We start from the raw sequence: 72,089 nt of genomic DNA on the forward strand, positions 1-72,089 counted from the left end.
TCTTGTACATGGTCTTATTATCTTTTGGGAGAAGCCTGTGTCATTTACAGTCAAAAAAACATGCTGGTTGAATAAAAGTAACTTTAAGTGTCTTCACAACACCCATATTTCTGAAATAAATATTAAGCAATTAAGTATTCATAAAGAAATAAAACAAACAATTATAACTGAAGATTTTCCTATTTTTAGAGATTATTATATATATTCTAAACATAATATAGTGTATATTTTATATATAATACATAGATACATATATACACTACCAGTCAAAAGTTTGAATATACTTCCCCATTAAAGAGAATGGGGAAGTGTGTCCAAACCATTGCCTGGTAGTGTATATCAAAAATGATATTTTAAATTTTAAATTAAATTAATTTTAAAATCTCATGTTTGGTTTTCTTTTTTGTCTTTAAAATAATCACAATACGTTACAATGCAATGCCAAGTTTCTCTGCAGACTGCCTGATGTTGTGAGGAATTTTGATGTATTGCTCCTTTTTCATGGTGCCGTTTTGTTTTCTTTTTTTGTCTTTACAATACCCATTTTTCTGAAATAAATATATAACAATTAAATATGAATTACTTAATAATTATATAAAGTGTTATAAAGAAATATAAATAAACAATGATAAGTACAGTGACATTTTTCCTATTTTTGTAAGTATTATATATTCTATATATAATACATACATTTAAATATCAGACATGATATTTTGAATTTTTGTTTTGTTTTGTAAAATCTCTTTTTTTGCCTTCACAACACCCATATTTCTGAAATAAATACTTCCAGCACACACATTAAGCTTGTTCAGAGTGATTTTTTATTACATGGATGACATGCCCATAAGCGTATGGCTCACGGTCAGAATAGCAGCATCTTTCACCTAGTCAAATATATATACACAGTCACAAACAAAGTGAGGCCGCACAGGACACCTTACACTGTAAACATCTAATACATAAAATTGAGAAAAAGAAAACAAATTACATTGATAACAATGATTCTCAAGCCTTAATTCTTTTTGGAGACCTATGGCAAACTGTCTTTGCACTCTTTGTAACCAATAACTTACTACTGAAAAAAAAAAAAAAATGTAGTATGATAAATGTGCTATAGAACTAGTGACATAATATAGTACAAATGTACCACACTTTGGCTATTGAACTACAGAGAAAAGAAAATACTCTACTGGATCATGATTCTCCAAAAGAATGTAATAATAAAAACGTGTAGTAATTACCTGATGGGAAACTGTTCCCACCGATTTATGATCTTGATTTGTTTGCTATTTATCTTTAACTGTTGCAAAATCCTCCCAGAATGAGAATTACATTTCAGTTTCATTTCGAAAGAATCCTGCACCTTAGTGATGGGAGAGCTCAACTGGCCCAGCATCTGTCTGCCGATATGATGAGTTCTAACTTCCTCCCTGAGAGAATCGTGCAAGTTCCTCTATTCTAGATGTGTCATTTTTGAGAGACCAGCCATCAAAGCTGCAAGAGCAGGATATGAGAGATTGTGCAAAAAATTTCTGAAGACGAAAATGGAAAAAACAACAACAATGTAAACTGAATGACAGAAGAATTAGTCTATGTCTCTTCCACTGATCAGTATAATATAGATCACACAATACAGTGATGAATTGAACTGTGTGGCACTGTAGGTAGTGAGTGACACCTGATACCCACAGTATTACTGAAAAAAAATGTCTTGCCTCTTAGCAACATGCACTGCCCTGGTTCTCCACACGTCGCTTAGGACCCAGCAAAGCTTCAAGAAGTATACAGTTCACCATACAGTTAATTAAAATGACTTAAATTACTGTCAATAACTTTCAAGGACTCAAAGATGGCTGGCTGTTACCATACATCACTTACAACATTTTTTTAACTGGCATGTAAAGCTTTCAAAATGGACCTTGAACTTGCTGAACGCAACTCAAGGGGCCGTTCACACAGAATGTGTTTCTGTATTCCACTGCACAGCATTTCCAATTTCTCTGTAAACATGCACTAGATGATCGATTTTGACAATTGAGCTAAAACATCCAGAAACACACCGTGTGTGAATGGCCCCAATAGGCCCTGTATACTTCAAGCGAAAACGAAGAACGAACTGCTGTGATGTCATTTCGAACAAAATCAGTTGTGAGTTTGCTTCGGGTGTTCGAAACAGCTTTCCAACGCAAACTTTCCGGAAAAGTTTGCTCCAGCTGGTAAACGCCTTCAAACTACCACTGGTCCGTGACGATTACATAATGAGTAGGTGCACTCTGCGGCTCCGCCTTCTTTAACGTGGAAATTTTCTCTGGTTTGTTTCTTCAGTTCAGTCTGTCGAGGTTAAAAGCGAGTAAATACATGAACATACTGGAGAGCTGCTTTATAGCAGAAATTGAAGTTGTAATTTTTAATTCAAAAATATAGCTGCAAGCAGCAATTACGGGGCCAAGCACTAGGCAAGCAAAGCAGCAAGCATCAGAGCAACTGAAGCAATTTTAAGATGATTTTAGTCAAAATGGGTGAAAAATCATAAAAACAATCACTAGTAATATGATTTAATGGGTTATCACTTTTGACAAATAGGTGGTGCTGTTATCAAATCGACGTGGTGTTTAGTGTGAGGTGAGTTTTATGTCAATATGTCAAAGCTTTGCAGAGATAAAGCCTCAGAATCATTTTGGCATTGTGGCTCAAATTTGTTGTGTTGCAACACAAATGTTTTCGTCTATTGACACAAAATCCACAACTTTTTGTCAACATAGTCTGAAGATGATCTCGATTAAGGTGAAAATCGGACAAATGGTTGTGGAGAAATTCAAAACAGTATGTTTTCAACATAAATCAAAATGGCAGCCAGGAAGTTCGGCCAACTATAACATAATTGGTATATATGTTTTGGGAATGACCCAATGAATATTTTGAGACCAGTTGTCATTACAATTGGCTAATGCAATCAAATGTTCAATGAATGGTTTATCACTCTCGACCAATAGGTGGCAGTGTTACCAAATTGATGTGGCGTGGTCAGTGTGAGGTCACACTGGCACATACACAAATTGGTGTAAATATGACCAAAGCTTTACAGAGATACAGCCTTAGATGCACTTTGGCATCTTTCCAGCAAATTTGTTGATGCATTAAACGAAAACCATTTCATACATCACAAAATCCATAACTTTTTGCCAGCACAGTCTGAAGATGATCCGAGTCAAATTTGGTGAAAATTGGACTAACTGTCTAGGAGGAGTTTTCAACTGCGCTGAACACTGCAGGTAGCCTCAGGTCATGCTTGTTCTAACACACATCAAGTTAGGTCTCAATACGTTAAACAAATACAGCCTCGCATCCATTTTTGCATGCTATTCGTAGAATTCATTCACGAGTTATTCGAAAACGGTTTGACTAATTAACTTGAATTCCATAACTTTTTGCTAGCATGGTCTGAAGATTGTGGTGAAAATCAGATAAACAGTCTAGGACAAGTTAAAAAAAGTAGGTTTTTCGAACAATTAAAAATGGTGAAAAAAACTAAACCTTATGATTTTTAAATTATGGGAATAGTACACCCAAAAATGAAAATTTACTGATAAATTTACTCACCCTTCACAAGTTTGTATTAGCCCTATGATTTCTATAATGCGGAACATGGATGGAATGGCAGAATCCAGTGTAAAAAAAAAAAAAAAAAAAATTCATGTATACTGCAGAATGTCACAGAATTTGCCAAATTTTGGACTAGTAAATTAAAAGTACGTAGGATGTGATATGGACTAGTTTCTGTGAATATTAAGATGCAAAAAAAACTTTAAATATGAATCCTGCGTGTTCTGTTTGTCTCTGTGTGAATGAATGGCGCAGACACACATTTTTGTTTACTACTAACAGTAACGCTCTCAGTGTTTTCATCCTCTGTTGCCTTAATATGAGTACATAAACACAAAAATATTGCATATTTCTTTTTTGACTCAGACAAGACTTTTTACTGAAGAAAGCAATATTATATAATATTAAAAATGTCTTAATGATGAGTAAGCTGTTTGGACTTTCATTCTGATGGCACCCATTCACTACAGAGGATCCAATGGATAGCAAGTGATGTAATGCAAAATTTATCCAAATGTGACCCTGAACCATAAAACCAGTCGTAATGTTTTGTTAGGATAGGACAATCTAAAACACATCTAAATTGCCTTTAAAATTGTCCAAATTAAGTTCTTAGCAATGCATATTATCATTATTTACAATAGAAAATTAACAAAATATATTCAGGGAACATGATCTGTATTTAATATCCTGTGATTTTTGGCATATAAGAAAAATCGATAATTTTGACCCATATGACCCAATTTTGACCCTGTGTGACTTTGGCTGGTTTTGTGGTCCAGGGTCACAAATGTTTTCCGAACAAACTCCTCTACATAATGGCCTGAGGGTGGGTACATTTTCAGCAGATTTTCATTTTTGGGTGAATTATTCCTTCCTTCAAACTGTATAAAATGCTATATAATAAATGTGATGTGACTTGACTTGAGGGCTGAATGGCAGAGCTTGTACACATATCCACGTTGATATGTTTAGATGCTCAATCACTGATTTTCCCCCCATTTTGCATTTTGCATGAAAGCATGCAGCATATATTTATATATTCAAAAAAATGCCACTCTCAACAGTGTTGGGATGTTTGCTAACAGTATACCACTGCTGCTCAGGTACTTCAAACTTCTTTTCACCTCTAAGCAAAGAACGCAAAAGAACTTTGCCTTTAAACATAAATATGATATTTCAGATTTCATACAAGAAAGAACACATACCTACCATTTTTATGTTTCATGGATTTGGATCTTCTCGGTGAATTTGGATTCTGCACAGAAAAAAACAAACAAAATATTAGCCTGCAGCCAGGACATACAAATGAAAAGACATAGTACTGGAAAAGGGAAGTACAATATGCTACAGTCCAGCTCTTTTAGAGAGCTAATTTATGAATAGCTTGTAGCCAAAACATTCTTGTTGACAGGAAGTGTGGATAAGCATTCTACACCCTTTAATAAACTAATTCTACAGCTAGTTTGCACCAGATTCTGTGGCTACAAATGCTAAGAGGTCAACTAAAAGCAAACAGAACATCTGTAACATCAAAACAAACTTACCAAGCGTACAGGCTGTTTCAAAGAATGTAAAAATACCTTATCTGACTTTCTCTTCTTGGCTGCAAATGAAAATATTAAATGTTAAAATAATGCAATAACACACAAACATTTATAAATAGTTGCAGTTACTGTTTATGCAGTGAAATCCCTTTAGTAGTTTCAAAATTAAATCTAGGATAAAGCAAAGAAGGATGATATATAAATTACTCACCTTTCTTTTCTGCCCCATAAGACCAGTCATTGTCATTGACATCATCATTGTCCTCTTGATCGCTCTCTGATTTGTTCGTGTTGTTGCCACTTGCAATTCTAAATATACATGTATATACACACATTACCATCACACATTTCAAAATAACAGTCACATGACCAGCATTATCAAAAATGGATTCCAGACATTCAGACAAGCACCAACCCTTCATGAATGTTTGCCTGGAGTTCAGGTGACATTTATAGTGCTGCTTAAAAGTGTGTGAATTTTCTGTTTCTGCATAAGTATAACCCAAAACATCATGAGATTTTCACACAAGTCCTGAAATTAGACAAAGAGACTCCAATCAAACAAAGCAGACCAACGTATATGCTTTGTCATTGAGAAAAATGATCCAGTGTTACAGATCTGTGCTTTCAGTATCTGGTGATAACTGCAGCTAAACATTTCTTGTGACTTCTGATCAATTCTTCACAACAGTCTGTAGAAATTTAAGCCTATTCCTCAGTTCATAACCATTTCAACTCCGATGCTGGTGGGTTTTCTCCTATGAACTGCTTGCTTCAAGTCGTTCCCCAACATTTCAATTGGATTAAGGCCCGGAGTTTGACTCGACCATTCCAAAACATCAACTTTATTCTTCTTTAACCATTCTTCAGAAGAACGACGTGTGTGCCTGGGGTTATTATCTTGCTGCATGCCCCACTTTCTCTTCAGTTTTCGGGCAGATGTCTTGACATTTTCCTTTGCTGGTATAATTCAGAATTCACTGTTCCATCAATGATGGCAAGCCATCCTGGCCCAGATGCAGAAAAACAGGCCCAAACCATGATATCACCACCATGTTTCACAGATGGGACAAAGTTCTCATGCTGAAATGCAGTGTTTTCCTTTCTCCAAACAATGCTTCTCATTTAAACCAAAAATTTCCATTTTGGTCTCATCTGTCCACAAAATCTTTCTCCAACCGCCCTCTGGCTTGTCCACATGATCTTTAGCGAACTAAAGACTGCTGTTCAGTGTTCTCCTGATAGTGGAACCGTAAACATTAACATTAGTCAATGTGAGAAAGGCCCTTAGTTGCTTAGAAGCTAAACTGGGTTCTTTTTTGTAACCTTGCGGACTATTACACGTCTTGCTTTGGAGTGATCTTTGTTGGTTGACCACTCCTGGGGACGGTAACAGTGGTTTTGAATTTTCTCCATTTGTACACAGTCTGTCTGACTGTGGATTTGTCTTTAGAGATGGTCTTGTAACCTTTTCCACCCTGATGAGTAACAACAACTTTTGCTGAGGTCCTCAGAGATCTCCTTTGTTCGTGCCATGATTCACTTCCACAAACATGATCAGACTTTGATAGATCACTGTTCTTTATATAAAACAGGGCAGGGAATGACACCTGATAGTCATCCCACTGTTTGACAACACCTTTGAACAGATGGACTCTAATTTCGCCTTCGCATTAACTGCTAATCCTAAAGACAAACATGCCTTTGCCACTCACAGATGTAACATCACATAATTTCTTTGAATAAATAAAGTATATATCCATCTCATTTGTTTGACTTGGTTTTCTTTTTCCAACTTTCAGGACTTGCGTGAAAACCTGATAATTATCTGGGTTGTATTTATGCAGATATAGAAAATTCTAAAGGGTTCACAAACTTTCAACCAGCACTGTATATTAAAGTTTTCCTCTGGAAATGTTCAGTCATTATACCTGCGGTTGGCAATGCGACTGCTGTTGCGGCCCATGCCGAGGCATTTCTCCAGGTGAGGAGCAAAGCGTGAAGCAGCAATGCTTCGGCTGCAGTTGGGACACACGCACTCTTTGTTTTTCCATTGGTTGTACACTTGACCGAAAATGTCTACTCCAGGCTGGTCCACTATTTCTACAAAAGACAGTGGAAAACAAAAGTTTTGGGTTAAAGGTGTGTTAAATTTTGGTCTGTTCCTCCAAGGACTACATATGTGACCCTGGACCACAAAACTAGTTCTAAGTAGCACTGGTATATTTGTAGAAGTAGCAAAAAATACATTGTATGGGTCAAAATGATCCATTTAACTTTTATGCTAAAAATCATTAGGATATTAAATAAAGCTCATATTCCATGAAGATATTTTATAAATATCCTACTGTAAATATATAAAGAATTGTTGATTAGTAATATGCATCACTAAGAACTTCATTTGGACAACTTTAAAGGCGATTTTCTTAATATTGCGATTTTTTGCACCTTCAGATTCCAGATATTTAAATAGTTGTATCTCAGACAAATATTGTCCTATCCTAACAAACCATACATCAATGGAAAGCTTATCTTCATGTTTAAATCTCAATTCTAAAAAACTGATCCTTATTACTGGTTTTGTAGTCCAGGGTACATATAACAAGGTGGTTTACTTATATTCTAATGAACAGGAGAAAGTACACAAATGTAAACATTGACTGTGCATACATCTGAAATATATGCTTTTTAACACCATTTCATGATTACAAACATTGTTCATGGGGCAGTTAATGTCAAATTTTGTGGACCATTTAAAAAATGTGGTATTTAAATGCAAGTTTTTGAGATTTCAGTATTTCTCCTTTCAAGAAGACATGAGTTGGTCTTGTATACCTGAAATAACTGCTGTTACAAATATGCCTGCCAAGTGAACTAACTTTCCTTAAAAGGGACTTTGGTTGTATCACTTGCATGACATCTTGGATTATAATGGAAAATGTCAAAAAGATTGCTTTTATAGTTTTTTTTTGTGATTTTTCAAGCTTGAGGTTGCTTTTAGATTTGGTTTGATTTCTTTGTATGTTCCTGTTCCCACTGGATTGTGTTAACACTTTATTTCTTGAATACGAACATCACTTTTGCACCATAAAAGCAGCATGTGTTCACCTCAGTTTGAGGTGACAACACCACAAGAGAAGGTGGCAAAATTTGTAGCACTGCTTGCCTCGTTACTTGTAAACTTTTAGGTTTTTTTTAACCTTTAGTTTTGTTCACAAATACATAACAGCACTTGCTGTTGTTTTAGAGAATGCGGGAGTCTATTTTTTGTATGAAGGCAAGCAGGAATGAGATATAAATTCTCTCTGCTTGCAGTGCGTCATTCTCACTTGTCAGAGGAGTAATCGGGAACCCACACAAACAGATACAGTGTCCACATTTAGCCTTTTTAAGACAGATTCAGGTAGTCTGCAAATGTGCATTAGAGTTCAGAAAAGAGTCTTACTTCATCCAAATTATTTGATAGAGAAAGGCAGCGTGAAAATTCTTCAAGATAAGTCTTTTTGTGGTTCACAGCAGAACGACTGTAATGGACTCAGAATGACATGTTACATTTTCTTTTTTGGGGCGAACAATTCCTGCATAACCCCTTCCAACAGCTTTGAACAATCAAGTCTAAAGCTCAACCACATGTACTTTTACTCAGTGAATTTTCAAAGGCAAAATTCAGTTCTCTCAATTGCAATCCACTTAATCAGGAATTTCATGCAAGGGCACAGATTTCATGCAAGGGCACAGATTTCACAAGGATTATGACTTTTATTGCATTGACCATTTTTGCTGTGATTGTACCTTAAGACAAAAAGTTCCTGGTGTCATTATAAAAATTAACATTTTAAACCCTTTTAGTAAAATTACCACACATGACATTTGTCATAGCAGTCAAAGATTGTGAAAAAATCCCATTTACATTACAACACTGGACAAAATGCCAGTTCACACCAAGGACAATAGAGAAAAAAATATATAGTTTTAAAAGACACTACAAATTTTAAAGAATAGTAAGGTCCACACTACAAACATAGTGATAACGGCACAGAGGAACGCTATCGTTTCCAGCAGATGAACGATAAAAACACTGACAGAATCCATCCTGCTTTTAAGAGCTTTTAAAATGACTTATGACAGATTTGCAGTCTGTGCTTATAGAGGGTTTGCAAGTACGTCACGATTTGGTCAGTTACCCGGATGCACAGCAATATTGGAGATACTCAGATGTAAGCGACAGTGTGGACTGCATAGTTAATGTACTACTAAATACGTTGTTCTGCTAATTTACGCTGTCTACATAACGGGAAAATGTTTGGAAGCTGCTAAATCATATAGAGAAAGACTTAAACAGGAAAGGCACAATATTTTGAAAAAATAAAGCTAATAGGGGGTAAAGATAAATACGAGCAGTATTAATTAAGATATTAGCCTAATATATCACCTACCTGACCGGAAATGATAAGAACAAACACGAATGTGTATCAAGATTCTTGCCCTGGAAATCCTGGTTCAGTTTGGCCAACCACAAACACCTTTTGTTCCTCAGCTAGTTTTTTGCACTCTTCTCCTTGATTTGTTACAACTTTTGGCATTCTATAGTCCTCCAAATGTTTTAGTACAGTCCAAAACATGACAATAATTGACCGTTTTCAGCAGTAATAATCAGCAAAATATGCAAGTTTTGTTCGGTTCAGTGGCACCGTTTACATTCAATTGATGACACATTGTGAAAAACTCTATAATGAACAGAATATGTGTCTTTGTGTGAACGCTAACAGCTATTGTTATAGTTATCATTCTTGGTGTGAACAGGCCTTAACGTAGTTCACTTTCAGAACAAAAATTTACAGATAATTTACTCACCCCCTTGTCATCCAAGATATTCATGTCTTTCTTTCTTCTGTCAATAAGAAATTACGTTTTTTGAGAAAAACATTTCAGGATTTCTCTCCATATAATGGACTTCTATGGTGCCCCCAAGTTTGAACCTCCTAAATGCAGTTTAAATGCAGCTTCAAAGGGCTCAAAGGGATCCCAGCCGAAGAAGAAGGGTCTCAGTTATTTTCTAAAAACATTTACAATTTATATACTTTTTAATCTCTACACAGAGTACACACAGAGCTAGACAAGATAAGCATTTGAGGTTAAAAAGTATATAAATTGTAATTTTTTTTCAGAAAATAACCGCTCGTTTTGCTAGATAAGACCCTTTTTTCCTCGGCTGTGATGGTTTAAAGCCCTTTGAAGCTGCATTTTTGAAGTTCAAACTCGGAGGCACCATAGAAGTCCATTAGATGGAGAGAAATTCTGAAATGTTTTCCTCAAAAACTGATGAAAGAAAGAAAGACATGAACATCTTGGATGACAAGAGGGTGAGTACATTATCTGTAAATGTTTGTTCTGAAATTGAACTACTCCTTTAAGTCCCAGAATGGCAGTTCAATGTCATATTTAAGAAACATGTGAGACTCTCACCGAAGTCTTTCATACTATCCTGGTCTGTATCATCCAGGAAAAAGTATCCCTGTTTGACAGCCCTGTGAACCTCAAAACAAAGTCCCAAACAGGCGTCCTCCACCAGGTCAGACAGGATCTCTTGAGCAAAGCCCTGTGGAAAAAGCGCAACACATGCATGTCTGAATGTGCTTGAATCACACTGTAACCTTCAGAAGGGTAAACAATTACATTGCACTCCTTAGATACATCAGCCGGGAAAACCAATGAAATGTCTGTAAAATGCATACCATGAGACAGGCTTCATGACGCATAGGTGAAACACCCACATGTGTTTGTTTATTCAACACAGACCTAATTATGCAGAATATAACATATGAAAAACAAAGGCGTACCCACTCACCTCCATCTTACTGTTGTCCATACTGGACAGAGACACGTCCTCCATTTTCATTTGCAAAAGCTCCAGGAGAAAGCACTGCTGTCTACATGCTGTAGTGCAGCAGTCATGGGCTGAGGAGAGGCTGAAACAACAACAAGCCAAACAAAGGAAGACAAATACAGACACAGGCAGGGCATGAGACAGCAATATATGATTTCGTCTGCTTTTATAAAGTCAAACAAAACGAAAGTCCTCACTATGTAGTTCTGCATTCGCTTGTGATATTAAGATAACCGAATATATCAACGATACACGTTACTGTATAAAGCAACTGCTTGATGAATCAATGATACGTCATTGCATTGCTTTAAATAACAGCCGTTTACAAGGCAAGGCTTTCTGCAAACACTCGATTATCGCAACGATAAAAGATGTTTCATATTAACAGCTGCAACAAATATCATATATTTCTATCAAATAGACCGATTGATCACGATAACATGTACATCCCGTCTCGCCTAAAGACTAAAATAACAGGTTCCGTATAGTAGCTTGGACACAGATAAACTAAAATGCTTTAATGGGATAAGATAATAAATGACAAGATGTGTTTTAAAACACGATTGATGTAAAACAGTAACGTTATTATTATGAGGACGTTCACAAAGTAAGGTTTGCGTTTAACGTTAGTGAATTCAACAACACAGGCTGAACTGAATGTGAATCGCAAGAGGTTATACTTAAAAACGTATACTTTGGCATGATCTATATCCGTTTGTCGGTATTATATGGACATTACTGTCACTCACCAGCTCTGGAATGGAGGCTGTTGCTGCTGTTGTCGGTCTGTTCACCGCACTGACTGAAGCTGCTCATCTGATCAAATCAATAATCAAATCTGAGAGGAATCTACTAGTTCTTTGTCGCATTAATGATTTGCGCTGGAAAGGTAACACACACAAAGGGTCCGAAGAGACATTTCCCTTAAAGCGTTTCCTCACAGACAAACACAAAGTTCCACATTCGGATTTCAATCTCTTATCCCCGTCTGCAGACTTCCATTTCCCTTCACCAAGACCTGAGCAATCGATTCTCATTATTCCGAACGCCTCATCGCGGAATCGCCTAGCCAGGTCTGATAGAAGGAAAATGGAAATCAACTGATTGAAGTTTTCACTAAACGGAGCGTATTCGATATGATTTGTAATTTGCACAGAATTAGCTATTTTATTTACCACAAGAACAAATATTTACTTATTGGTAGTCAAAGCAGGAACGATCTGAAAAAATAGGGGAGGATGTTATAACCTCAGTCTTTAGCTGTACAATTTCCCGGTTAAATTAAAGAGACAGTACACCCAAAAATTAAAATCCCTTTAGATATTCATCCTCATGCCGTTCCAAACCACCTACATTAGACTTTAATTCATCATATGGTAAATAATAAATTAATTTAGGATAAAGCTCATATACATATAATTTATCATCAGAGAACCCTACTATTTCTATGCTATTTACAACCATAGGTTGTGCAATGTTGCAGTATTTTCAATAAAAATGTGTTAGTGTGAATGATGAGCTGCATCTGAAATGTTGCAATAACTATAGGCTTCAATATGTTACAACATTTTTTTGACCGTGATAATACAACAAAACAAACTATCAAGCATAATTTTTCCCATAATTTATTAGATATATATATTTCAAATATTTCACATTTATGCAGTGTCACTTTGGCACTTTGTCTTATTTGCCTCTAATATGGAAACGGAAATAAACTTGACATGTTGTTTGATGTAGATTCATTGAACAATAAAATAAATAGGAAAAAGAAATGCATTCTTCAAGTTTAAGTCATCCAATGATGTCTAGACTGTTGATATCACATCTTTACACTACCAGTCAAAAGTTTTTGAACAGTAAGTTTTTTTTCTGCTCACCATTTCTGCATTTATTTAATTCAAAGTACAGCAAAAACAGTAAAAATTGTAAATACATTTACTATTTAAATAACGATCTGAATTCTTAGAATTTTTTCAGGTTTCTTTGATGTATTTCTATAATCCTAAAATATCTAAAATATTATATCAGCTTTCTATTCATCAAAGAAATCTGAAAAAAAAATTACTCAACTGTTTTAAATATTGTTAATAATAATAATAAAAGTTTCTTGAACAGCAAATCAGCATATTAGAATAATTTCTGAAGGATCATGTGACACTGAAGACTGGAATAATGATACAGAAAATTTAGCTTTGATCACAGCAATAAATTACATTTGAAAATATATTCAAATAGAAAGCAGTTATTTTAAACAGTTCACAATATTACTGCTTTCATTGTATTTTGGATCAAATAAATGCAGACAAGGTGAGCAGAAGAGACTTCTTTAAAAACATTAAAAACATTTTGATGGGTGGGATATGTGAGGGGCAAAGCAAATCTACACCTCCAAGACAAAGTATTTATAAAAATAATTTCTTTATAATGAAGAACAATATTATCTTTGGGATGTGCTGGTCCTTTTCTGATTTTAAAGACCTTCATAATGTAGTATTCTAAAGAATGTTAGTGCAAAAGTTATAAAAGGCACTTAGTGTACATTTAAATGTTGCACATCATGATGACATGTCATCTTTTAAGAACTGTAATGGACCATTATAACAACAATTAACAGAGAAAACCCCCACAAATTATCAAACTTATTGCATTAAAAGGGGGTTGAAGTTCAATTTATGTCAATTTATGTCATTTTATTATCATTTTGTCAAAAATTTCATATGCTGGATCCACTCTAATTCCTCTGAAATGAAAATTGCTGATTGTGAAAAATTAGTTTGGTTCCAGGAAAAGGATCTATAACGGCATCTGGGTTTCAGAATACACATCCACTCCCGGCTCCTCTTCAAATGTTGCCTTGGCATCATCACCGTCAAGCTATATTGAAGACAAAGTGGAAAGGATATCTGTTAGATATTTAGCTCTTAACTAAAAATGTTGTCATCATTTACTCAACCTCATGCCTTTCCAAATCTGTAGGCTGACATTTTTTCAGTGGAACACAAAACAACAACTTTTGAAGAATCTTTCAATGCTTCAGAAAGGTTCTTCACAAATCAGACTAACATATTCATAAATCTTAGAACTGTGGTTTCAGAAATTTCAAAACGCTGGACAATTTTAATTTGATAGGGAACTCCATTGCTGTTCTTAATCAACCCTGATTTAAAGAAACTCAAATAGCTTGAAACTTTTTTTGGTCTCAGTGCACCACTTACGTATTTCATCTCTTGCTCAGTGAAAAGTCGTCCAGTCATGAACATGCGCAGAGGGATGGTGAGTATCAGGACAAATGGTAGAGCAAGTGATGCAGGGCTCGATTTCACAATCCACAGGGCTGCCAGGCACACCATCTGGATCGCAGTGAACACATGCATCCTAGTGGTGCTGACCTGCAGAGGGAGACAGAGACCAGGATCAATTGGTTTCACATGCAAAAGGCAACCAACCTTGATCATTTCGGAAAAACCCGAAACGCAAAGTACTTTGACAGAGTAATGGTAGATGTGAGAATTTCCGGGAGACTCATACTTTTGTAGCATAGGGTTCATTGGGATGATACTTCTTGGGAATAAGAAGGAGTAGCATTCGATCCCAAAGCTGAATCCCACTGAGGGATGTGATTCCCATGTAGAGAAAGATTCCAAACAGAGCTGTAATAGGAATCATTTTTAGAATGGGCTCCATGAGAATGGACAGACCTGCAAACGGAGACAAAGAAGATGTTAATGTAGCTTTAGGAAGTGTAGTGATTTGAGAACCATGTTTAGAAGTTTAGAAGGTTGTTAACATACCAACAAGCAAAGCCACCACTACTCCACTGACTCTTTGTTCCAGAACCTTCTCAATCTCAGGTTTTGGGCCCTTGCTCATAACGGTCAGGGCGTTGGTGTGAGATACGGATCGTACTGTTGCGGCACTCAACCAAGGAATGCCAAATATAGCACTTAGACCTCCCATGCTCACCAGGAGGAGAAGATCCATGTGAAAGCCAGAACCCTTGACCATTTTTCTCTCTGGTTTACTCACAATCAGACTTTAAAAACAAGGAAAAAGTGAAGTTTATGAAGTAAATCATTACAAATAAATCAAACATAACATGACTGTACATTTGATTAAATACAGTTGAGGTCAAAAGTTTATATACACCTTGCAGAATCTGCAACATGTTAATTTTTTTTTTACCAAAAAAGAGGGATTATTCAAAATGCAAATTCTTTTTTATTTAGTACTGACCTGAGTCAGACATGTCACATAAAAGGCGTTTACATATAGTCCACAAGAGAAAATAATGGTTGAATTTATTTAAAAAATGACCCTGTTCGAAAGTTCACACACACACACACACACACACACACACACACACACACACTGGTTTACATGTTTTATGGGGACATTCCATAGGCGTAATGGTTTTTATACTGTACAAACCGTATTTTCTATCGCCCTACACCTACCCTACACCTAAACCTAGCCCTCACAGGAGATTGTGCACACTTTTACTTCCTCAAAAAAACTCATTGTGCATGATTTATAAGCCTGTTTCCTCATGGGGACCTGAGAAATGTCCCCACAAGGTCAAAATCTACTGGTATTCCTATCCTTATGGGGACATTTGGTCCCCACAACGTGATGAATACCAGTACACACACACACACACACACACACACGCACGCACGCACGCACGCACGCACGCACGCACGCACACACACACACACACACACACACACACACACACACACACACACATAGGCGAACTAAGCGGCTGCTTAGAGCCCGGCCGCCACTAGGGGGCCCCCACTAGTGGTCCGAGTCATTACGTTGCAAAGCGCGTGGCTGTCACTAGCCAAGTTTCCATCCAGTTTTTGCACTGTTTTGTTATCGACAAAGTAATATGTGTAAAAAATATTAAGAATATGTGTAAAATATGTGTAAAAAAACCTGCAAAATGTGCTGTCTTCATCCTGTTTTCCTGTCATGAGGTTTTTTTTTGTATAGACTATTTACTTGATAATCAACAATAATCATAAACAGGATCAGTTGTATTATTATCTTTTTTCAGATGAACTTTTATTTAGAAATGGGACTGTTCATTTCGGTTATTTTATTTCTCCTGACAACCGACGGTCGTTAAGACATTTTTAACCGTTAACTTAGGCTACAAGATTGTTAAATTACAATTAAAGGAAATTTTAATTAATACGCGGCTGTAACCCATTAAAAATACCTACATTTGAACACACACACACACACACACACACACTTGATTCTTAATACTGTGTTGTTACCTAAATGATCCAAAGCTGTGTTGTTGTTTTTTTTTTTTGTTTAGTGATAGTTGTTCACTTGTTTGTCCTGAACAGTTAAACTGCCCGTTGTTCTTCAGAAAATCCATTAAGTCCCACAAATTATTTGGTTTTTCAGCATTTGTGTATTTGAACCCTTTCCAACAATGACTGTTTGATTTTGAGATCCATCTTTTCACACTGAGGACAACTGAGGGACTCATATGCAACTATTACAGAAGATTCAAACACTCACTGATGCTCCAGAAGGAAACATGATGCATTAAGAGACGGGGGTGAAAACTATTTGAATTTGAAGATCAGGGAAAATTTAACTTGTTTTATCTTCTGGGAAACATGTGTCTTTTTAGCTTCTGAAGGGCTGCCGTAATATGGCCGAAGCAGGAGCAGTAATACCACGCAGCACATGTGCAAATGCTAAACTAGCTGGGAACTCATTTCTGATAATACTCCGCCTGCTTCGGCCATATTACGGCAGCAAACTTCCTTGACTATTACGCCGGAATGGGAGTGTAGTTCCCAATCTTATCAGCCTAGAAACTCGCAGCTTTGCATTTCCACCGGTCTTAGTAGGCCTACACGATATAACTACAGAAGAGTTAAGTTTTAAATACAACAAATATGGAAACTCGTTGGTCATTTTTTAACGCGATGCTATTGGTCTAATAGGATGCAATGATCTATGCTAAGCTATGCTAAAAGTGATATCGCCAGAACAGGAGAACGGCTGAATGGATTTCAAAATGGTAAAAATCAACTTATTAACTCGGGGGGAGTTGGAGAATGAGCCTATTTCCAATTTTGTATGATCCCTCTTATTTTTTCAAGGTGCTTGTAAACATTTGACCTCAACTGTACTAATTTTATGTTGCGCTATTAAAAAGTTCCAAAAGGGTTTTTTCACAGCGATGGCATAAAATAACCATTTTGGTTTCCACAAAGAACCTTTTTGGGAAGATTGCATTGCTATTAAAGATTCTTCATGGAATTTTCAAGAAAATTCAAATTTCTCCTGTCTAATCTCAGTTAATGGTGAATTTGATTCTATCAAATCATCTTCCTTCAGATAACATCACTCACGTGGTAATCTGAGACTCCAGGAAGATGAGGATGAAGACCAACATAGCTGGGACAACAGAGGCGAATATCATCCATATGGGGAAGCTCTTGTGTTCACCCATAGGGTTGATTAACCATCCCCGCATCTTAGGGTTGGACACCTGAAGACCCTTAGGCACCACCAGTTTCTGTGACACAAGTCAAAGGTCAGAGAGGTCAAGACAGTATAGGATTGGATTTGAATTGGCATCCTAAAAGTGTCGCCTGTCTATATAGACCATTACTCCTCATGACCCTAAAAAAACAAGGAATCTAAATGAATATGGAATTCTATTAGCATTAAATCATACCTGAGTGTATGTATCATCAATATTGATATCGACAGCAACCATGAGGAAAATTGCAATGGGAACTCCAAAGTCTCCAAGCAAGCGTCGAATCTATGCATCAAACATGCAGTTCTTTATATTACTGTAACATACTTGTTGAAGGCTGCTATAAAGTCAAACTTTGATCAACAATATTCAACATTTACCTTGCCTGGCAGGAATGTGCCATTCTTGAACATGCGTAGATAGTATGCAATAGAGAAACAGCCAAACATAAGACACATGGACAGAAGAGCTGTGTTGGGGTAAGGTCGGTGTTGAATGGACCTCACGACAGACATGTTGCCTGTAGCATTATCCAGGAGTCTCTGATAGCTGACAGATGAGTGCCAAGGGTCCTCAACTGTACTGTTTAAATGATCATAATTCAGGATAAGAGGGTGTTCTTTGAAAACCTGGCAAGATAAAATGGAGAGAGAAAGGTTTATGTAGAACAATATCATACTATATTAAATGAATGTCTTGAGTGTGTACCATCACAACTACACTACCAGTCAAATGTTTGCTTATTGTTAAGTAATTGCTATAGTGTTCTAGGTGGTTATTTATAGCCCAAGGCAAAAGAGCCCAATTGCTGGTCCAGCTTAGACAAGTAATATCACACCTCTTAACAACCCACACAATTTAAAGCTTGTAATTTGCCTTAGCAAGCACCATTAATTACTATATTTTTTATTACAGGGATTATTGTTGAAAAACTATTGGGAGACACACATTTTGATATTAAAGGATAATTTACTCACCCCTTGTCAGCCAAGATGTTCATGTCTTTATTTCTTCAGTCGTAAAGAAATAGTTTTTTGAGGAAAACAATTTAGGATTTCTCTCCATATAGTGGACTTTTATGGTGCTCATGAGTTTGAACTTTCAAAATGCAGTTTAAATGCAGCTTTAAAGGGCTCTTAACGATCCCAGTCAAGGTAGAAGGGTCTTATCTAGCAAAATGATAATTATTTTACTAAAAAAAATTGGCAGTTTGTAAACTTTTTAACCTCAAATGCTTGTCTTGTCAAGCTCTGCATCAACCGGTATTCCGGTTCAAGACTCCCATCTCATTTTCTCCTCCAACTTCAAACTTCAACTTTAATATCACATGCAAAGAAGATCAAACGCCCTTTACAAAAAAGGTTTACAAACAACGATGTAGGACGATTTTGAAGTTGGAGAAGAAAATGAAATGGGAGTTTTTTGTCCTACCCTAACTGTCATGAACCAGAATTCACATAGTTGACGCAGAGCTAGACAAGACGAGCATTTGAGGTTAAAAAGTATATAAATTGTCAGTTTTTTAAAGAAAATAACCGATTGTTTTGCTAGATAAGACACTTCTTCCTTGGCTGGGATTGTTTAGAGCCTTTCGAAGCTGCATTTAAACTGCATTTTGGAAGTTCAAACTCGGGGGCACCATTGAAGTCCAGTATATGGAGAGAAATCCTGAAATGTTTTCCTCAAAAAACATAATTTCAAGACATGAACATCTTAGATGACAAGGGGGGTGAGTTAACTATTTGTAGATTTTTGTTCTGGAAGTGAAGGTCTCCTTTAAATTATTTTCTATAGGTCATTTGCAATTTGCATGTGATAACAGTTGATCATGGTTATCAAAATTCCTAAAAATTTATGAAGCCAGGATTCTTGCATGTTAAAATATGTGAAAGAATGCAGTAAAACAATAAAATGTGTGTACCCTGCCGAGTTTGGCAAAGGTCTCGTAGATGAAGATGAGGGAGATGAGAATGGAGAAGATCTCTTGAGTGAAGCGGGAAATGAAGCGGACCAGGAAGCTTCCTTCAAAGGCAACAATGACCACAACGATGACCACCAGCCAAGCACCAACCCACACTCGGCCTACAATGTACTCAATTTCCTGAGACTTACAGAACTTCAGCCAAGAGAGAAAGCGTAATGGGAGAATTTCAATGAGCTGACGAGCAATTACACAAGATTTATGCTGTTTTCAAAGAGACGTTGTAAAGAGAGAGAAACACTCACATTATAAAAGGCCTCCTCAAACACCAGCAGTGGCCCAGAAAAACCAATAACTAGTACAGGTTGGGCAGCGACCAGGCAGAAGATAATTCCCAGCACTGAAGTGGAGATCATCAGCTCTGAAACACCCATCATGTTATCCACCTTATCAGCTGTGGAGAAAAGCATAAGAGAGCCAAACAAGTATATAACGTTTAATATTAAGGCGAGTCTAGATTGGTGTTCACTGATTTCAGGTGTAAAGGATCAGCTTTAAACCACATGAAGACTTATGGAGCTAGCAAAATTAAAAAAGATTTACATTTCATCATTTGAATATGTCATATGTCAACCCGGACCACAAAACCAGTCTTAAGTAGCATGGGTATATTTGTAGCAATAGCCATAAATACATTGTATGGGTCCAAATGTTTGATTTCTCTTTTATGCCAAAAATAATTGTAAATATCATAGTAATATAGTAATATAATAATAATAGTAAAATGCGTTGCTAAGAACTTCATTTGAACAACTTTAAAGGCGATTTTCAAATTTTTTTTTGCACCCTCAGAGTACAGATTTTCAGATAGTTAACAAATAAATAATTAAACTTTAATTCTGGACATTAAACAAAACTGACATATTTTATAGATTTATATTTTTAAACATCAGATTATTTTCTACATTTATTGGTCAAGTTGTAATGATTTAAATAAAAAAAATTAGAACAGCTAGTTTTACTTCAAAAACTATTATGACATATATTCACTGTTTAAAAATAATTAATTAAAGTAATTCACAAAAATTCACAAAAATTAATTTTGAATTTCTAAAATCCTAATTTAATCATTTAAAATACTTCATAGCAACTGAGCTCATTTCAAGATTAAAATCAGATTTTTGAAAATGCATTTTAGTCTAAAAAGTCAGAATTTAAATAGTTTTTTGCATAATTTGGTATTTACTGTCCATGTAACCATAAAACAACCGCTCACTCGTTCATTCTTATACATATACAGTTGAAGTCAAAAGTTAACATACACCTTGCAGAATCTGCAAAATGTTATTTTACCAAAATAAAAGGGATCATACAAAATGCATGTTATTTTTTTTATTTAGTACTGACTTGAATAAGATATTTCACATAAAATACATTTACACATAGTCCACAAGAAAAAATAAAAGTTGAATTTATAAAAATTACCCTGTTTAAAAGTTTTCATACACTTGATTTTTAATACTGTGTTGTTACTTGAATGATCCACAGCTGTGTGTTTTTTTTTTTTTTTTTTTTGTGATAGTTGTTTATGAGTCCCTTGTTTGTCCTGAAAAGTTAAACTGCCCGATGTTCTTCAAAAAAAAATCCTTCAGGTATTTTAGCATTTTTGTGTATTTGAACCCTTTTCAACAATGACTATATGATTTTGAGATCCATCGTTTCACACTGAGGACAAATGAGGGACTCATATGCAACTATTACAGAAAGTTCAAACACTCATTGGTGCTCCAAAAGGAAATACAATGCATTAAAAGCCAGAGGGTGAAAACTTTTTGAATTTTAAGATCAGGGTAAATTTAAACTTATTTTATGTTCTTGGGAACATGTAAGTATATTCTGTAACTTCTCAAGGGCAGTACTAAATAAAAAAAATATTAAGGAAAAATAAAAATGTACACACACTCATTCTGTAGGGGCAGATGTGGCCTAATGGTTAGAGAGTCGGACTAAAGTTGCGGGGTTTGAGTCTCTAGTCCGGCAGGGACTAAACCATCTGAAACTCCCATTTTTCTGTCTTCTCTTTCCACACTGACAGTGTGATCGTGACCACCTTTCAGTGTGAATGCTCAGTCCTAAACATCAGATTTGAAACAAATGGGATTGGTGTGCAGTGTGATTGAAGCCTTCTTTAGGCTAAACATACTTACCAAGGAGACCTCCGAAGGTAATGGCAGGTGAGAGAGCAGCAAAGTAGATAAAGATGATAGCAGCGACGACCTGTGCATTCAGAGCATCAGTGATGTCACTCTTGTAGTATTGGTACCGTCTCTTCATGTCTCTAATCATGCCGCCAAATGGAACACCAGTACGTGCTAGAGGATCATCTGGAGGTGGTCCTGAAGATATTGATGCTGTGGGAGGATAAATTAGCATTAGATGTCTGTGCTGTGCTTTTGTGACTAGTGAGATTTTCATATAATTACCCCAACAGAGTGATCATGACCCAAAGTTTGCAAGTGCACTAGAGAACTGCTGTAAGTATATGCACATATACAGTTATTTTTATACTTAGATTAGGCATGTGCTGTAAAGTGTGTACTTGTATGTGTCCTTACGCTTGCGAGGTTTGACATCCAGGCGGAGTTTGGGGTCAGATGGGCGGAGTCTGTCTTGCAGTAGTTTCTTCTGGAAGGGGATGAGTGATGTTAGCAGGGACTCATGCTGGATCTCAGTGGGTGGAATCACAATGCAGCAGTCCATGAAGTCTCCCACGGCTTCAGTCAGCTCCCGGTCACTCTGAGCCTGGAAAGCCGCCTGGTTAAACACCTGTGTGTGAAAGACAGGTGTAGGAAAAACAGAAAAAGATAAGAGAACAGCTTAAACTTCAAACTTCACTTTCATAATTATGATTTTTGAGGAAAACATTTTAGGATTTCTCTCTATATAGTGGATTTCTATGGTGCCTGCGAGTTTGAACTTCCAAAAAGCAGTTTAAATGTAGCTTCAAAGGGCTCTAAACTATCCAAACCAAGGAAGAAAAGTATTATCTAGTGTAAATGATTGGTTATTTTCTAAAACATTTTTTACAATATATATATACTTTTTAACCTCAGATGCTCATCTTGTCTAGCTCTGCGTGTATTCCGGTTCAAGACATTTAGAGTATGTCGAAAAACTCAATTTTAAAATCATCCTACATCAAAGTACAGACCAAAAAAATAAAGTGAACGTGGAAAGAAGATCAAAAGAAGGAAAACAGCGATGTACACTCTTAAAAATAAAGGTGCTTTACGATGCCAAAGAAGAATCTTTTTTGTCTAAATGGTTCCATAAAGAACCTTTAACATCTGAAGAACCTTTCTGTTTCACAAAAGGTTCTTTGTGGCGAAAGAAGGTTCTTCAGATTATAAAAAGGTAAGAAAGAAATGGTTCTTCAAAGAACCTTTGACTGAATAGTTCTTTGTGGAACCAAAAATGGTTCTTCTATGGCATTGCTGTGAAGAACCTTTTAAAGCACCTTTATTTTTAAGAGAGGATGATTTTGAAGTTGGAGGAGAAAATGAGATGGGAGTTTTTCGACATACCCTAACTGTTTTGAACCGGAATACACAGAGCACACGCAGAGCTAGACAAGACGAGCATTTGAGGTTAAAAATATATAAATTGTGACCCTGGACCACAAAACCAGTCTTAAAGTGCCCCTATTATGCCTTTTCAAATATGATATTTCATGTAGTGTGTCATGTAGCTGTATGTGAACATAAACTATCTGCAAAGTTGTGGCGCGGACAGTGCACTATAAATGAAGTTTTTATCTATCAAAAAAAAAGAGTCGGCTCACATTCGCCTAAACGAGTCGTCAGCAATTCGAATCTTTTTCTGTAACGGCCACACGTCACGAGCTACACATTTGCGTAATGTCCACCCACATTTTTATGTCGCGAACAACTTGCCCGCCCACAAACAGTAGGCCTACCATACCATTTTCACGTGGATTACATCATGTCAAGAAGGCGTCCTGCGCTGTGAGAGTGAATTTGTTTTTTATGCCCTTCCGAAAGATGAAACTACCAAGAATGAGTGGTTAACATTAATTTTTTGAACACCTCAGCAGTCCAATTCCAATCTTGTGTTGTGTTCGCGTCATTTTACTGATGACTGCTTTTCCAATCTTGGGGAGTAACGTTACAACGCGAGATTCACCAAACGCTTAGTTTTAAAAAATGGATCAGTGCCCAGGTTATTTGGACCGGCTTGCTCCTCTGAACTTCTACCTGTAAGTATGATTAATAATTGATGATTGTATTTTCTAGCGATCGTTCAAAATACGTCTTTGTGTACGTTATGGTGTGTAACAACCCCGCACATGTGTTGGTAACCGGCTAACTTGCGTTTCTGTAGCTCTGTTGTTCAGCTGTGAGTGCAATGTAGTCTAAAAATTGTGATTGATGCAGCTTGACTGTCTGTCTGCCTTATTAGTTTAAGTAATGATAATGATAAACGATGGCTTAATGCAGTGGTATGCATTGTACAGTGTTGAAGTTCACAACGTAGAGGTGTGCCCGGTTCGCTTACAAAAGCAAATTGCAAGCACTTTCCACAGTTAACATATGACACTCAGTGAGAAACGTCCTGCTCCAGGCGTGCTTGCAAAACAGTTTCTTGTCTATGTGCACTTCAACCGTTTCATCGTCAGACTCCGGCTCGAATTGATAGGGTAAAATCGAGGCTAAGTTTTCTATGTATTGACAGGTCTCCGCAGCTGTCATTCAGTTATGCCAATGGGCGTTTCGTTTTTGCGCTGTAGCGGTAGACCAATCATGAAGGACTGCACCATCTGACCAATCACAGCAGTGAGGGCTCAAGGAAAGGAGGGGTTTAGAGAGACTGATTCTTCGAACTGCTTCAAACGAGTCGTTTACGAATCATTTAGAAACGGGGTAAAATTAAATCTAATTTTGGAGAAAACTAAAGTGTTTTTTGAACTTGCATACATGTAAACCTGTTTTAAGAGACTAATACAACAATATTAACTACCTTTAAAATGGCATAATAGGGGCACTTTAAGTAGCACGGGTGTGTTTGTAGCTATGGCCGAAAATACATTGAATAGGTCAAAATTATTAGTTCCCTTCCGAGGGAACTCTCATCGCGTCCTATTATTTACTCTGTGACTCTCATCTCAAACCACCCCGATTTAAGCCTAAGGGCAGGGGAAGTGCTTGATATAAAATCTAGGTCACCTAGGTGTACAGATGCTCCCCTCTCTGCGGAAAGGGTTTATATTGAGCATCTCTCGGTGTCAAACACCTCGCACCATCCCCTTTGAAGCCCGAGGGCAGGGGAAGTATCTGATGCAGTCTGGTTCACCTGAAGTGTAGTTGCTCCCCCTTTTTCCATAAGGGGTTCATTCTGAAGCACCACTTTGTGACTAACCTGTGGCTCCTCCCTGTGTGTCAGGGATAGGAGCCCATTTCTTGCACCTCAGGGCCTCGGTTCATTTCCCTTTCTACGGAAAGGTTTCCTGAAGTGTCAACCCGTTAGGACGGTTTTTCTCCCTGGTCTCAAGGTTAAGATCCTGTCCTCATGATTCATTCCTGGAGCTCCCAGAATTTTACAAGGCACATCCAGTGCTCCCCTTTCTGAGGAAAGGGTCCATTTAGAGCATAAGAACTCATGTTTCATGCTTCAGGTCTCTTCTCTCCTCTCAAGCCTTGTAATCTGGGTATATGCTCTCCTTTGCGAAGGGTACCAGTTAGAGCATTTGCTCCTGTCGGGTAACGTCAGCTCCCCTTCTATAGAAGGGTTCTCTATGAGTGCCAACCCACCTTAAGCAAGGTTGCCTGACCTCGGGTCGAGTATCATACTCCCCCCTATGTGGACCGGGCTGTGCGAAGCATGATTGCCCCCCTTTGAGAAGGGTCCCACTTAGAGAAGTATGCTCCCCTTCTGAGGAAGGGTGAAATCTGAGCGCTGCTTCCTGGCAGGCGGGTTTTCCTCTCTGTTAATCAGGGTTAGGAGCCCGTCTGTGCCTGAGGTCAAATATAAGCTAAAAAAGATTCTTTCAGGCATCTATTGGACTGGGCTTAATTTGATAAGCCACTTTACTAGGATGGCCCGGGTTCCCCTTCCGAAACATTCGGTAGTGCTCCACGCTACGCCTGGTCTACTTTCTTAAATCCACATGAAGTGGTAGGTGCACATACATCTGGGGCACTTTTCTGAAATCCACATGAGTGGTAAGCTCCCACCAAGCTTGGGGTCCTTCCTTTAAATCCTCTATGGTATGGGTTACGCGTCTTCGCCTCGTTCCCATGTTTGGAGTTGACTTTAAACCCCGTTCCCTGGGTTCAACTCCCCTAGATATCATCAAACAGATATCTCTTCGACCATCCAATATTCAGTCCCCTTTTTAGGACGGGCGTTCCTCCCTGCAGCTCAGGGTTAGGAGTCTGTCCGCTATCCACGTCCACTATTATGATGGTCAGCAGCTCCATGATTACATCAGTCGACTAACAGTTTGCGGACTGTCTGTCCTGATAGGGGAAGAACCCTCTCTCTTCCCCTATCTAAGTGCAGGTGATCTCTGACAAGTCTGGAACTTTAGTAGTGAAACCCCCTGGGAAAACACTCTCTCTAAGATCCCCCTTTACTAGGGTAAGTGTCCAACGCTGAGCTCTGGGCACTTTCTGAAATCCACAATAGTGGTAAGTGCACACGCAAGTCTCTGAGCACTTCCTAAAATCCACATAAGTGGTAAGTTCCCACCAAGTTTTGGGTTCTTTCTTTAAAAACCTATACGGTGTGGGTTACGCGGTCTCTTCGTTCCCATCCTTGAGTTGGTCTTAAAACCCCGGTCTCCCTGGGCCCAACCCCACTCGATATCACCTTTGATATCTCCTGACCATCTGTTATCCAGAGTGTGTTACCTTACGGTAACCCCTGCTAGAACAGTTTCTGTCCTAGGACAGATCTGCTACTCTCTATCTGTGAGTCAGTTCACCAAGGGAACTAGACCCGGTAGTAGTGACAGTGTCTGTTCTAAATAAGTCTTAGTTGATACTTAGCTGTTTCCCCCGAAGGAATCGCTTGGTTCCAAGCCTGAGCTGTGCCCTGGGACCTTGACCCATCCAGGTAAGTGGGTAACAGTTTAGGTCATTGGCCGTGGGGGATTACGTTCTGACAGCCGTCACCACGTCCTAATAGGGGCAATTCTTTTCTGAATTGATGGTTAGTGCTGGCTGTCATAGCATGCACTCCCCTCAGCATGGAAGCGTGGGTATAAAAGTTCCCCAATAGCGACCCCTAGGGGACGCGGTGAAAGTTCCCTCGGAAGGGAACGTCTCTAGGTTACGCATGTAACCATGGTTCCCTGAGAAGGGAACGAGACACCGTTTCCCCTACACTTTCTTGCCATGCTTCGGACGAGAAGCTTCAGACATTGAGTGCGTTTACATGGACCCTCTTAATGCGATTATAATGAGATTTTGGCAATATTGCGATTAAACTTTTCCCCATGTAAACGCAATACTTCGATTATAATAATGTGATTAAGCTCATAATCGCAGCAAGCATAATCGTATTAACATAGGTGGCGCACGCCGATTTTAATCGAAGAATACCGGCATGTAAACACCTTAATCGCAGTATTGCCGCTTTCACCAGAGTGCGCATGCGCTCGTGTCTTACACGAATGACGTGCCACGCACTTGCAGACAGGGAGTGCTCTACAAAGGGGCTAGGGGGCTATAGCCCCGTTAGAATTTTTAATATCTCGGTTTAGCCCCCCAACCATCTGAGATAGAGGAGTGCTGCTGTCCCGTGCTGTTTGTCACAGTATTCTTTCACAAGTGTCATGTGAGCGCAGTTTCGTGCATTAGGCTACATTTAATCCATTACCTCATCACTAAGATTGAGATGTGCCGTTCATTTAATTTTTAATATAAGTGTAAAGTATACACAGTTGAATTACGCATTCATATGAATTGTGTTAATGTTGAGCGCACAACCCAGTCTCACGGAGCGCATGGTGCTGTCCAGCTTTGAAGTCTTTCCAGCATGTAACAGGTTTTTTCGTTGTTTTGTGTATAGAGCCCTGAATAGGCCTAAAATATAGCCCAGCTCTTGGCAGAATTCTTGGCAAGAGACTGGCCAGACTCCGACCCAAGATCGTTTTTTTGGCAACTTCTCCCAAAACAGCTTATACTACCATTTTTTTTTTTAGCTATTAAAATAGTTCAGTTTTGTATATAGGCCAAATAACAATGTAATCAACAAATTGATGTGCTTTTTCTATAAAAAAAAAAAAAAATAAAATAAAATTGGAATGGGCTCTCTTGTTCAGGAACAGGAATCAGTAGGCAATCATGAGGCAAATGCGTTAGCCTTTTATGTGCGCTTGATTGCGGATTTGTGGAACTCCTAAAAAAATGCGCGCTCACTGCTGCCCGTCGGGCTCGGGCTGGAATGCAGGGCTTGGTTTAAGTTTGTGTGTCATGACTCTGGGCTGTGCCTTTTCCCCTCCTCCACCGGAGGTCGCTGTTTTCCCTTCCCTGCACTGCACTTCCCTAATTGTTGCACCTGCCTTGATTTTGTCACCTGTCTTCCCCAGCTGATATCACTTATGATTTCTCCTTATATTCTCTACTCATCCTTCACACTGTGAGTCTGCATTATTTCTGATCCTGTTTTTGTTATGTTCTTGTTTTCTCTGCTCTTGATCTTGTTACTGTTCAGTTTATGTTTAGTTTGCCGTGTCGGCTTTTTGGTTTTGTTTGTTTGTTTATTTTGTAATTATCATTAAAAAAAATACTTACCTGCATCTGGACCCAGACCTCCCTCTATCTCACCGTGACAGAATGCAGACTCCACAAATGGGTCCAGCGGGGAAGAATTTTTTTTTTGAGGCGGCAGTCCCCTGCTTGGGGGCGGCGACCATTCCCTCTGCTCCCAAGACGGAGGGGATGTCTTTTGAGGCGGCGTCGGCCGCACGCTTCGAATATATCTACGCCTGCCTGGCGATGGATGCCCGTATCGCCGAGGATATGCGAAGGCGCCCCTTCTTTGCGGTGGGGGTGGAGACGGTGTTTCGTGGGAGGGCGGCGGCTTCCACTTTCTCTGTTCCTGGCACGGAGGCGGCTGCGCTTTCTGTTCCTGACGCGGAGGCGGCTGCGCTCTCTGTTTCGGACGCGGAGGCGACTGCGCTTTCTGTTCCTGACGCGGAGGCGACTGCGCTCTCTGTTCCTGACGCGGAGGCGACTGCGCTTTCTGTTCCTGACGCGGAGGCGACTGCGCTCTCTGTTCCTGACGCGGAGGCGACTGCGCTTTCTGTTCCTGATGCGGAGGCGACTGCGCTCTCTGTTCCTGACGTGGAAGCAACCGGCGTCTCTGTTCCTGACGCGGAGGCGGCTGCGCGTTCTGTTCCTGACGTGGAGGCGGCCGCGCGCTCTGTTCCTGACGCGGAGGCGGCTGCGCTCTTAGTCCCTGACGCGGAGGCGGCCGCGTGCTCTGTTCCTGACGCGGAGACGGCTGCGCTCTTTGTCCCTGACGCGGAGGCGGCTGCACGCTCTGTTCCTGACGCGGAGGCGGCTGCGCGCTCTGTTCCTGACACGGAGGCGGCTGCGCTCTCTGTTCCGGACGCTGAGGCGGCTGCGCGCTCTGTTCCTGACGCGGAGGCGACTGCGATCTCCGTTCCTGACGCGGAGACAGCTGCGCTCTCTGTTCCTGACGCGGAGGCGGCTGCGCGTTCTGTTCCTGACGTGGAGGCGGCCGCGCGCTCTGTTCCTGACGCGGAGGCGGCTGCGCTCTTAGTCCCTGACGCGGAGGCGGCCGCGTGCTCTGTTCCTGACGCGGAGACGGCTGCGCTCTTTGTCCCTGACGCGGAGGCGGCTGCACGCTCTGTTCCTGACGCGGAGGCGGCTGCGCGCTCTGTTCCTGACACGGAGGCGGCTGCGCTCTCTGTTCCGGACGCTGAGGCGGCTGCGCGCTCTGTTCCTGACGCGGAGGCGACTGCGATCTCCGTTCCTGACGCGGAGACAGCTGCGCTCTCTGTTCCTGACGCAGAGGCGACTGCGCTCTCTGTTCCTGACGCGGAGGCTACTGCGTTCTTTGTTCCTGACGCGGAGGCAACTGCGCTCTCTGTTCCTGACGCAGAGGCGACTGCACTCTCTGTTCCTGACGCGGAGACAACTGCGCTCTCTGTTCCTGACGCAGAGGCGACTGCGCTCTCTGTTCCTGACGCGGAGGCTACTGCGTTTTTTGTTCCTGACGTGGAGGCGACTGCGCTCTCTGTTCCTGACGCAGAGGCGACTGCGCTCTCTGTTCCTGACGCGGAGGCGGCCGCGTGCTCTGTTCCTGACGCGGAGATGGCCGCGCTCTTTGTCCCTGACGCGGAGGTGGCTGCACGCTCTGTTCCTGATGCGGAGGCGGCTGCGCGCTCTGTTCCTGACACGGAGGCGGCTGCGCTCTCTGTTCTGGACGCTGAGGCGGCTGCGCGCTCTGTTCCTGACGCGGAGGCGACTGCGATCTCCGTTCCTGACGCGGCAGTGACCGCTATCTCTGCGCCTGACGCGGAGGCAACTGCGCTCTCTGTTCCTGACGCGGAGACAACTGCGCTCTCTGTTCCTGACGCAGAGGCGACTGCGCTCTCTGTTCCTGACGCGGAGGCTACTGCGTTCTTTGTTCCTGACGCGGAGGCAACTGCGCTCTCTGTTCCTGACGCAGAGGCGACTGCACTCTCTGTTCCTGACGCGGAGACAACTGCGCTCTCTGTTCCTGACGCAGAGGCGACTGCGCTCTCTGTTCCTGACGCGGAGGCTACTGCGTTTTTTGTTCCTGACGCGGAGGCGACTGCGCTCTCTGTTCCGGACGCGGAGGCAACCGCACCCTCTGTTCCTGACGCGGCGGTGACTGCGCTGCACGGGCCTGGCCCGCCATCCCTCCCCCTGAGTTGCCTTCCTCCGTTCCTCCTCCCTCCGGACTTTGGGAACGTCTGGAAGCCGTTCCGTAGGGAGGGGGTACTGTCATGACTCTGGGCTGTGCCTTTTCCCCTCCTCCACCGGAGGTCGCTGTTTTCCCTTCCCTGCACTGCACTTCCCTAATTGTTGCACCTGCCTTGATTTTGTCACCTGTCTTCCCCAGCTGATATCACTTATGATTTCTCCTTATATTCTCTACTCATCCTTCACACTGTGAGTCTGCATTATTTCTGATCCTGTTTTTGTTATGTTCTTGTTTTCTCTGCTCTTGATCTTGTTACTGTTCAGTTTATGTTTAGTTTGCCGTGTTGGCTTTTTGGTTTTGTTTGTCTGTTTATTTTGTAATTATCATTAAAAGAAATACTTACCTGCATCTGGACCCAGACCTCCCTCTATCTCACCGTGACATTGTGTCTATTTTTTTCGCTCGTGTCAGTTTTAAATATAATTTAAAAGGCCGTTTTAATTTAAATTATACTTCCGTTAAATGTGGTGTGTAGGCTACCAGAGCTGCTTTTCTTTAAAAAAAAAAAAGAAAAAAAAAAGACACAATTTCTTCATTAAGTAACTTTTACGTCACGAATATCGATTATTTTCTTAGCACCCCCACATATTGGACTAGCCCTCCGTTAGCCCCGTTAGAGAAAATATTCTGGCGCATGTCTGCAGATCAGAAACGACGACGGCGAAGAAGGCGACACACTTTTAGGGAGCTCAGGAAACTGAGTTTATGTTGTGGACTTTGCGCAATATGAACATAATGCAATTCATTGACGGACAATAGGAATAATAGGAATAATGGAAATTCCATGTAAACCGGAGTGAAGAGCTTTGCTCTTGACATGTAAACATCATAATGCGATTAAGTCCTTACTCTGATTATTGGAAATAATCGCATTATTCCTGCGCATGTAAACGTAGTCATTGAAGCGGATGTGTGTTTGCACCGGCGCCTCTTTATACAGTGACGCCCGCTAGTGACGCACCAGCAGCGGCATTCGTGCCGTGGTGACGTCATATGCTGTCGCCGGCCATTTCATGTATTTTTTTCATTTAGAAGTGATTTTCTCAATATTTAGATTTTTTTGCACCAACAGATTCCAGATTTTCAAATAGTTGTATCTTGACCAAATATTGTCTTACCCTAACAAACCATACATCAATGGACCCTTATGATTGGTTTTGTGGCCCAGGGCCACACCTGTGTTTTTTTTTTTCTTTTTTTAATTACCGATCGTTTCACTAGATAAGACTCTTCTTCCTCGGCTGGGATCATTAAGAGCCCTTTGAAACTGCATTTAAACTGCATTTTGGAAGTTCAAACCTGCGGGCACCATAGAAGCCCACTATATGGAGAGAAAACTTGAAATGTTTTCCTTAAAAAACATAATTTCTTTACAACTGAAGAAAGAAAGACATGAACATCTTGGATGACAAGGGGGTGAGTACATTACCTGTAAATTTTTGTTCTGGTAGTGAACTTCTCCTTTAAGTGGCATATAAAGGGAGCCATTTGCATAGATAGCTTTTTAATTGAATGATGGAAGGTTTGCTCTTACTTTGTCAGCTAGAAGTGCTGCCATTGCTCGACCACATTCATGATAGTCCATATGAGCTGTGGATGGGCCGATCAGGATGAAGATGAACCGCACAGGGACGGAGGTTTCCAGAGCCGACTCCAGTACCACAGCATCCCGTAGACGCACAAATGCTATTGTAGGTCTCTCCAGGAACTCCAGAGCACCTTACACACAAACCAATACCATCATAGTGTAAAAAATACAATCAATGTTTGCTAACAGAAACATGAAAATCTAATTAATCTGGAGTTGATGTTATTCTCACCTACTAGCACCATCGAGGCCTCTGCAGTATCAGCTGTGTCCCTCTTTAGTTGAGAATAAAACATCATAGTCAAAAAATGTCATATTATATGTTATTGTATTTGAAACCAAGAAAATAAATGATAGAGAACATGTTATAGTTATGCTCAGTTAGATCTTACTTTCTCTGTGACAGAGAATTTCTCCATTTCCATGCCTGAAGTCAGAGGCTGGGTCTCTACAGACTGGCTGGAGAGGAAGAAATAAAAATCATGATTTTAAATGTGAACCAGCTTCAAGATGACTACTGCATTCAACAGTAAAAAACCTGGAAAAAAAATGAGAATGCATGACCCTGAAGGAAAATAATGTGTGTTCCCAGATCAGGGTGTTTTTAGACCATGTTACCTAATTAGCTGACATCATAGTGGTGGTAGGTTTAGGGTTGGGGTTAGGTAAGGGGGATCATTTTGACTGCGTGATTTAGAAACACCCAGCAGTTTTAAAAAACCCACAAAGTCAGAAATGCCCCCTTCTTCTCTGCAGAGCCCACAATCTCTTTTTTTTTTTTTTTTTTTTTTTTTTAGATGTAACGTATGTAAGTAGTTGAAGACACCTCATATAAAGAGGGACCGTCATTTTTGGCAATGTTACATTGCCATATGAAAGTGTTCTTTTTTTTCCTTTTTATTTACTGAACAAACTATCTGTCTTTTTATTCTGGTAATAATGCTGCAAAGGACTGCAAAACACCCTTTGTACAGGAGTTTATCGTGCTGATGTAAATGGGAGAAGAAATCTGATGTGCTTCAAATATTTCAAATATTCAAATCACTTCAAACATTTTAGCAAAATGTAGATAATATTTTAGTCAAATTATTGCACTCCCCTGATAAAAAGTATATCCCCAGTAGAAAATACGATCTAAAAAGGTATATATGCCACAATAACTTTTGCCAGGTAACAAGAAACTTGTCCATATTCACCACTGTTGAGAAGTATTCACAAAATAAAACGGTTAATAAAACTATAACACATGAATTGTTTAAGTTATCATTTTACTATTGTTGTTGTTTCATCAGTGATGTTCATCAAAATTTTGTAGGGTGTTGGGGGGGGGGGGGGGTGTTGTACATATTTTGGCAGACTGCATGTCCTTTTTATTATAAATTGCTCTTTATTTTCCCTCCTCCACGATGAATTATTTTTTTTAAATAATTTAATAATGCGTTGCATTTAAATACACAAAAAGTAATTACAGGCTGGACATGCAGTCTTCCAAAAAATGCCCAATTATGTTCACATTATGTCAGTATATTGAGAAAAGTTACTTTTTTAAAAGTAATGCATTACTATATTGCGTTACTCCCTAAAAAAGTAACTAATCACGTTAGTTACTTTTTACGGAAAGTAATGCACTACTTTACTTTTGTGTTACTTTTTAAATCTGAGCTGAGCTTGCTTGTTTATTATTTACGTTACATTATATTATATTATATATTATTTTCAAGTTATATTTTTGGCAAATGTTAAAGCCCTTTCACACCAAAAGCTTCAGGCTGAAGGAAAATGTCTCTATAGAACGCAGAAGAAGAAAGTTCAACACTTCAGCAAAAAAAAAAAAAAAAAAAAAAAAAAAAATCGAAAACAAATGTCATTTTTGCTTATTATTATGGTTGAATGAGATCATTGTAGGTCAGCAGCAAAGGTTTTGTATTATTTATCATATTTAATTGATGCAGGTTTGCATCATATTCTGAGCTGCATTTAACTTTTTATTCATTTTGAGGAATACTGAGGTTTTTTTCAATAACGAATTCATTAATGTAAGTAACATCTTACTCCACATTTCTAAACATGGGCTTTCCATTAATAAATTTAAAAGTAACTTGCGTTACTTATTTGAAATAGTAGCTAACTTTTAATGCGTACAAAACTTGCGTTACTTGTAATGCGTTACCTCCAACACTGATCATGTCTTATAACAGTGGTGAATAAGGACAATTTTTTCGTTACCTGGCAAAAGTTATAGTGTGATACATATCTTTTCAGACCGTATTTTCGACTGGGGATACATATTTTATCAGGGATATAGTAGCTACCTTGGCACGACACCCGCTCTACCTCAGTCAGTGCATCTGTGAAGTTTAACGGAGACTTGCTTGATGTCAGGACGAAACACTTTAAAACATATAAAGGTATACAAACTACTTAAAAATAAGAAGTCTTATGTGTTAGTTTAAATGGCCCGAAATACAGTAAATCACGTTTCATGTTCATCCCGCAGCAGCTTTCTCTGTGTTCTATTTTCAGAAAAAAAATTCAGATTTTCGAATTACATTTCACACACAAACATACAGACAAGTCCTGCACGTGGAATAGTTAAAACAACGCTGCTTTCGCTAGATACACACGGGTATAAAAAATTTAATATATGTCCACCTTAATTGATTAATCGATTGATATATAGTACCTCTGTTTGTGCATTAATGCTTGAAGAACCTTATCTCTGTCCCCTGGCCGAATCTCGTTTTTGCTCACCAGGGCATCCACAATCTGCTCAATAATACTGGAGAGCGTTTTCTCCTCTCTGTCCAGCATCATCACACCTGATCCAAGCCAAAAAAGAAAAAGAAAAGAAAAGAAAAATAAGACAATGCTAAAGAGAAAGGAAAGCATAAGAAAGGAAAGGGGCTCAGACTGTCTGACTGAGCCTGAGCTTTACTACAGTAAACATAAACACTAAGGACACAACTGAAGAGCACAGGTTGAGCTGGTTTTTCAGGGGGACTAACTATCTACTACCATCTCATTTGAGCCTGTGTAGTGAAGGTACATTCTTGCTCACATTCCACACTTGCTAATAACCAAGCTAACCCTCTGAACTGATGTCAGGACTGGGAATAGGATGTCAGAGTAAGTTCCTTGGAAATACTTGATAATAATTTTTTCAAACACACATATAATCCTTAACAGATTATGTTAGGCAGGTAATGTCAGGTAAATTAAAAAATTTGATGAGGATACTATACCATTTAAAAGTTTGGGGTCAGTTATTATTTATTTTTAAAGGTGCCTTAATTTGATCAGGAGTGACAGTAAAGACTTTTACATTGGTTACAAAAAAATCTGTTTTAAATAAATCCTGTTCTTATGAACTTCCTATTCATCAAAGAATCCTGATATTGATATTTCGATATTGATAATAAGAAATGTTTCTTGAGCAGCAAATCAGAAGGATTTCTGAAGGATCATGTGACACTGAAGACTGGAGTAATGAAGTAATGATGCTGAAAATTCAATTCAGCATTACATTATTTTTAATATAAAAAGTTATCATTTTGGCAAATGTAAAAGCCTTTTCAAAAAAAAGTAAAAAAGTAAATTCACATCTGTGTAGAACACAAAAGAAGAAAGTTCAACACTCTTCAGCAAAAAAACAAACAAAAAACAAACAAAAACAAACAAACGTTAGTTTATCTTGAGTCATTTTTACGTATTAGTATGGTTGAATTGGATCATTGTATCTCAGCAGCTAAGGTTTTGCATTATATAACATAGTTATATTCAAATAGAAAACAGTTACAGTCTTACTAACACAAAATATTTCAATGGTTTCAATATCCAGTAATGTATAATAACTAATAACATATAAATACCTATAGATATCTATTAAGCATTACAAACTGTAATGTACAGAGGGATATAATGTTATATAATGTCTAATAGTCTGAGTGCTTTTACACACAGTCTTTTTAGTCTACTGTAAGCAAGTCTGAGCTGAGGTTTGTCCCCATAATGACCTCACGGGCAGTGCCTCACCCATGTTCATTGTCCTGCGAATCTCCATCAGGCTCTTGAACGTTAGGTATGAGATGTGGGACGGGCCCCAGCGGCCCGCCTCAACATCATAGTTCTCTTCATAGCCCGCCCATCTGCCCATCTCCTGCCAATAGCTCTGGTTTGGGTTCTTCGCAGAATCATTCATCTCCACATATGCCTGACCACAGATAACAATCAACTATTAACATTGTATTCCTTTCTCTACTAACTGTTATACATTATAAAATATTTGACCTTAAATATTTAACTTTATTTGAAGGTGACATTGTTACCATGTACAGTCAAGCCCGAAATTATTCATACCCCTGACTTAATGTTACTTTTATTTAACCAGCAAGTTTTTTTTTACCGGAAATGATGTCTTCTCCCAAAAGATAATAAGACGATGTACAAGAGGCATCATTGTGGAAAAAAATATTTCTCAGCTTTTATTTACATTTGAACAAAAAGTGACATGTCCAAAATTATTCATACACTTTGCAAAATGTCACAGTCCAAAGTTCTATACCATTCCAAATAGTCCAAGCTGTTCTAAAGCATCCAAATTACCTAATTTAATCAACTCAACAGGTGAAAAACAGAAGCTCTCTGCTGTTGGTTTGTGGACAGTCATGGCTAAGACAAAGGAACTCACTGAGCATTGTGGCTGCTCGCAAGTCAGGAAAGTTTCAAGTTTTGAAGTTCCAGTGGCTACAGTGCAAAGTATTATTAAGAAATTATGTAGCCTTCATTTGGCGTAAAAAAGGAGAAGCTTTCAACCCTAAGAACACCATCCCCACTGTCAAACATGGTGGTGGGAACCTAATGTTTTGGGGGTGTTTTTCAGCCCGTGGACCAGGGAACCTAATCACAGTAAACGGCACCATGAAAAAGGAGCAATACTTCAAAATTCTCAACAACAACATCAGGCAGTCTGCAGAGAAACTTGGCCTTGGGCACCAGTGGACATTTCAGCACGACAACATCCCAAAACACACAGCAAAAGTGGTGGAGAAATGGTTAGCAGACAAAACATTAACGTTTTGCAGTGGCCCAGCCAGAGTCCTGACTTAAATCCAATTGAGAATCTGTGGAGGGGGCTAAAGAGCAGGGTGATGGCAAGGAGACCATCCAACCTGAATTGTAATTGTTGGAGCTCATCTCTAAAGATGAATGGGCAAAAATACCAGTGGAGACATGCAAAAAGCTGGTCAGCAATTATAGGAAGCGTTTGATTGCTGTAATAGCCAATAAAGGCTTTTCTATTGATTATTGTGAAGGGTATGAATAATTTTGGACATGCCACGTTTTGTTCAAATGTAAATAAAAGATGAGTAATATTTTTTCCCACAATGATGCCTCTTGTACATCATCTTGTTATCTTTTGGAAGAAGCCTGTGTGATTTCCAGTCAAAAAAAAACTTGCTGGTTAAATAAAAGTAACGTTAAGTCAGAATATGCCAGGGGTATGAATAATTTCGGGCTTGACTGTAAATAAACAAATAAATACTGAGTAACATTAATTAACTACATGTACTTACTATAGGCTTAAAGACATTTTTGGAAGTCAGATAAAGTGAAAAATTGATTCGGAAGGTAACAGCTGCATGTTACAACTTTGAGATGTTATGCAATATCGTAGTGTCCTTCTTGTTCTGCTGGTTGTTATAATTGAAAACAGAGATGTAGACAATTTAAACATGATGGCTAGACCTTTGGTGTGACCGTATGTGTTTCCTGTCTAGTGATGACTGATAAATTAAAGCTTGTGTTTACACTCCAAACACCAGGAGTGAGAGTGGCACATGCCAGAGTACAAATGTGGAAACTTTTCAGTGAGTGTGTCTGTGTGCTTGTCATATTGTCATATTAATCAAGTCAAGTCAAAGTAACTAATAGTCATATTAGAATCATTGTAAACTGTACAGAATTGAAATATGGATGTATGAGGGTATGTTTGCCTACCAGTGTCCTTTATTATTGGTGTTGAAGTTTACATTCAGAGCAGCTGGAAAACAATAAAGCTGACAAATTAATCATTTCATTATTTAAAACCTATTAAAATCTTTTATTTATTGTATGTGTGTGTTATAAATTTGATATCTTAGATACTGCATGAAAAAATAATTATCAAAAATATGCCTTATATTTAACAAACCAGTGAAATTAAAACTTCAACAATAAACCAAAGGAATTTTGTGTTTCTTAATTAGTGCAGAATAGCATTAACATGCAAATAATATTTTGATCTAGCAATGCTGCAAACTATACTATAAAGTCATTATTCAAGAACAATACTTAACCTGACAGTTAAAGTTCTGTTATTAAAGGATTAACTTTATGTTGCTGTTGTACCTCTAGAGTGATACATTTAGCCACTAAATCTGGTTTGTGTGTGTGTTTGCGGTTAGTTTGTGTTGATCCTTCTACAGGAGATTTGCGTAAATAAAGTAAATCGAACAAGACAAAAAAATTATGCAAATCCATGTTTTTGCGCTCAAAAGTATGCATACAAGTCATAATTTATGCAATTTGCATAAACAAGTGTAGTTTTGTATTTAGGTATCTAATATATTTAGGCTCTTGTATTTAAGTAATTCTGTTTAACGTCTAATGAAATATAGCATTTTAATATTAAATTGCAATTTCTATTTTGAATAGAATTTTATAAATATTAAATATTCTCTATAACAGTAAAACCCATTTTAGAATTAAATTTAAAACATGGCATATTTAAAACAAAGCAATAATAGTGACATGAATTGCACTTACCTTAAATATTCAATCACTGACCCTTTTTCAAGCAATATTCTCTGTCACAGATCCGCACAGAAGTGTGCAGACCTTTATAAACTCTGTGTACACCTGCAGATATCTGACACACCTCTACACACACTGCTATACTGTATATACACTGTTAAAATGCCTGCAGACACTCATCAAATAATTTTTTTAATTTAAAAAAGTACTTAATGCAATTGCATTAAAAAGCAAAATCAAAAAGTAAATCAAATTATCAGATATTTCACAGAATGATTTTTGTACACACACACACAATCAAAAGATTTGACACAAAAAGGTTGTTAGGTTGAAGCATGGAGCTATTGTAGATGTTGGGTTTTAAATGATAAAGCACTATCATCACAAATCATTTCAAACAAATCAAGTAACTGTTTAAAAAAGTGGTTGTTTAGATGCAACTTTGATATTTTCATTTTTAGGCCAACTGAATATATGTACAGTTTCGGATACATTTGACATTAAACATTAAAGTATTTAAATGTATCCATATCTGCTTTTGTCTTTTTCTCACACACACACAAACACACCCAAGACTATGTGTTCTTGGAGTCACCCATAATATTGATGCAGTAAACAGTATGCCTTGATAACTGTGGACTGGTTGGAAAGATCCAGTGTGTGTGCGCGTGGGTGTGTTCACTGTATCTTATCACACTACAGAGCCAGTGTCACCTACACACTCTCTAGTGACACTAGTTTCCTCTCACCTTCAATTTTTCTGTGATCAGAGCAATGCCTGAGGAAAATTCTCCTCTTCTCCTCTGCTTCACCTCTTGTCTCATATCTTTCTCCATGCAGGCTCACAGGGTCAATTATGAACTAACTGAATTTATTTGATTAAAATAAAATCGAATAGAAATGTATGTTCAAAATCAGGTCAAATATGTGTGCCTAGAATTACTTCAAAATACACATGTGGAAAAAAATAGGTCTTGATAACAAGATATAATATACAGTGCCTTGCGAAAGTATTCATACCCCTTCATTTTTTTTTCCATTTTGTTACGTTGCTGCCTTATGTTAAACTGCTTTACATTACCTTTTCCCCCAGATCAATCTACACTCCATACACCATAATGGCAAAAACAGTTTTTTAACATCTTTGCAAATGTATTAAAAATAAAAAACTTAAATGACTTCATTGCCTAAGTATTCATACCCTTATCTGGGACAGTTGAAATTTAGCTCAGGAGCATTCATATTACTTGCAAATGTTACTACACTTCGACAGAAGTTAACCTGTGGCAAATTAAATTGAATGGGTATGATTTGGAATGGCACACGTCTTAATAAAAAGTCTAACAGTTAAAAATGAATATCAGAGCAAAAACCAAGCCCTGAGGTAAAAACAAAACTGTCTGTAGAGCTCAGAGATAGCCTAGGATTGCATCAAGCCAAACATCTGGGGAAGAGTTCAGAAAAAAATCTGCTGCATTGAAGGTTCACAGAAGCATGTAGCCTCCATTATCCTTAACCGAAGACATTTGGAACAACCAGGTTTTTTCCTAGAGCTGGCCTCCTGGCCAAACTGAGCAATTGATGGAGAAGGGCCTTGGCTAGAGTGGTGACTAAGAACCTGATAGTCACTCTAGTTGAGCTCCATGATCATACATGCAGATGGGAGAAACTTACAGAAGGACAAACATCACTGCTACACTCCACCGATCTGGGCTTTATGGAGGAGTGGCCAAACTCAATCCTCTCCTCAGTGAAGACACATGAAAACACATTTGGAATTGTGCAAAAAGAAACAAGGTTCTGGAGTCTAATGAACCTCAATTCCAAGCATCATGTTTGAAGGATAACAGACACTGCTCATCACCTGCAGAGTACCATCACAAAAGTGTGCTGGTTTCTCAGCGGCACAGACTGAGGGACTCATCAGAGCAGAAGAAAAGCTCAAGGCACCAAAATATTGAAAAATATTGACCCTAAGCACACAGCAGGAGTGGCTTATTGACAACTCTGTGAATGTCCTTGAGTGGCCCAGCCAGAGCCTGGGCTTAAACCTAATCAAACATTTCTGCAAAAACTTAAAAATGTCAGACCCCATCCAAGCTAACAGTTTGAGAGGTGAAAAGGTGAGGAGAAGAATGGCAAATGCAGATGTGCAAATCTTGTTGCATCACACCCAAAAATACTTGAGGCTGTAAAGATTCTTCAACGAAGTACTGAGTTAAGGGTATGAATACTTATGCAATGTGCAAAAAAAATTATGAAGTTGTGATTCTGTTTTTGTTTTGTCATTATGGTGTATGGAGTGTAGATTGATGTGGGAAAAAAGTAATTTAAAACAGTTTAACATAAGGCAGCAACATAACAAAACTTGAAAAAATTAAGGGGGTATGAATACTTCAGCAAGGCACTGTAAGTCTAAATGTTGGGTTACACTTTATTTTGATAGTCCACTTTAGACATTCTACTAACTATAAGTAACATTGCAACTACATCTCAACTAATTCTCAATTATTTGCAACTACATGTCTACTAACTCTCAGAGTAGACTATTAGGTTAGGTTTAGGGTTAGTAGAATAAGTTGACATATACTCGCAAAGTTTCTTAACATCAGTATGTTGTATGTTGTGTTGGAAGATATGAAGCAGACAGTCTTCTAATATTCTAATGACTGCTAGTTGACATGTAGTTCCTGTTAGTAGAATGTCTTAATGACATCAAAATAAAGTGTTACTAAATGTTGAATCGTGTTCTCTTATGAATTCTAAACTAGTGTGAGTTAGGTTCTTTAAAACTTATGTGCTTTAACACATATAACACATTTAACACATAACACATATCTTGGTCTTGTTATAGACCAGAGTGTGTTGGTACTTCAAGCCTCACACTAAATTTATCTGAAGCAGAATCTGAAAGAAAATAGAAAATATTTCAATAGATAACCATGACAGCTTAAAAGCAGTTATACAGTGCAGAAAATGTATTGCTGGGCAGGAAAACAAATGTCCACAGACACTCTTGGATCTAATTTAGCACATAAAGTATATAAAAAGAACCTGAGAAATGGAAACAAATGTCTTCTGGTTTTTGTCACACATTGGTTTTGTTGCTTTAACACTAACGACTGTGACAGTTCTGTACATAATGGTTACAGATGTTGCATAGATACTGTAAAAGAGCAAAACAGGACCAAAGGGCCCTTTGGGTAAAAGGGCCACAAAAACACTAAATAGTAACAAACATCACCATAGCACATCTGTTTTTAACATATGTGGCCCTGGCCCACAAAACCAGTCGCAAGTAACGCGGGTATATTTGTAGCAATAGCCAACAATACATTTTATTGGTGAAAATTATACATTTTTCTTTTATGCCAAAATCATTAGGATATTAAGTAAAGATCATGTTCCATGAAGATATTTAGTAAATTTCCTACCTTAAATATATCAAAACTTTATTTGGACAACTTTAAAGGCGATTTTCTCAATATTTAGATTTTTTTTTTGCACCCTCAGATTTCAGATTTTCAAATAGTTGTATCTCCGCCAATTATTTTCTTATCCTAAGCTTTTAGATGATGTATAAATCATATACAATTTAAAACAAATGGACCCTTATGACTGGTTTTGTGGTCCAGGGTCACATATTTCACTGAAAAAAGAAAAAATGAATTGGTGTAGAAACAATTACCACTTGGAAATGTCTAGTAATTTTCACAATTACAAAGAAATGGCAAGTAATACATTGAATTAAACATGACATTTTAACAGAAAAAAAAAAAAAAAACAGAAAAAAAACAGGAATTTCTTGACTTTTATATTTTTATTTTATTCTTAATATTTTATTATTAAGTAACCAGGACTATTTTATGCAAGAAAACGGAATCAAACCTCTTTAGTGCATCATTGCTTTCATAATGCATGTAATGGGTTAAGGGGAGCTGATTTCCTTTAACACGCTATGGAAATTACCTCAAACTTGACAGCTTCTTGTTCTGAGTGAGCTCTCTGATTTGTTCCCATGTTTTCCTCAAAAGATTTGTGGTGTCTTGTTATTCTCCCTCCGAATTACCCTCCCTGGGATAAGAATGTGGTATATTTCTTTCCCATTTCCTTTGTTGTGTTTGGACAGTTCTGCTTGTTCTGTGAATTATCATAATATACTGAATGATGGCGTGTAGTTTGTCATTCCTTCAGTAGTTGTTTCCGAGTGCTCTGTAAGATTTGTTGACCCTGTTGGCTTTTGCAGTGGTTCCCAGACATAGACTGTCAGGAGTGAGCCCATCTGACTCCATTTGTGGTTGAAACCCCATGATTTGATGATATTTCACACAACATTAACCAAAACCATAGGTCAGATTTAGAAATATGTGCATGTCTTTGCATTAAACAAAAAAATCAAACCAAGCGTCATTTATTTTATAGAAAGATAGAACAAGTTTCTCAAATAAAACATATCACAGAAAGAAATTGTTAGAATTAAATAATGAAACATACATACATAGCATAGCACTTTGAGCAGGTCTCTGGTAATAATCTTATGCTCGTCTAATTTGTACAAGTTTTAATTGTGTTTCAGGTCCTCCTGTAAGTCATTGTAAAGAGGGTCAGTCTTGCATCTGGCAGGCTGACATGGGTGGTCCTTCTATGCCTCAAGGCTTAGCATCTGCAGAGCTGGGAGGCCTCATTTGCGTCTGGCACCTTGGTTTGAGGTGGTAGTTTTAGCATCTTATGGAACTACTAGCTTAAAGATGTGTATTGTAAATAGTTAATTTAGTTTTAGTTAGTTAAATACTGAATCATCCAACTATATTTTTAATAATGAAGTCACTCAGAGCTTCCCAGAGCTCTCTGTCAAGCCTGCCCCCACAAGTTTCACACACTGCCACCCCAGAGGTTCCTGCCACAGGCGTCCAGACCCCAAAGACCCATGTCACGTATGCATCAGAAGTTTCAGTTATGGCCACAGAGCTTCCTTTCTCAGCTGCTGTGGTCTCAGAGATCTTGTCAGGGCTGCTCCAGAAATCCCCTTAAAATGTTCCTAATTTGAAAGTACTAAGATACCCATTTCAGAGCATTGCTGGTCTCTGAGGTCCTTCAAACGGTTCCTGCCATGGGAAACCTGGTCCCAAAGATCCTGTCAGGGCAGCTCCAGAAATCTCTTTGAAGGGTGACCTAAACTTTCCTAATGCTGTTGCTCCACAAGTAGCTGTGGTCAGAGAGGTCTGAGTCATAGGCACCATATAGAGGTTACCTGACAGGGTTCAGCAGGGGTTGTCAACTCTGGCCCTTGAGGTCCACTTTCCTGCAAAGTTTAGGTCCAACCTTGAACAACCTCACCTGCTAGTGACTTTCTAGCAGGGGTCACCAGACTCAGTACTGGAGGGCCGGTGTCCTGCAGAGTTTAGCTCTAACTAACAGAGCTAAACTCTGCAGGACACCAGCTGTCCAGGAACAAGTTTGGTGACCCCTGATTTAAAGCCATTAGAAGACAAGCTTGGAACCTTTAGCCAAAAAGCGTACGGGAAAGAAGACCAGAATGGATGTCTAGAGAGGTTTCACTACGCTGAATAAGCAACTTTTTAGAGAAAACAGCTCATAATTTATTGAATAGACAGTCTATCGACTAATCTTCAACATGTTCTACACTAAACAACACTTTTGGATGAAACTATTTTTAGAGTTTACACAAAAAAAAATTCTGTTTTATAAGAGAAGTCGCTGACTTTTTGCGTCAGGTGGGATTCAGCTTACAGCACTTCCCATTCATTCCTATGGTATCCGTAAATGGCGACTGAGTGTCGCTCAACTCTAACTGAAATGCAATGACGTCAATATTGTAATTGGATTGATTATTAAGGCACACGTGATCCAAGTTGACAGTTACGCTTTCTCCAATAGTAAGTAGTGCAGACCCTCTCATCTCCCAACAGTAAGACAATCTCTGTTTCTAGTGATCCTGAAGAGCTTGATTAGCTTGTTCAGGTGTGCTTTTTAAGGGTTGGACTCTGCAGGAAAGTGGACCCTGAAGGTACAGGGTTTATAGAGCTGCTCTGGTCCCAGAAGTTCTTGCCTCGGGCCTGCAGGTTTCTGCTGCTGCAACCCCGAACTGCTATGGTTCCAGAGTTCTGTGTCATAGCAGCTCTAGTTGCTAACTTGCATTTGGCAGACTGACATGGGTGGTCCCTCCAGTTCATTTAGTTTTAGTTGGTTAGGAACTGAATCATCCAACCATATTTTAATAATGGACTCACTTAGAACTTCCCAGAGTTCTCTGTCAAGCCTGCCCCCACACGTTTCTCACACTGCCACCCAGAGGTTTCTACCACCCATCCAGGCTCCAAAGGTCTATGTCATGGATACATCCAGAGTTTCAGTTATGGCCGTCCTCAGCTGCTTTGGTTTCAGTCAGGGCAGCTCGAGAAATCCCCAGTAGCCTCTCACTACAGTACACAAGATGATGGGTAGGTGAAAAGGATCAGGTGTTGGAGACAGGTAGGTTTAGGGACATGTAAGGTGGAAGGAGTTGGATCTGGATCCAACCTTGTCTCCTTGATCTTGTGTTCTGCAGTGAGGACCATCTAAAAATCCATGTGAAAGGTTCCTGACATGAAAGTACCAGGATGCGCATTTCAGTTCCAGAACAGGTTGAAGTCATAGAGGTCAAAATCACAGGCAAAACAGAGCTTACTTGTTAGGGTACAGGTACAGGGTTTATAGACTGCCTAGTTTCTAGCTCCAACTTAAAGGATCCCACTGCTGCCATCCAAGAATCTGCTATGGCTCCAGAGTTCTGTTATAGCAGCTCTAGTTGCATAAATCCCCAAGGTTTCCAGAAATGAGCATCCGGGTCACGCTGATGTCTGTCATGTCTACCACAAAGTTTCCTCTCATGCAAAGATTTATGCCACAGTGCCAAAAAGGTTTGAGCCAGGGCTGTCCCTGTGCTTATTGTTGTAGCTTCGGCCAGAGTTTAGTGTCCAAGGCCACTCTGGTCCTAGAAGTTTCTGTTGCGACTGCATCAGAGGTTCCTCTTAAGTCTCCTGTGTTTCTTGTCACCATTGTGATTCCTCCATAACTATATTACATCTGTAATAAAGCCAAGTAAGTAAGTAGAGTAGTAGTGAGTAGATAAAGTCAGATACAGCATTTAAATTGCATCCAGCCTTTTTAAAGTGCTTTTCTATTGATGGAAATGCCAGTATCACAAGTACTAATTAGTATAACATACAGTTGTGTGTGTGTTTGAGTGTTTGTGTGTATTTTCCGGACTTAAAGCACATTGCTGCGTCCGAAAGTTTAGGCAGCTGACTTGCTGCTTCACTGCATTATCAAACAGTGCCTCTGCAGGCAGCAACTGCACATGAAGGTACCTCACTTAACTGATTTAAGACAGGTTTCTGAGGCACAGTTTAAAAGTAACTAAGCAAATATTTGATTACCAAAATGACGTTTAATTATCTGATTTCTCACTACAAATTTCACTCTGAATGCAAAGGACTATCCTTAAGATATCATAAGCAGCAAAAGATACAGCTATATGCTGCCTCAAAAATAATTCAGATGAAGGTATCTCTGTAGACAGAATGTGACATGATCAATGGATTCATACATGCTTTCTTTCCTTTTTACTCCAGTATGCTGGAGAACTTTTTAAAGCTTTTAAACGCAGCCTATACCTGCGTCTCAACTCTGAGGCTGCATCCTTCAAACACGGAATTTGAAGATAAATTTGAAAGCTCCTTCAAATGTGTGTCCATTTCCTGGCCATGAAGGATATTGATGGATTCTTCATGGCCTGGACCATCCCAAGATTCATCTTGCACCAGTGACAACAGCTAAAAAAAGCTGGATCATGTTGTTAAACGTAAGTATTTGGTAAAAAAAAAAAGACGAAAAAAAAAAAAAAACTCTTTAAACACTTAGAAATCCATGCACACCTTAATGACTAATCCTCTAATACAGAGGATTCCTCCAAATTCAGAACTGCAAAGATGAATAACAGAATTACAAACAGGTTAAATGTGCATTAAACAAATTATTTACTAGAAATGCCCTGAAAGGAGTTTGAACAGGCAGGAACACAGAGATACATCCACACACGAAGTACAACGTTTAAAGACCGACAGGGAACTGAAAACAGAGACTGACTTATAAAGGGTGTGCTAATTACAAGGACAGGTGCAGGGAATCACAGTAACGAAGGGCTAAACCAAATCACACAGATCAACAGGGGGAGACAACGGGAGAAACCAAAGACATAAACAGACAGAACTATGACAGTCATATCCACCACAAAGTTTCCTCTCATGCAAAGATTTATGCCACAATGCCAAAAAGGTTTGAGCTAGGGCTGTCCCTTTGTTTATTGCCGTAGCTTTGGCCAGAATTTAGTGTCCAAGGCTGCTCTGGTTCTAGAAGTTTCTGTTGTGACTGCATCACAGGTTCCTCTTAAGTCTCCTGTGTTTCTTGTCACCATTATGATTCCTCCATAACTATATTACATCTGTAATAAAGCCAAGTAAGTAAGTAGAGTAGTAGTGAGTAGAGAAGGTCAGATACAGCATTTAAATTGCATCCAGCCTTTTTTAAGCGCTTTTCTATTGATGGAAATATCAAGATATATTTATATATCATAAGCAGCAAAAGATACAGCTATATGCTGCCTCAAAAATAATTCAGATGAAGGTATCTCTGTAGACAGAATGTGACATGATCAATGGATTCATACATGCTTTCTTTTGAAGACAGTTTGAGTTAGGCTATTATAAAATTAATAGCTAACCAGATTAAAAACCTTCATTAAATATCTGTGTTATTTTTTAACTTTAACAACAATTGTGAACTTCTATAAAGATATGTGTCAGCACACAGACAAGACAGACAGGTAAGTAATGTAATGTGAGTTTATTTATAGACAGCAGAGCGAGAGATGGAAACTTCACATGGATCCAGGAGGTGAGTAGCGTAGATGAGATGGGGTAACTGCAGAAGATAATCGAGGGTAATGTAGATCCTTTACGTTGCAGATGCGGGAGCACTGAAGACGGCTGGTAACACACACACACACACACACACACACACACACACACACACACACACACACACACACACACACACACACCGCAGACGGGACTGGAGACACGAGGAATGCAGGACTGGAATACAAGACAGACAGGTAAGTACTTTTGACTAGAGCAATAACTGTGACTTCAAACGAAGAGACACAATGAGTCCATGTACAAGCAAAGTGCCCGGACAAAGACTGAAGAGCGGCGTGTGTATTTGAAGGGTGAGTGATGATCAGGTGCAGGTGGTGCACATCAGAATGCTGGTGATTGCAATCGTTGGGTTTGACTGCACTGTAAAAAGTTTTCACCAGATTCAACTTAAAAACCTAAGTTCAGCAGCTGACTTAAGTTTTTAAGTTAAATCAGCTTAAAACTACAAGTCATTTAACTTATTACAATAAAAATGAGTTGATATAACTTGTGAGTTTAAATGACTTAAGTTGATTTAACTTACAATCTTAAGGCAGCTGCTAAACTTAAGTTTTTAAGTTGAAACTGGTGAAAACTTTTTACAGTGTGGTGCTAGAGCCTGGCCAATCCGTAACATTACCCCCTCCCCACGGCCCACTCCTGGGGGCTGAATTCACCGGCGTCGAGGTGGTCTACCCCTTCCTCGAGGTGCTGGATAGTTCGGGTGAGCCGCATGGAATTCCTCGATGAGTGTGGGGTCCAAGATGTCATCACGAGGTACCCAAGATCTTTCTTCCGGTCCATAACCTTCCCAGTCCACTAGGTATTCGAGGCGACCACCACGACGCCTGGACATCAGGATCTCTCTGACGTAATAGATGGTACCTTCTTCCACTGCCATTTCAGGAGGGGGTTCTTCTTGGCCAGGCTCTGTGGAGGGAAGCAGAGGGTCGTGACAGGGTTTTAGCAGTGAAACGTGGAAGGTGGGGTGAATCTTGTACTGAGGTGGAAGTTGCAACTTGTATGTGACTGGGTTGACCTGTTCCGTGATAGTGAAGGGACCAACAAATCTGGAACTGAGTTTCCTGGAGGGCAAGCGCAGGCGGTTGTCCCTGGTGGAGAGCCAGACCCTTTGACCCGGAGTGAAGATGGGGCCTGAAATCCTCTGCCGGTCCGCGATGGTCTTAGCTCTACACACTGCCCTCTGAAGATGGTGATGGGCATTGTCCCAGACTCTCTCGCTCTCCCGGAACCAGTGATCCACTGTGGGCACGTCAGATGGTTCTCCGTTCCACGGGAAGAGTGGTGGTTGAATTCCTAACACACACTGGAAGGGCGTAAGTCCCGTGGACGGCTGCCGCAGGGAATTCTGGGCGTACTCTGCCCAACCCAGAAACTGGCTCCAGGAGTTCTGGTGACCATGGCAGAAGATCTGGAGGAACCGCCCCACCTCCTGGATCTTCCTCTCGGTTTGCCTGTTAGTTTGCGGGTGATATCCGGATGAGAGGCAACACCCAGGAGTCCGAAGAAGGCCCTCCATACGCGGGATATGAATTGTGGTCCTCTGTCGGACAGGATGTCTTCTGGGAATCCATAATACCTGAATACTTGATTGAACAGGCATTCGGCGGTCTCAAATGCAGTGGGTAAACCTTTCAACGGGATAAGGCGACAGGACTTGGAGAAGCGATCTACGATGACCAGGATACAGGTGTTTCCCTCTTAGGCCGGAAGATCGAACATGAAATCCACTCCTAGGTGTGACCAGGGGCGGTTCGGGACAGGCAAGGGATGGAGTTTTCCCGCAGGTAGATGGCGAGAACTTTTGGCCATAGCACACTCTCGGCAGCCTTGTACATACCTCCTCACATCCCTTGCCATGTTGGGCCACCAGAAACGATCTGACAACAGCGAGAGAGTGTTGTTGGTCCCTGGATGACGGGTACCTAGAGAGGTGTGAGTGGTATGTATGAGATTTACCCATTGTGACCGTGGGATGTATTGGCGGCCTGGAGGGCAGCCCGGCTGAACCCTGGGTTCGGGAGTGGCGACCGCTGGAGGGGATGTCCATTCGATAGGACTGACTATGATTTCAGAGGGAAGGATATTGGTAGGAGTATCTGAGGTCTCTTCAGGTTTGTGTAGATGGGAAAGGGCATCCGCACGGATATTCTTTGAACCAGGGCGATATGAGATGGTGAAATGAAAGCGGGAGAAGAAAAGAGCCCACCTGGCTTGCCGAGGGCATAACCGTCTGCAAGTTCTTGTGATCTGTTATGACTTGAAACAAATGATTGGCTCCCTCCAACCAATGTCGCCACTCCTCTAAGGCAAGCTTGATGGCCAGTAATTCACGGTTATCCAATGTCATAATTCCTCTCAACCGGGCTGAGCTTCCTCGAGAAATAGGCGCATGGATGGAGGCGTGCAGGGGTACCATGGTGTTGAGAGAGTACGGCTCCAACTCCGGTGGTCCAGACAAGACTTTTCGGGTGACCTTTGAGGAGATTGGTGAGTGCACTAGTGATCAGATTGTAGTTCTTTATGAATCGACGATAAAAGTTTGCGAATCCAAGGAATCTCTGTAATTCTTTGACGGTTTTGGGTTCTGGCCAGGAAATGACTGCGTCCACCTTCCCCTCGTCCATGCGGCCTCCATGGCGGTCGATTATGTATCCGAGGAAGTGTACTGATGGTTGATGGAAAGAGCACTTCTCCGCCTACAGGTATAGATGATGTTCCCATAGTCGTTGAAGGACCTCCGCAACGTGGTGGCGATGTTTGGCCTTGCTCTGGGAATAGATCAGGATGTCATCTATGTACACTACGACTGACCGATGGAGGAATTCCCGGAGCACTTAATGAATGAAGGAGGGGGCGTTTACTAAACCGTAGGACATGACCTGATACTCATAGTGGCCAGTAGGGGTCACGAAGGCTGTCTTCCACTCATCCCCCTCACATATCCGTACCAGATTGTAGGCGCTGCGGAGGTCCAACTTTGTGAAGATACGAGCTGATCGGAGTTGTTCCAGGGCTGCAGGGACGAGAGGAAGGGGCTATTTAAATTTGACGGTATATTTATTGAGGCCTCTGCAGTCAATACACGGCCTCAACCCTCCGTCCTTCTTGGTAACAAAGAAAAAGCTGGATGCTGCTGGAGAAGTGGATGGCCGTATGTACCCCTGATTTAATGCCTCCTTGATGTATTCCTCCATGGCCTTGGTCTCGGGAAGCGACAATGGGTAAATCCTACTTCTAGGCAATGGTGCATCGTGAACCAGGTCAATGGCACAGTCCCATGGCCGATGAGGAGGCAGCTGGGAAGCTCTCTTGGGGCAAAAGACATCACTGAACTGGGAGTAGATCTCCGGGATCTTGACAGACTGATGGGCTACAGGACTCTCAACAGACGTTATATAGACAGGGGTGGATTTCTTGACAGGACGTGGAACTTCAAGACAGCATGTATGGAAGCAATTCTCACCCCACTGTAGTACTTCACCAGTGCCCCAAGAGAGGATGGGATCATGCTTCACCAGCCACGGGCTCCCTAGAATGATGTCGATGGTGGCTTCCTCCAGAACCAGTAATTGTATCCTCTCTTTGTGAAGTATACCAATTTGCAGGTGAATAACATCCGTTTTTCACTGCACTTGTTTCCGTGATAATGACTCACCAGTTATTGAGTGTATTTTGTATCTCGTAGTCGTGGGATGGGTGCGGAGCTTCAGCTGGCAGCAGAGGGACCCCGAGATAAAGTTGCCTGCTGACCCGGAGTCAAGGAGGGCTGTGGCAGACACAGAAAAGGAGGCAGTAAACAATTGGATATTGGTAGTCAACGGGTGTAATTTTTCCACATCCGTATGCATGACACTCACCCTGGAAATTGTTGGTCTTGAAGGACAGTTCAACCGAAGATGTCCACTGGATCCACAATATAAACAGAGACCCCGGGTCAGCCTCCTCTGCCGCTCAGCTGCTGATAGTTTACCGGTTTCTAGGATCATGGGCTCTGAGACTGGTTCTGGAGGGGTCATTCCCTCTGGCGGACGGAGGAGTGCAGGCATAGCAACGGTCATTTCGGGTGAGTAGGTGTTCATTCACTCGGCACATCTGATGGACAGCTGTATAAACTTCTCCAAACCTTCACGGTCGTCAAAAGCAGCCAGTTGCATCCGCAGTCGCGGTTCTAGTCCCAGCCGGTATGTGGTGATCAAGGACCGCTCGTTCCACCCACTGGCAGCCGCGAGGGTTCTGAATTTCAATGAGTACTCTTGTATAGACATGGTACCTTGCTTCAGATGATATAGTTGATCACTTGCGGTGATGTCGCTAACCGATTGGCCAAAAACCTCCTTAAAATGAGTGGTGAAGGAGTGGATGGATTGTATCGCGGGTCCACTTTGATTCCACAAGGTATCTGCCCATTGCAAAGCAGGACTTGTTAACAGGGATATGATAAACGCGATCTTAGACTGATCAGTAGGATACAACATGGGCTGCATGGTGAATACCAGTGAGCATTGAAGTATGGGACTGGATGGAACAGTAGGCGAAGAAGTGCAGGGTGCCGATCCGGTGGGGTTGACAGGTGCGCTGGGGATGGGTGATCGCTGGAGAGCTCTCATGAGAGAGTCTACCAGCTCTTGAAACGGATCCGGTGTGCTCATGCTGTCACTGTCTAGGTCCGGGCATCTGTCAGCACACAGACAAGACAGACAGGTAAGTAACGTAATGTGAGTTTATTTATAGACAGCAGAGCGAGAGATGGAAACTTCACAGGGATCCAGGAGGTGAGTAGCGTAGATGAGATGGGGTAACTGCAGAAGATAATCAAGGGTAATGTAGATCCTTTACGTTGCAGATGCGGGAGCACTGAAGATGGCTGGTAACACACACACACACACACACCACAGATGGGACTGGAGACACAAGGAATGCAGGACTGGAATACAAGACAGACAGGTAAGTACTTTCGACTAGAGCAATAATTGTGACTTCAAACAAAGAGACACAATGAGTCCGTGTACAAGCGAAGTGCCCGGACAAAGACTGAAGTGCAGTGTGTGTATTTGAACGGTGAGTGATGATCAGGTGCAGGTGGTGCACATCAGAATGCTGGTGATTTAGATCTTTGGGTGTGACTGGTGCTAGAGCCTGGCCAATCCGTAACAATATGAACATCACGATAAATTTGAACATTAATTCTTAAATGAAAAAAAGAGGAGTGTTGTAGGTATGAGAGACTCACGGCTGGTAGATCAAGCATAGTAGGCCCATCCACCTTTTTCTTTAGCGCAGAAGTAAGCCTATGGGTTCATTTCGGTTCATTATCTGCTACCCACCTTATTTTTCCTGTAAGAGCAGGCGCAGCCATTTGTGATTTTAATGTGCCTTGCTTCTGGTCCCATTCACGTCCAACTATTTTTAGTTGTACAAAACAGCTCATTTTAAAACTTACTGCAAATTGGTGTGTCCTATAATAATAATAATTTTGCTTACCATATTATTTTAATGCATCATCTATATCTATAATTATGAACACAATGGTTTCATTATTCTTCTAATTATTTTCCTACGGCAGCTTATGAACCGGAATAACACATTACCAGAAAACAGCTTATCTCCGCATTGAAAAATAAGGTGGATAGGGAAATAACCAGAAGAATAACAACGGGCAAATGGTAAAACTGTTTGCACTACAAGCCAGTGTGTTCATAATTAAGATAATACATTAAAATAATATGGTAAGTCACACCAATTTACAATATCAAGCAGCAAAACCAGCAAAAATAGCAGGGCGTGGATGAGACTGAAAGCCAGACCCATAAAAATTTACAAATGGCTGCGCCTACTCTTACAGAAAGAAAAAGGTGGATACTTAGGCGAATTGGATGCAGCACGTCTTTGATGGAAATGCCAGTATCACAAGAACTAATTAGTCAGGCATGTGATTGGCTGAGGACAAACACCCCCCCCCCCATGAGACATATAGAGCTTGGCCAACTACGTCACTGTGCGTAGAATTATGGGTAGTTGCCGCCATGTTTTATGTAACGTCGTCAGCCGTCAGTATTACAACATGCAGTATTATACTATTAAAAAGAAAGAAAAAACAATGCACAGATCCAAGGAAAAGCTAAATCTTCCATACCGAGAAAAGCTTAATGAAGTGTCAAAGCTGAGGTATTTAGAAAAACTAAAAATAATCAACGGCTCGATCCTTACGAGCATATAGAGTGGTGGACGATCTAAATGAGTTACCTAGCCTTACCGCACGTAACGTTAACATTCCCAGGTGGTGTTTTCCTACTTTGTAGTGTTATTTGCCGTTTTACCTACTTCATTGTTACCTGTGTTCTTGAGACTTAAAGTTTACAGCACTGTTACATCTTACACCTGTTGTGTTTGCACTATAGTAGTAGTGGAACTGAACTTTTCAATTTAGTTGATTCTTATGTTACTGTGAACTGTGCACATTTACCTCAGTGTGTTATCCACAAATAAAGGGATATAGAAATGTTCGTGTTTTTTTTCAATTTATTGCTGCAACGTGGTATGCAATTTGCAAAACAGCATGTTTAATGCTGCGTTCCAGGCAGATTTTAAAGCCCGTAAATCACGACTTCAAACCACCAGTCACGCGTTCCAGGCAAGTCGTGCAAAACTGTCTGAGCGCATTTATTATTACTAATTTGAATGCAACGTTATATTGTCCTAAAGTTTATTTTTCAACCATGTACCACTTGCATAAACAACGCACCGTGTATCAGAGCTCGGAACTGGGAGTACGTTGATCTAACGTTAGTACGTACATATAAATACATGCAATACATGAACATATTTACACAGAAAAGTTTATGTTGGATGACATTCCTTGAGAGCAACTGATTTGACAGCATTAATTTCTTAATTCATGGTTTCATAACAACGCTGGGGCACATATTAGTCAACTAATGCTTTTCCGTCTAACTGCTTGTACCCACGCCATGCAACGCCGTTTTGTTAACTCGGACACTTGGGATCCACGGTGATTGTCCAAGCTGGAAAGCTGGAAAATCAAACATTTGACAGTCGGCGTACATGCTGGTAATCGGTGAGATTGTGGCAATTAACAACACAACAATATTTCACCAAAAATTATTATTTATGCAGAATAAAGTAGACTAAAACTTCACGATCACAATCAAACACAGTGTTCACCGCAGCTCCGTTACCTAAATTCCCAACATGCATTGCGTTGCTGACGTCACGTTCCCAGACTCTATACGCGCGGACTCACTCCCTCGCTCTAGATTCCGGGAGGAACTATTTGCGGCCATCAGATTCAGTGAGCTATATATTTAATATAATAATTAAAATATAATTATTGATTTTTCATTAGACTATTTTTTGGTGCCCCCTCAGCACTCGGTACCCTACGCACAGTGCATGATGCATGTGGTGGGAGCAGCAGCGCTGAATGAACCTTATTGAAAAGTGTTAACTTACCATCTTATCAGTTAACGGTTAATAATCCGATAATGATTTGCGGTTGTCGGTTGGGAAAATTAACCGAAATGAACATCCTTAATAGCTAGCAAATACAAGTAAGTTAATGTTAATGCAGCTTAAACATCCTGCCATAGTGGAAAATCACTCAAAATCGATCATCTAATCAATCGACAACAAAGTCAAATTAGTAACTTATAGGTTATATATAGACACAAGCAGTGCTTAATTTGAGCCGGATCCTACGGATCCTGTTCCGGAAAATGTCAGATTTTGGATTTTTGCGTTCCGGTATTTGTTTTTAAAGATCCGGCATTAACAAGTACATTAGATCGTGACAGTGCGTGCGTGCAAACAAGACAGAGCAAGCGCAGGTTTATGTAGATGAATTTGGAGGATGCGTGTGTTGGTCTTCAACATGTTTTAGCTTCATGTTTTTAAGTACAAAATCGCTCTCATTGATTGGTGCTTACTGCTTAACCCACTCTCTCCAAACGTGCACTACTCGCAAAACATATTTAGTGAGCAGCGGAATGTTTAGAGAGAGAGAGTGTGTGTAATATTAGAAATAATAGGATACCAAATCAAATGAAACATTATAATGTATAAACATTATAAACACTATAAACATAGTTAGTTAGCCAGACTCCAAAACAAATCATTTAAGGTATTCAGAACAAAAAAAGAATAAAATAAAATATATAAACAAAGCGAAACTAAAAATACCAGGCGTTGGGCTCACGTAGCCTACCTCTGGTATTCGGCACAAATCCAAGTGTTTCCATATTCGCAATGTATTTCAATGATAAACTATTATTAATAATGCAGACTAGGCTTTGTACTTTACGTTCGTATATCGATAGAAAAAAAACAAAACACTTCATCAGAAATGCGCTTGGCATAACAGCAGAGTGGACCGATTATACTAGGCTATAGACATTTTAAATTGACCAGAGTAATATATTAAATGTTTAATTGACTGTATTTTATTTTGATAATGTACAGACTGCAATGTCAAGTTTGAATTGCTAAATTATGTGGTGTGCACGAGGCGCTGGCGCAATCGAATAGCTAAAACATAAAATACTCTATTTATGGTCATACAGAAAGAGTTGGACATAATTCCGTTAAGTGTTTTATTATAGCACGGTTACAGGATGCGCGTTCTCTCATGTCGGTTCTCGGTTTCATTTTCGTGAACTTGTTTGCGCAGCGCCGTACCTACATTGGTTTTAAATGTGTTAATAATTTAAGTCAGATATATATATATTTTTTAAATGTATACCTCTCTCATATGTAGACTATGATTGTATTTTATTTTTAATGTAACTTTTCCATCATCCTGCGGACTTATTTTTGACCCAGGGTTTGTGCCCTAGGCTGCAGTCCATGCAGAAACTTAAACTATGCGCTTATAGTCGTGGCATAAGAATGTTCCGGTAAAACTGAAGTTGTATTGTCAGAATCGGTCACAGCGCCTTTTTAACTGCTGTTTTGGATCCGGCAATTATTCATTTACAAATTAAGCACTGGACACAAGCAATAATACATACCCAGATCATCCGATCCGGCGATGTTCTTTTCACGAGACCACGTAGCGCGCGAGCGACTGAGGTAATTTACACTGCGCAGCAGGGAGCTTGATTGACAGGTGATCTGACCAATCATACTTCGCCATTTGCGAACGGTCGCAAATACGTGACTTATGCTGCCTTCATGTGATATGGGAAAGATGATGCTTTCCACTTGTGAAGTGGAAATTACCAGTGTGTCTTGTTCAGGTGCTTTTGTTGTCGTACTGAAGAGAAACATGGCGGACTCGGAATTTGTCCTCACATGCTATTTGGGTAAAAGTTTTAAAACGGTTATAAACTCCCTAATGCATCTGCTACAGGAAGAAGAGGATGCATCAAAACGCAAACGATAAATGATAGGCTGTATATCTTATTGATCATGAATAGTATAGTTTTTTTTAAAGACAATACTAACTAATGGTTCTGTTTTAGCTAGCCTATATAAGTTTTTATATAAGCCTATATAAGTATATATATTTTATACGGCCTATATAAGTTTTTTTAACTTTTAACATCATGCAATGTTTACCATTCAGTATAGTTTCGTTGCTGTCCGCCATGTTGAAAGGTCAAAGTTTATCCCATCTCGGCAACTCGGGTATCATAAAAAATTTCGAGCTTTCCAGTGGAAATTACAACGTGAGTGGGTGTTCATGTGCAATTTCGATGTCGGATTTTGGTATTTACCATAATTACGATAGCACATGAAGGCAGCAATAGGTCACATTTTCAGGTCGAAAAATCCGGAATTCTGGATTAATCTGGAAAAATCACATCCCTGATTAGTGTAATGTACAGCTGTGTGTGTGTGTCTGTGTACCTGGTATTTATCACGTTATGGGGACCAAATGTCCCCACAAGCATAGTAATACCAGTAAATTTTGACCTTGCGGGGACATTTCTTAGGTCCCCATGAGGAAACAGGCTTATAAATCATGCACAATGAGTTTTTTTGAGGAAGTAAAAGTGTGCACAATCTCCTGTGAGGGCTAGGTTTAGGTGTAGGGCGATAGAAAATACGGTTTGTACAGTATGAAAACCATTATGCCTATGGAATGTCCCCATAAAACATGTAAACGCACACATGTGTGTGTGTGTGTGTGTGTGTGTGGGGGGGGGGGGGGGGGCAGCTGACTTGCTGCTTCACTGCATTATCAAACAGTGCCTTTGCAGGCAGCAATTGCACATGAAGGTTCACTTAACTGATTTAAGACAGGTTTCTGAGGCAGTATAACAATTTAAAAGTAACTAAGCAAATATTTGATTACCAAAATGATGTTTAATTATCTGATTTCTCACTACAAATTTCACTCTGAATGCAAAGGAAGGCAAATTGGATGCAGCACGTCTTTATCAAAATACAATTTAATAAACTTGTAATAAATAGTTATATTTTAGAGCTGTCGGGACGGATATCCCGGAAAATCCATACGTACGTTTTTCCGCAAGACCCCAAAATATTTAAACGCAAGTGGATAAAAAGTTATAAGTGTATCTTTAAGTATCCAAACTACGTTATGGAACAGGTGTTCTACATTATGTAAACAGATCCCCACCTGAGCTCTACACGTCTATATAGTGTGCGCGCGCCCACTAGCGGAGAATCTTAGTTCAACCTTGAGGACTCGACAGTCTGGACTCAGTACGTGTGAGTTTACGACCCTCCCACCTCAGAGAGGATGTTTCTTCTTACATTGTTACGGTTTAATGTTTTATGAAAGCCTAATGCGTTGTAGAGTGTCAGTTCACATGATTTACGAGCCTCTTAAGATGCTGCAATTATCTCACTTATCATAGCACATTTATACTGAGTGCATTATTTACCCCACAAAAGCCACTACAAATCCTAGTCCAAATTATGACAAAAAGTTGAGTTTATGAGTTAGATACTACCGATATAAAAATAATTATGTTTTTGTTTTACACAAACGCCAAACTTATCCGTGACTAGATGTGTTGCCTATATTATGTGTTTATTTGTGTTGTCGTTAGGTAGTGAGTTAGATGCGGATGGGATGGGAGGGGAAAACTCAGAAGTGACATATGAGATAGAGTGAGAGAGAGAGAAAGAGAGAAAGAGAGAGAGAGAGGAGGTGAATCCTTTTTCAAAGCTGTATCAGTGGACAAGCGCACTTGCACAGATTGCAGTTGCGACTCATACATGAAGAGACTCTGCACAACACAACCATCAAAAGAATTCATCTGGAAAAACCGCACTCAAGTACATGATTGCTCAATAATGCTTCACGATTATTTGTGAAACTTCAGCGGGACACGCATGAGGATCACAGCAATTTCGGACTTTGAGTCTGTGAAGGAACTATGATGCTGAATTTATTATTTCAGAGCACATGTAAAGAGTGAATAACCCATCCGCAGTTTACTTCATCCAGGACGCTCTTCATCCAGCATGCTCACTGTGACTGTACTGTTTCTCCTCGTGGTAAGTACACAGTCTCCAACTCAGTATTTAGTACTTTTTTTCTTGCTTTTATCACATTTGAGATAGAGGCTGTCATTGTAAAGTATTATATTTTTTTAGTGTCTTCTGATTGTGAAAGTTGTTTGATACTAGTTTTGAAATGACCAATTCTCTTGTTTACAATGAGATGTATGCTCTAATGAATAATTAAAATCAGGTATAATACATTATCTTAATACTTATCTATTCATGCATCTTTAAAGATACTAATGCATAACAGCAAATGACCAACACGCAATATCATGTGTTATCATGCATATGGGAACAATGTAGACATGTAATGCTTTCTAATTGTTTAGGGAAACATTTAGAACATTATGAAGTGTATAATAAGGCATTATGAGCACTTTCATTATATCCAAGTTCTATTCTCTTTTTTTTATATGTTGAATAACCCTGATTATCTCGTCACGCCCACTTTGACAGACAGCCCATTGTGTTCTTTCACTTGTCTTACCAGCTAAAATTGTAGTTACTTATAAGGCTAATTGTTATTTAGTTTGTTTGGGTGGGTTGAATGAGGGGTGTATGTGTGCTATTGAAGCAAAAGCTATATCAATAGTGGTAGAAAATTCATGAAGTACATTGCATAACTGCAGGCACAGTGTGAGCAGTATGAGCTTACCTGCTTTATTTTTTATGTTTGTACCAATTTCCTATTTGAGACATGCGTTGTGGTCACATGCCTTGTCTTGTTTCTGAACTGAAGCTGGAGCTACACCCATCTTAACAGCATGATGGGTGTGTGGCCAATAGCTACTGTATGTAGCAGTCAGCGCGTATGCCCTTCATTAGTGTCATTTTACTGCCAGTCGATGTTTTTCTTGGCACCACAGCTGATTTTCTGGACGATTTGGTAATTGCATAGAAAAAAAGCACATGTAGACATATTAGGAGAAAACAAACAAGAATCTGGTTGTTCAATGTTTAGTTGGTTGGCACACCCACTAGAGACTGTTTGCTGTGTCAGAAACTCAACATACAGTTGAGGTCAAAAGTTTACACCCCGCTTTCAGATTCTGCAAAATGTTATTTTATCAAAAAAAGAGGGATCATACAAAATCCATGTTATTGTTTATTTAGCACTGACCTGAATAAATGTTTACATAAAATACACAAGAGAAAATAATTGTTTTAATTTCCTTGATTTTTAATACTGTGTTGTTACCTGAATGATCCACAGCTGTGTTTAAGTTCCTTGTTTGTCCTGAACAGTTAAACCACCTGCTGTTCTTCAGAAAAATCCTTTGGGTCCCACAAATTCTTTGATTTTCCAGCATCTTTGTGTATTTGAGCCCTTTCCAACAATGACTGTATGATTTTGAGATCCATCTTTTCACACCAAGTACAACTGAGGGACTCATATGCAACTATTACAGAAGGTTAAAACGCTCACTGATGCTTCAAAAGTAAAAACGATGAATTAAAAGCTGGGGGGGGGGGGGGGGGTGAAATTTTTTTCTTATTTTGCCTAAATATCATATTTTTCCAGTTAGTACTGCCCTTCAGAGGCTACAGAAAATAGTTATGTGTTTCCCAGAAGACAAAATAGGTTAAATTTACCCTGATCTTCAAATTCAAAAAGTTTTCACCCCTGGCTCTTAATGCATCGTTTTTTTGTTTTGGAGCATATGAGTCAAATACACAAAAATGCTGCATTTTTTTTTTTTTTTTGTCTGTCTTAGACACACGTGCACAGATTTTGCAGTTGCTGAAACAAAAAGCCCTCGAACTTGCAAAAGTTACATCCACATGCATGGGTTTTCTGGGTGGTTTCTATTAAGTGGTTGCTTACTGGCCCAACTTGAATCATTTTTAGTGAAATTTTCATCCCTTAGATCCTTCAAAACAGACAAACTTTTTTTTTTTGGCCAAAGATCTTGAAAATTTAACAATACTGGCACTAGTTTGAGAAATCTACCATTAATGTGATTGGAACTTGCCTATTATTTCATTATGCCAACTGTCATAACTTTTTATGATGTGATTATAAAGGCTTTACAGGCAAGAAGAAAATTAAAAGAAAAAATAGGTGCTTACACATTTTAACAATCTTCTCTAGACTCGGTGCTTCTGGAAAACACTAAATCATATAGCGTTAAAATACAAACCGAAGCATTTGAGAGAGAAAGAGCTCCATTAGCTCCGGTATCCTCATTAGCGAGAGCTTTGCCAGAACAGTAGACGGCTTTGAAATGTTGACATGTGCCAGCAGGCTGTAAGGGTAAAGAGTTAAGTGCATTCAAGCATACAAACAGCAGCTCTCAAATGTCAGGCTGACTTTGTGACAGACAGAACTGGAGGCAGAGACGTTCTGCAGAATTGACAATTGTATCCGCATGATATGCGTATTATATTTTTGCTATTATTCCTTGGTTATTCAGTATGTGTCATGGCAACTCTCTATAAATCACTTAGGTGATAAAAAGGTGTGAGTGTTAGTTCGGACTTCAGGTTCTTAGTAAAATAAAAGAGAACTTTGGCATACTTGTCTTTCCTGTTCCTATCTGCACCTGTGCCTTTTTAAGAAACATCACTTTACTATCACTAGCCTCATATTTAGGGCTAGTAAACTTTGGAGAACTTTGTGCACCATTTGTGCTACAGACATGAATGAAACCTAAAATCATGATGTTGTTAAAGAAGAATTGGGGTACTATTCTGCGTGAGCACTCTTATAGTTTTCACAAGGCAAAAAAAGCATTTTTGCTGCTTTATAGAAACTGTGATACACTACAGTTCAAAAGAAGATGACGAAGAAGAAATAAATTAATACATTTATTAGGCAAAGAGGACAAATTATATTCATTAAAAGTGCCAGTAAAGACTTTTATAATGTTACAAAAGATTTCTATTTTAAATGCCATACTTTTGACTATTTATTAAATAATCCTTATCATGTATCACGGTTTCCACTAAAATATTAAGCAGAACTGTTGTCAGCATCAGTGATGATAAGAACCATTATTTATAATTGAGCGCTAGTAATAAAGGATAATAACTGAGCATCAAATCAGATTATTAGAATACTTTCTGAAAGATCATGTGACACTGAAAACTGGAGTAATGATGCTAAAAATTCAGCCTTTCATCACAGGAATAAGTCACATTTAAAAAATATATATTGTTAAAACAGTTATTGTAAATTGTAATAATATTTCACAATATTTCAGTATTACTGTATTTGTGATGCATCCTTAGTAATTTTTTTGAGAATTTTATTAAAATCAATAAGATTTTCCAAACATTTTCGGTAGTGTATATTTACAAAAATTGTATTAATACTTTATAATAATATTAATTATATTAGTAATTTATATTTTGTGTATTTACCAGTGTTGTACTCCCTAAAGAAGTAACTAATTATGTTACTTTTTATGGAAAGTAATATGTTATATCATGTCTGTGTTACTTTTTAACACTCTTCATCAATAAAAAAATAAAAAGAACACATGTTAGTTTAGCCTGTGTAATTTTTGCTTATTAGAATGGTTGAATTGAATCGTATCAGCAGCAAAGACTCTGGTTAATACATTTATTTATTCTAGAACTAAAGTAACATCTTACTCCCAGATTCTCTCAACATGGATACGGAAGAGCTTTCAATCCATAATCGGGGAAAAAAATTAACTGGCTTTAAAAGTAACTATTTTCTTGTACATTAAAAAGTACTGTGTTACTTTAGTTACTTGGAAAAAGTAATCTGATAACGTAACTAGTAATTACTTGTAATGTGTTACCCCAACACTGTTTATAAAGTTAAAGTTATAAAGGCCAGATTTCTATTTCAAATGCCATACTTTCAAAATGTCTATATTAAATAATCCTTAAAATGTATCACATTTCCACTAAAATATTAAGCAGAACTGTCGTCAACATCGATGATAATAAGAAGCATTATTGATAATTGAGCATCAGTAATAAAGGATAATAATCAAGCACCAAGTCGTCATATTTGAATGACTTCTGAAGGATCATGTGACACTGAAGACTGGAGTAATGAGGCTGTGAAGCAGCTGTTGCAGCTTTGCATCACAGGAATAGATTACATTTTAAAAATATATTCAAATACAAAAGTTTTAAGATTTTCCAAACTTTTTCGGTAGTGTATATTTAGAAAATTTGTGTTAATACTTTATATTAAATATTATAAAAAAATTATAATATTAATTATATTACTAATTTATATTTTGTGTATTTACCTGTGTTGGGAAAAGTTACTTTAGAAAGTAATGCATTACTATATTGTGTTACTCCCTAAAAAAGTAACTAATTAGTTACTTAGTTACTTTTAAATGTAAAGTAATGCAATGTTACTTGTGTTACTTTTTAAATCTGGGCGGAGCTTGCTTGTTTGTTTTTTATATAAATAGCTCTGTTTTTGACAAATGTCAAAGTCCTTTCACGCTAAAATCCTCAGGCTGAAGGAAAAGTAAATTCACATCTGTACAGTAGACCGCAAAATAAGAAAGTTTAACAATAGGTAATAGATTTAAAATGCATTTATTTTATACTAAGAATAGTTTGTCTATTAACATATTCACTTGACATATCGCTTGAGACTTACTGATACAAAAAAAATATTTTAAAAAGTTGTAATTAAACTCTATTTGGAGTACTTCTTGTGCACAATGCAAATTTCTTAATATTAAGCCCAAAATATATTTTAATGTCACTGTTGATAAGGATTGTGTGGTCCTTGATTAATATTGTTTTTTAAATGCAAAAATATTTAAGTGTACCTAAAGTATACTTGCAGTAGTTCCACTTTAGCACAGTCAAATAGACTTAAGTATATCTTTAGTTAGACTTCAGCACTACTTCGGCACAATTAAAGTGCATTAAGTACAAAAGTAGTTTCAATTTAGCAGACTTTAAATATACCAGTTTGGTATATTAAGTACAATTGCAGGGTATTTTTAGTATATAAGTAAGTACATAATATGTAAACGTATTTGTAGTGTACTTAGCATGAAATAAATGTATTGTAAATACATTTTAGTATATTTATTTTTTACCATGGCAATAAAAAAATAGTGAATAAACAATTTTGAGTGATTTTTGCTTATTAGTATGGTTGAATTAGATCATTGTAGGTCAGCAGCAAAGGCACGGGTTAATAATATAGAATTAAATACATAAAAGATATTTGTATTATTTAACATTACTAGTTACTTTACTAGTTACTTGAAAAACGTATCTGAGTTTTATGAGAACATAAACAGCATTACTTGTAATGCGTTACACCAACACTGGTATTTACTTATTGATCATGTCCCCTTACAGTTTTATAATAAGAAAATAAAAAACAGGATATAGGTCTCACTAGAGCTGTCCCTTGTGTTGAGGGTGTTCATGATCACATAGAAAAGTGCCAAAACCATTTATCACATAGTGGTGATTTTTGCAAGGCAAGCACCTCTCACATCACTTTAGAAAATGTAAAAAAGTTCACTTAATTTTGACAGTTTATGAACACCAGACACATGTTGTTGATGAATGCATTTCATTAGGGCCATTCTTAGGAGGATGATTAATGAAATTCAACATGTTCTGAAACGTTACGCAGACTTTTTCGCTGCTGATTGTATCTACCTCAACAGCGCTGCAGATGCTTGGCCTCCTGTCAGGATAAGTGTGACTGCAAACAGGTTCTATGACATGCATCGTTGTTTGTGACCCTTCACACATTTCTAAAACCATTGAACCTCGTAATTGCGCACAAATTCTGTGTGGCCAGATCTGTTTGAGTCATGGGCTGCTGAACTTTTGGGGGGGTTGTTGAACTTTACCTGAGCTGGAATGCTCCTGTAGGGGTTTGTTTGTGTTTTTATGTGAGTGAGGAGAAGGTGGAGGAGGAGGTTGCCCCATGCCAGGGGGTAATGTGAGGGACAGGTAGAAACGAAGGGAATGTTAATTTGCACTTTCCCAACCTCCTCTTCTACTCACTCAGCTCTGTCACTACTCCAGCTGACTCAAAACGCCTTGAGGGAATCATCTAATCTGTCTTTCTTTCACTCTTTATCTCTGCCTTTCTTTCACTCTTTATCTCTGCCTTTCTTCGCTCTCTTTTAAACGTCATTCCTCACACCTGTGTCAAACGTTGTTATTCTGACAGCCACGCACTCAGCCAATCAGCTTTTGCCATTCATGTTACACCCTCAGCCATCAGCCATGCAACAGCTGCTTTATTATGAGGCTTACGCTGCCTTTAAGTTATGTTGAAAAAAATCATATTTATGGGACACACACCTGAATGGCATGACAATGTCTGATTTAGAAATGCTAAACAATCCTTTCGCATCATTAGAATAATACAATGTATTTCTGAATGTATTTAAACTGGCTGCTGTTTTTTAGAAAAACCTTCAGGTCCCACAAATTATTTGTTTTTTCAGCATTTTCATGATTTTAAGATCTTTTCACATTGAGGACAACTGAGGGACTCATATGCAACTATTACAGAAGGTTCAAAAGCTCACTGATGCTCTAGAAATAAAAAAAGATGCATTAAAAGCTGGGGGGTGAAAACTTTTTGAATTCGAAGATTAGGGTCAATTTAACTTCTTTTGTCTTTTGGGAAACATGTAAGTATCTTCTGTAGCTTCTGAAGGGAAATGCTAAATGATATTTAAGCAAAATAAGAAAAATGTACACATCCTCATTCTGTTCAAAAGTTTACACCCCCAGCTCTTAATGCATCGTTTTTCTTTCTGGACCATCAGTAAGTGTTTGAACCTTCTGTAATAGTTGCATGTGAGTCCCTCAGTTGTCCTCACTGTGAAAAGATGGATCTCAAAATTATACAGTCATTGTTGGAAAGGGTTCAAATACACACAAATGGCGGAAAACCAAAATATCTGTGGAACTTGAAAGACTTCTCTGAAGAACAGCAGGCAGTTTTAACTGTTCAGGACAAACACGGGACTCATGAACAACTATCACTAAAAAAACTTTGACGTTCAGGTAACAACAAAGAATCAAGTGTCTGTAAACTTTTTAACAGGGTCATTTTTATTCTTTTATTTTCTCTTGTGGACTATATGTAAACATATTTTATGTAAAATATCTTATTCAGGTCAGAACTAAATAGAAAATAACATGCATTTTGTATGTTCCCTCTTACTTTGGTAGAATATTTAATATTTTACAGGTTCTGCACAGTGTGTGTAAACTTTTGACTTCTATTGAAAAGTCAAAATTGTAAAATGTAAAATCGCAATTATAATAATTAAAGCAAAATAGCTAAATATAAAGTCACAAGTATTTTTTTTTTACTCTGAGCAAGAAAACACTTTTACATTTTTCATTTACAATATCTTTTTACAAATCATTACCACAGAAATTTGTTCCTCCCCCATTTCAAGAATGAGACCTGTAATGCACTTATATTTTATTTTACTGCAGTAATTTTACAAAAATCGTCCTATTTTTTAGTAGGAAAAAGAAACCAAAAAAATGTAAACATTAATTTAAATTTCAGCCAAAAGCTCAACACAGTCATGTCGTATTTGCAATTTTTTAATTATAGTACTTCCAAGAATTACTTAAATCCGAAAAAGCTGCAATTCTAAACTGTAAAGTTACAGTTGAAAAATATTAAGTAACAATTTAAGTAAGTAAGTTACAATTACAAGATATAAAGTCGTAGTACATTTGAGCAATTTTATCTACGATTAGATCAGAAAGTTATTCTGCTCACATTTTACGAATGAGGCCCCAATGCATTCTTTCATTTTGCTGCACTTGCTGCACATTTTTCATGCCAATATTATTTCAGCTAAAATCAAATCTACATCATGTTGTAGCAGTGATTTTTACATTTGAGTACAAAGTAGGGACTTCCAAAAATGACTTACAGGCATCATAAATTATTTGTTGTTTTACATTGTGAACGTAAATAAAAATCAGTGGACAAGAGGCATGTGGTGAAACACAAAATGCCTCTGTTTAGCTGCCATACTTAGGCTGTACCTGTCAGTCATTCATTTAGATAGACGTTCAAATGAAAGGCTTCTGTCAGAGAATTTAATTCAGGTTAAACGTACCGTGAAGATTTACTGTATACTGCGGATACCTGGTAAAACGCTTTTATTCCCCTTTTGAAGCTCTCTGGTCTCTCCAAAGCAATGCTGTTTGATAGGCATCATCAGATATTATCAGGTCTAAATAATGTAACAAGTCTTGTTACACAAATAGTATTTTTGGCTCTGAGTCTGTGTGGGAAGTTGTCTGTTTCTGGGATTGCATCCCCTGGAGACAGACTCAACCAAAGCAAAGACATGGGAGTGGGAAAAGTCTGAACGGTCAGTGGTTTCACGCCTGTGTCTACATCTGCAGGCTTTTTCAAATTGTTTTTCTAAAAATGATTTAATTGCTTTATTTCTCTCAATTTGTACAGCTGTAATGTACTGTTAGCTCACAATGCTGAAGCCACACTAACTTCTACCAGTATCCACAATGTAGTTTTAACACTTAAAGCTGAAGTCATTTCTGCGCCAATATCAGGAACAAAAGTATTGCAAAAACAAGGATTTACTGGCCCTTCTATTGTTCAGACAAACAGGAAATCTCACATTAAATAAGTAAGTATATTCAGCCAGGAATTTGGTGTATTAAAGGAATTGTCCCATTTAAATTAGCCAATAAACTTTGTTACAGCCATGTAATATAAAATATTTAATAAAGTAATGAAGTGCTTTCTTACTTGCTACTGGTAGTGAGAGGCTTGTGATACAATATTAAAGTGCTGTGAAACTTCATAGGCAGTGTAGATCCACTGTCCATTGTCAATAAGTGTAGCGATTCCTAAAGCACCATCGGAAAACCCGAATTGTGTGTATAAAGTTCTTGATAACATAATAATAATAATGTAATAACAGTTGAACTGTCTCATTGAAAAAGTAAAAAAAAAAAAAGTAAAAGTTTAAAAAAACAACACTTTGAGATATAAAGATAAAAAATGTTACAATTACAAGAAAAATTATGAAATATGAAGTCACAACTGTGAGATGTGAAGTTACAATAATGTAAAAATGTCATAATTATGAGAACTAAAGTTACAACTGCACAGCCACAGATATACAGCCACAGATACATTTTTAATGTTTCACTCTGTGACAGTAACAGGTATAGAAGCCTGTTTCCAAAAACTTTTTATCTCACAATTCTTTTTTTTTTTTCTCAGTTGCGACTTAACATCTTGCAATTCTGACTTTTTTTCTCAGAACTGGTTGATACAAACTTGCAATTTGGACTTTTTTTTCTTCAGAATTGCGAGTTTTTGTTTTAGAATTCTGAGAAAAAAGTCAGAATTGCGAGATATAAACTTGCAATTGCAAGAAGAAAGTCAGAATTGTGATTATTTTTCACAAATGTGAGTTTATATCATGCAATTCATGGAAAAAAGTTGCTAGTTTATATCTTGGAATTCTGACTTTATAACTCTCAATTGCGAGTTTATATCTCACAATTCTAAGAAAAAAGTCAGAATTGAGAGATACATACTCAAATTTGTGAGAGAAAAAAAATCTGAATTGTGATTATTTCTCGCATTTGTGAAATCATATGCAATTCCTGGAAAAAAAAGTCAGAATTGCTAGTATATATCTCAGAATTCTGACTTTATAACTCGCAATTACAAAAAAGTCAGAATTGTGAGATACAAACTCGCAATTACAAAAAAAAGTCAGAATTGCAAGATACAAACTCACATTTGTGAGAGGAAAAGAAACTCAGAATTGTGACTGTTTCTTTTTTTTCAGGAATTGCGTAATATAAACGTGCAATTCTGACATTTTCTCACAATTGCAGGATATAAACTTGCAATTGTGAGAAAATGTCAGAATTGTGACTATTTCTCGCAATTGCGAGTGCATATCATGCAATTCATGAAAAAAAGTCAGAATTGCAAGTTTATATTACGCAATTCCTGAAAAAAAGTCTGAATTGCTTATATCTCGGAATATTGACTTTATAACAATTTATAACAATTGTGAGTTTATATCTACTTATATCTCACACAACTCACATTAGTGTGAGAAAAAAAGTCAGAATTGTGACTATTTCTCGCAATTGCGAGTGCATATCATGCAATTCATGAAAAAAAAGTCAGAATTGCTAGTTTATATCTTGGAATTCTGAATTTATAACTCCCAGTTGCGAGTTCATGTCTTACAATTCTAAGAAAAAAGTCAGAATTGTAAGATACAAACTCGCAATTGCAAGATACAAACTCACATTTGTGAGAGAAAAAAAAAACTGTGAAAAAAAGAATTGTGACTGTTTCTTACAATTGCGAGTTTATATCCTGCAATTGTGAGAAAAAGTCAGAATTGCTAGTTTATATCTTGGAATTCTGACTTTATAACTCTCAGTAGCGAGTTCATATCTTACAATTCTAAGAAAATAGTCAGAATTGTGAGATACAAACTCACAATTGCAATAAAAAAGTCAATTGTGAGATACAAACTCACATTTGTGAGAGAAAAAAACTCAGAATTGTGACTGTTTCTCACAATTGCGAGTTTATATCCTGCAATTGTGAGAAAATGTCAGAATTGTGAGTTTATATTATGCAATTCCTGAGAAAAAAAAAGTCAGAATTGCTAGTTTATATCTCGGAATAATGACTTTATAACTCTTAATTGTGAGTTTATATCTCACAATTCTGAGAAAAAATTCTGAATTGCGAGATACAAACTCACATTTGTGTGAGAAAAAAGTCAGAATTGTGACTATTTCTCACAATTGTGAGTTCATATCATGCAATTCCTGGAAAAAAAAGTCTGAATTGCTAGTTTATATCTCGGAATAATGACTTTATAACTCTCAATTGCGAGTTCATATCTTACAATTCTAAGAAAAATTTCACAATTGTGAGATACAAACTTGCAACTGCAAGAAAAAAGTCAGAATTGCGAGATACAAACTTACATTTGTGAGAGAAAAAAAGTCTGAATTATGAGATACAAACTGACAATTGCAAGAAAAAGTCAGAATTGCAAGATACAAACTCACATTTGTGATAAAAAAGTCAGAATTGTGAGATACAAACTCGCAATTACAAAAAAGTCAGAATTGCAAGATACAAACTCACATTTGTGAGAGGAAAAAAAACTCAGAATTGTGACTGTTTCTCACAATTGCAAGTTTATATCCTGCAATTGTGAGAAAAAGTCAGAATTGCTAGTTTATATCTTGGAATTCTGACTTTATAACTCTCAATTGCGAGTTCATATCTTACAATTCTAAGAAAAAAGTCAGAATTGTGAGATACAAACTCACAATTGCAATAAAAAAGTCAATTGCGAGATACAAACTCACATTTGTGAGAGAAAAAAACTCAGAATTGTGACTGTTTCTCAGAATTGCGAGTTTATATCCTGCAATTGTGAGAAAATGTCAGAATTGTGAGTTTATATTACGCAATTCCTGAAAAAAAAAAGTCAGAATTGCTAGTTTATATCTCGGAATAATGACTTTATAACTCTTAATTGTGAGTTTATATCTCACAATTCTGAGAAAAAATTCTGAATTGCGAGATACAAACTCACATTTGTGTGAGAAAAAAGTCAGAATTGTGACTATTTCTCGCAATTGTGAGTTCATATCATGCAATTCCTGGAAAAAAAAGTCTGAATTGCTAGTTTATATCTCGGAATAATGACTTTATAACTCTCAATTGCGAGCTCATATCATACAAATCTAAGAAAAATTTCACAATTGTGAGATACAAACTTGCAACTGCAAGAAAAAAGTCAGAATTGCGAGATACAAACTTACATTTGTGAGAGAAAAAAAGTCTGAATTGTGAGATACAAACTGACAATTGCAAGAAAAAGTCAGAATTGCAAGATACAAACTCACATTTGTGATAAAAAAAGTCAGAATTGTGACTATTTCTCACAATTGTGAGTTTATATCCTGCAATTCTGAGAAAAAAAGTCAGAATTGCGAGATATAAACTCACATTTACTAGATATAAATTTGCAATTGCGAGAAAAAGTCAGAATTGCAAGATACAAACTTAAGTTTGTGAGAAAAAAAGTCAGAATTGCAAGATACAAACTTACGTTTGTGAGAAAAAAAGTCAGAATTGCTGGTTTATCTAATTGCTAGTTTAATTCTGACTTTATAATTCACAATTTATAACTCAATTCTGAGAAAAAACGTCAGAATTGTGTGATACAAACTCGCAAATCTGACTTTTTTTTCAGCATTGTGACATAAATTCTCAATAGCAAGTTCTAAAAAAAATTAAAATTAGGAGATTAAAAAGTCGCAATAACCTTTTTTTTTTTTTTTTTTTTTAAATCTGTTGTGGAAACAGGCTTCCATACAATTTAAATCTGCAATTTACGCAAGAACATTTTATGAACGATTAACAAAGAAATTTGTTCCATTTACATTTCATGATTGAGACCAATAATGCTTTACTTTTTCTTTTGCTGCACTGGTGGAAAATATTTTATTTCAGCCAAAATCACAACACACAGCTTTTTAAACTTGAGTACAAAGTAGGGACTTACAAAAATGACTTCTGCAAATTATAAAGTTACAATTATGAGAAAAATGTAAACCTTGACTGTACAAAGGTAAATGTGACTGCACCTTTGGTGAAACGAACGTCCTCATTCTGTAGTGCATTTGATTTGACAAAAAAGTGCAAGTGACATTATCAGTATCAGTATTTTTGTTAAT

At 38.4% G+C, this 72,089-nt stretch overlaps 3 protein-coding genes across 6 annotated transcripts in view; 1 reads left to right on the forward strand and 2 right to left on the reverse strand.

Moving 5' to 3' along the window:
- Window positions 1-798: 798 nt before the first annotated feature.
- atxn7l3b (ataxin 7 like 3b) lies at window positions 799-12,076 on the reverse strand. 4 transcript variants are annotated; one of them, XM_073828264.1, is made up of 8 exons: window positions 11,787-12,076; window positions 10,999-11,119; window positions 10,617-10,749; window positions 7,082-7,253; window positions 5,362-5,459; window positions 5,151-5,209; window positions 4,816-4,861; window positions 799-2,331 (listed from the first exon to the last, which is right to left on the reverse strand). In XM_073828264.1, the coding sequence occupies exons 2-8, from the start codon at window positions 11,047-11,049 to the stop codon at window positions 2,327-2,329; spliced, it is 564 nt and encodes a 187-aa protein (XP_073684365.1). In that variant the 5' UTR covers window positions 11,050-11,119; window positions 11,787-12,076; the 3' UTR covers window positions 799-2,326. The 4 variants fall into 4 exon arrangements, with proteins under 4 accessions (XP_073684365.1, XP_073684364.1, XP_073684366.1 ...); XM_073828263.1 differs by having other exon boundaries at window positions 4,812-4,861; XM_073828265.1 differs by having other exon boundaries at window positions 4,812-4,861; window positions 5,187-5,209; window positions 11,787-12,075.
- A 1,757-nt stretch (window positions 12,077-13,833) lies between these two features.
- Window positions 13,834-36,265, reverse strand: slc4a1b (solute carrier family 4 member 1b (Diego blood group)). The gene is made up of 16 exons (XM_073828194.1): window positions 36,100-36,265; window positions 34,751-34,886; window positions 32,460-32,526; window positions 32,300-32,342; window positions 32,014-32,198; window positions 22,094-22,304; window positions 21,682-21,889; window positions 19,784-19,991; window positions 19,479-19,673; window positions 17,938-18,186; window positions 17,753-17,842; window positions 17,424-17,590; window positions 14,832-15,073; window positions 14,569-14,738; window positions 14,256-14,429; window positions 13,834-13,914 (listed from the first exon to the last, which is right to left on the reverse strand). Exons 1-16 carry the CDS (start codon window positions 36,263-36,265, stop codon window positions 13,834-13,836), a joined length of 2,592 nt encoding a protein of 863 aa, XP_073684295.1.
- Window positions 36,266-59,074: 22,809 nt separating this feature from the next.
- ngfrb (nerve growth factor receptor b) overlaps window positions 59,075-72,089 on the forward strand; it is a 51,967-nt gene continuing 38,952 nt past the window's right edge. The window contains exon 1 of the mRNA XM_073828704.1: window positions 59,075-59,348. Coding sequence (XP_073684805.1) covers window positions 59,316-59,348 — 33 coding nt within the window. The 5' untranslated portion in view covers window positions 59,075-59,315. The remainder of the gene's footprint in view (window positions 59,349-72,089) is intronic.

Source organism: Garra rufa, chromosome 22 (assembly GCF_049309525.1).
Source record: "Garra rufa chromosome 22, GarRuf1.0, whole genome shotgun sequence".
Taxonomy (NCBI): domain Eukaryota; kingdom Metazoa; phylum Chordata; class Actinopteri; order Cypriniformes; family Cyprinidae; genus Garra; species Garra rufa.

Bases quoted from the DNA above. Each gene is read 5' to 3' on its own strand.
- atxn7l3b (XM_073828263.1), bottom strand. From the start codon at position 11,049: ATGAAAATGGAGGACGTGTCTCTGTCCAGTATGGACAACAGTAAGATG. The intron at 10,750-10,998 runs GTGAGTGGGTAC...CTTTTTCCACAG, and splicing joins TGGACAACAGTAAGATGGAG to GGCTTTGCTCAAGAGATCCT. The intron at 5,460-7,081 runs GTATAATGACTG...ATGTATATTTAG, and splicing joins AGTCGCATTGCCAACCGCAG to AATTGCAAGTGGCAACAACA.
- slc4a1b (XM_073828194.1), bottom strand. From the start codon at position 36,265: ATGAATGATTCTGCGAAGAACCCAAACCAGAGCTATTGGCAGGAGATG. The intron at 34,887-36,099 runs GTGAGGCACTGC...GGCTTGGATCAG, and splicing joins TCGCAGGACAATGAACATGG to GTGTGATGATGCTGGACAGA. The intron at 17,843-17,937 runs GTAAATGTTGAA...TTTGATGCATAG, and splicing joins GCACATTCCTGCCAGGCAAG to ATTCGACGCTTGCTTGGAGA.